We start from the raw sequence: 72089 nt of genomic DNA, 5'->3' as shown, positions 1-72089 counted from the left end.
GCTATCTCCCTCTATCACTCATTGGCTGAGCACTACTTTGATTCCCTCTTTCACACATTATCAGAGACATTTACACGTAGAATGCTGTTATTTCACACGAGGTTGGAAAATTTTATTAGTGCCACTGATTTAAAGTCCTGGAATTCCCTCGTTAGCAACGTTTTAAGCTGTTCTGAGATCAAATTGACTGCAAACGTTCAAGGAGACATCTAACCACGACCTTTTCAAGTGAACCTGGAGATAGGCAATATCCCACATCCTAAGAATGATTCATGAATTAAGATATAAAAAACAGCTCTGCAACTACTTCCCGTCGTAATCTTGCCTTCATGCGGTCCTCGGCGATTCTACGCTTCCGTGAACCTTCAATTTCCATTTGAGAGGTTAAACTCTTCCCCAAAATGTATTTTAAACTATGCCATCACACAGGTACTTGGCCAAACTCCCTCTAGCTATTCTTCTGCAAGCTCCTCGGCTCGCCGTGTCCTATTAGAATTTTCAATTGCTCTTCTGTGTTGAGTCTTGAATGTCCCCCACCCATGTATTCCTCACATTCTGGTTAACAGAGACTTTGAATATGAACTTTCCATTTACGGAGTCATGTCCCATTCACATGTTACTGCTGCATTTTACTTTAAATCAACTAGACCTCTGTCGAGCAACTTCTTGATTAGATTAGATTCCCTACAGTGTGGAAACAGGCCATTTGTCCCAACAAGTCCACACCGGAGCATCCCATCCAGACCTATAATCCACACCCCACTGCACACTACGGGCAATTTAGCATGGCCAATCCATCTAGCCTGCACATCTTTGGACTGTAGAAGAAAACCGGAGCACCCGGAGGAAACCCACGCAGACACAGGGACAATGTGCAAACTCCACACAGACAGTTGCCCGAGGCTGGACTTGAACCCGGGTCCCTGGTGCTGTGAGGCTGCAGTGCTAACCACTGAGCCACCGTGCCTAGACCCATCATCGGAGAGGGGAATGGGCAGAGGGTTCTGAAATAAATAGGGAGAGAAGGGGAGGCGGACTGAAGATGGAAAGAGGAGAAGATAGGTGGCGAGCAGTTTCAAGGCCAAAGAGATTACAGGAGAAGTTGCAGTGGGAGAGAGATTCCCTGTGGTTGGTCCGGAGGGAGGAGGGTAACCTCTTCAGGATAGGCATCCCTGAAGAGGCTTTGCAGTGAGTTTAAAATTGTGATCAGAGATAATGGGAACTGCAGATGCCGGAGAATCCAAGATAACAGAGTGTGAAGCTGGATGAACACAGCAGGCCAATCAGCATCTCAGGAGCACAAATGCTGATGTTTTGGGCCTAGACCCGTCATCAGAGAGGGGATGGGTTGAGGGGTCTGAAATAAATAGGGAGAGAGGGGGAGGCGGAGTGAAGATGGATAGAGGAGAAGATAGGTGGCGAGCAGTTTCAAGGCAGAAGAGATTACAAGAGAGTTGCAGTGGGAGAGAGATTCCCTGAGGTTGGTCCGGAGGGAGGAGGGTAACTTCTTCAGGTTAGGCATCCCTGCTAACCTGAAGAAGTTTCCCTCGTCCCACCGGACCAACCTCAAGGATTCTCTCTCCCACTGCAACTCTCTTGTAATCTCTTTGACCTTGAAACTGCTCGCCACCTATCTTCTCCTCTATCCATCTTCGGTCCGCCTCCCCCTCTCTCCCTATTTATTTCAGACCTGTCAACCCACCCCCTCTCTGATGACGGGTCTAGGCCCAAAACATCAGCTTTTGTGCTCCTGAGATGCTGCTTGGCCTGCTGTGTTCATCCAGCTTCACACTCTGTTATCGTGGATTCTCCGGCATCTGCAGTTCCCATTATCTCTGATCACAATTTTAACCTCACTGCAAAACCTCTTCAGGGATGCCTAACCTGAAGAGGTTACTCTCCTCCCTCCAGACCAACCACAGGGAATCTCTCTCCCACTGCAACTTCTCCTGTAATCTCTTTGGCCTTGAAACTGCTCGCCACCTATCTTCTCCTCTATCCATCTTTGGTCCGCCTCCCCCTCTCTCTTTATTTATTTCAGAACCCTCTGCCCATTCCCCTCTCCGATGACAGGTCTAGGCCCGAAACGTCAGCTTTTGTGCTCCTAAGATGCTGCTTGGCCTGCTGTATTCATCCAGCTTCACACTTTGTTATCTTGGATTCTCCAGCATCTGCAGTCCCCATTATCTCTGATCACAATTTTAACCTCACTGCAAAGCCTCTTCCAGAGATGCCTAACCAGCAGAATGACAAAGACAGGCAACACACAAGAGGTGCTTCCCTATCGCGCTTGCCTGGGCCATCTACACTAATCTCACTTTTAAGCACTTGGCCTATAGTTTTGAATATTCTGTCAATCCAAGTGCTCACCTACCTCATTTTTAAAAAGTAACAAAAACAAAGTTGCTGGAAAAGCTCAGCAGGTCTGGCAGCATCTGTGAAGGAGAAAACAGGGTTAACTTTTTGGTCCAGTGGCCCTTCTTCAGAATCGACTCGAAAAGTTAATTTTCCTTCACAGATGTTGCCAGACCTGCTGAGCCTTTCCAGCAACTTTGTTTTTGTTACTGATTTGCAGCATCTGCAGTTCTTTCGGTTTTCATTTTTGCAGAATGTGAATTTCCCACCTCTACTTCGTTTCCTCACAATTCATTCCAATTTCCAACCTCCACTTCACCCCATCCCCACCCCAGCTGAAAGATCTGTTCCCAAAGCCACCTTTAAAACTTCTGCCCTTTGTCTTACATGACAAAGACTAATATGCTCTTGATTGGCAAGGGATTAAAAGGTGATGGGCAGAAAGCAAGAAATGGGGTTGAGAAACATATCAGCCACAATGGAATGGTGCAGCAGTCTTGACGAACCAATTGGTCCAGTCATGCTCTTAAATCTAATGATCTTGTGGTTTGTATTCTCTTAAAATGGAAGACCTTCTTCCTCACCATTAACAACCCAACTAATCTGCATGAGATCCGCAAACTTATTTATCATCCCCTCTTCCTTTCCTTTCACCTTCCGCTGCCCAAACCGCCCATACACGAGTACAAAAATACTAATATATCACAAATAGTTAGGGACTCAGAACTGAGCCTTGTGCTCCTCCACTGCACACCGGGCTCTGGTCACGTAAACAGCCCTTTTACCACCACACTTCCACTGCTATAACTCAGCCAATTCATGCATCCAATTTGGCAAAATACCTAGATTCCATTTGATATTCACTTCTTTGTCAGTCTCCTATGTGGGACCTTGACAAATGCTGCATTGAAATCCATCTGAACAACATGCACTGTCTACATCCACACACCTGGACACTTGTTCGAATATTTTTGTCAAATTTGTGAAGCATGACCTCCCTCTGACAAATCCATGCTGATTGTCTTTGATCAACCTTTGCCTCTCCAAGTGGAGATTAATGCTCTTGTTCAAAGCTTTCACCAATGGTTTCTTGGCCAGTGGTATATGACTCACGGCTCTGTAATTCCCTCGTTTATCTCTATGATCTTTTTTGATAGAAAGCTCCACAAGCTGTCCTCCAGCCTGCTGGAGAGGAACCAAAGAAAGGTCAGGGACCCCGTGATTTTGTCGCTCATTTCCCACAGCAGCATGGATCCAACTCAGCCAGAGCCTCAATAAGGTTTTATTAGGTTTTGATTAATACTGAGGTTTACCTAGTCTAAGTTATGCCTGTTCGCTCTGAGCTTTATCAAAGAAAGGGATTGTTGGAAGAAGTACAATCAGTAAACTTCACAATTGAGAAGTTGAGAGAGAGCACGTCCTGAGTTAGACACAACCAAAGTGAAAGTGCTTATCTGGTAATTTGGAGGACAGTGGAATAGAATTTTTTTCTGCCGGGCAGAGGTATAGGTATGATAAGCATTTTTTTTTCATTGTTTATACTGCGTAGGGCCAATATTATGGTATCATAGAGGGGGCGGCACGGTGGCCTCACAGCGCCATGGACTAGGGTTCGATACCGCCTCGGATGACTGTCTGCGTGGAGTTTACACATTCTCTCCGTGTCTGCGTGGATTTCCTCGGGGTCCTCCAGTTTCCTCCCACAGTCCAAAGATGTGCAGGTTAGGTGCATTGGCCATGCTAAATTGCCCATAGTGTTCAGGGGTGTGTGGGTTATTGTGGAATGGGCCTGGGTGGGATGCTTCAAGGGGCAGTGTGGACTTGTTTGGCCAAAGGACCTGTTTCCACACTGTAGGGAATCTAATCAAACAGAGTAACACAGCAAAGAAACAGGCCCTTTGGTTCGGAGACAATAGGAACTGCCAATGCTGGAGTCAGAGATAACATAGATTTTTCTTTTTTCTGAAGGATCCAGACTTGAAACGACAGCTTTCCTGCTCCTCTGATGCTGCCTGGCCTGATGTGTTCCTCCAGCTCCACACTGTATTAGACCCTTTTGTTCAACTCGCCTATTCCGACCAGGTATCCCAAACTCAGCCAGTCTTATTTGCCTGTGATTGGTTCATATTCTTGCGAACATTTTCTAATCATGTTCCTCTCTAAATGACTTTTAAATGTTCTAATTGTAGAAGCCTCTGCCACTTCCTCTTGGAGTTCACTCCATACACGCACCACCCTCTTAAAAAATAGCACTCATTTCCTTTTAAATCTTGCCTCTCTCAACCAAAACTTATGTCCTCAAGTATGGATAACAAAGTGTGAAGTTGGATGAACACAGCAGGCCATGTAGCATCTCCGGAGCACAAAAGCTGACGTTGGAGGGTCTAGGCCCGAAACGTCAGCTTTTGTGCTCCTGAGATGCTGCTTGGCCTGTTGTGTTCATCCAGCTTCACACTTTGTTGTCTTGGATTCTCCAGCATCTGCAGTTCCCATTATCTCCTCAGTTATGGACTTCCCTACCTTTGGAAAAAGACCTTGGCTATTCACAAAGCCTATGCTCCTCATTATTAAAACAAAACCTCAATAAGTTCTTTCCTTAGCCTCCAATGCTCCAGGGAAGGAAGTCCCAGCCTGTCCAACCTTTCCTTATAACTCAAATCATCCAGTCCCGGCAAAATGCTTGTAATTTGTTTTTTTTCCCACAGAACCCTTCCTAGTTTACCAAACTCCTTCCTATAGCACAGCGACCAGAATTGTACGCAGAATTTCAAAATTGGCCCACCAATGCCTTGTACAGCCGCAACATGAGGTCTCAACTGCTAAGCTCAGTGCTCTGACTGATGAAAGCAAGCGTACTAAATGCATCCTTCGCGACAAGGACCAGGGAATAAGGCCTTAGAGTAATTGATACTATTTAGTTGGAACAGCCAGTAATGTTAGGAGAGGCCAAAGTCGTGTGTGCTGGCCCTGCTGTCTGTGGGAAGCCAGGAACAATTCTCAAACCCAGGAGCAGCATGGCTGGAGGAAACATCTTCAGCTGCAGCTCCTGGAAGTCGTAATTTCAGAACTGGAGCGTCAGATGGGGAGATTGTGGCGCACAAAATATTGTTGATAGCGTGCGTTGAAAGGTGAACAAAACCACATGCTCAGAATTCACGGTCAGGGAGGGAATGGATACTTACCAAACAGAACATGACTATAGATCAGGAAGTGCAGGAGTCTATCGTCTCTCGTCCCCTGAAAAAACGGATACTGTTGAGGGCATCGCCCTCTCAGGGAAAGCAGTAAAAGCAAATATCATTGCTCCACGGTCAGATTCGCTACACAAGGGAGAAGCAAAAGGTGTGAAAACGCAATAGCAAAAGGCTATTTAATTGTAGGAAATACACAGGCATTTTAGTGAATACAAACGATATGCATGGGCGGTGTGTTGCCTCCCTGGCACTAGGGTCAATGAAACCTTAGACTACTGACGTTCTCAGGGAGAGGGTGAAAAGGAAGTCATCAAAATACACATTGGTACAAACAATAAAGATAACAAAAAAGGACAAGGTCCGAAAAGCAAAACACAGTGTGTTCGGAAGTAAATTGAAAAGTAGGACTTTAAAGGTAGTGGTTTAAACATTACTACCAGTGCCATGTGCAAGTTTGAGTCCCTATCATACGATATTTCAGACGTTTACGTGGCTGAAGAGACCATGCCGGGGGTTCGGTGCCAGGATTAAACATCTTCAGCATGGATTTATGAATGGAAGCTCATCCCTGTCAAATCTATTGGATTTCTTCAAGGCTGTCGTTAGTAGCGTTGATTCCAGGCAGATGTGGGGAGACAAATTATTGTATTTATCTGGATTTTCTGAAGACTTTCCGTGCAAATTGGCTATCATGATGGATGATCAGCCACGGATACGTTTAATGGTGGAACAGGCTCGAAGTCACAAAGTGCTTATTTCTGTTCCCATTTTCCTGTGTTTTAGTACTCACGCCTGGTTTGACGACTACCGGCGGCAAAGTTCTCTCTTTAGTACTGTTGACATTAATTTTGTTCGATTTCTCAGAGAAATATTACCATGATGTCAAGAGAAGTAACTCTAACCGCAGCTACTTCCATTTTTATAAATAGTAGTGTTTGATGGTGAGGCGATTCCTGTGAATAGATGGATTAGAGAGGGCGAATACCAAACTAGTTGGATTGAAAGGAACACCTACTTCTTTGATCAGTAAACAATATATTCTTATGGCATCGGTATGGCTTGTATGCAAACTTAAGTGAATAGAACACTTAGATTAACTACAGATACTGTGGTCAGATGGGTTGAAGAACACTGAATAAATGAGTAAGTATGGTTGAAATGAACATATGTCTAGCTGGGCTGCATTATTTAGCTGTTGTACTAAAGGGAATAATCTTGATTTCAGGTTTAAATAGACTGCAAGAGCGCTGCAAAACACATGAATATTATTGCATGAAGGGACTAATATTGGTATCGATTGGGGGCTGGCCTTTCTCAATAAAAAATGAAACGCTGTCACCAATTGCGATCTGATGTTTCGTGTTAAATCTCTCATCAGGTTACAATTACTACTACTGTCTTCCTCAGACTTAAATTTTTAAAACAATGAACAATTTTAATGAACAATTGAAATATTCAACAGAGCAGCTTCATGTCGCTAATGCTAAGATTTTCTTTTGAAGTAGGGTTTACACATGATATATTTTGTTAAAGTCATATTTATTGTACTTTCCTTATTTGATGTTTGGAATGAATGGTCAAGGATTGAGCCAGAGAAGATGAATGGAACAATATATTGCCATGTCAGGACGCATTTGGTTTGATGGGAAACACTGAAATTATTTCGATGCAGCAAGCCCCCACGATTAAACGTTTATAAACCCACAGGCAGAGTATTAACATAATCGTAACAAGAGTTGAGCATGTATCTTCATTTTATAACCAAAGCTGTGCTTTTTCCAACACTGTTTTATCTGAAGAAGATCTAAAACAATAGTGCCCTAATTTAACATGGAATGTTCCTTAACTAGATTCTAATTGTCTTGAGAGATATTTATTTTGTCTTGATTCTGTAATGTCACTGTAACTGGAAGATTCTACTAAATATAAATTGTAGCTTTTTAAAGCTTACAATAACAATCTGGGGCAGTTACAATTCCTGCACAATAACTGGGATATCCATTAATCTTTCAGACAGAAAACATTCAGTACCCTATTCTGCAACTGTTGCAGTTGCCGGCAAGTCTTCCAATCCAGTGAAATGGTTTTTCATCCTGGGATAATGGGAACTGCAGATGCTGGAGATTCCAAGATAATAAAATGTGAGGCTGGATGAACACAGCAGGCCAAGCAGCATCTCAGGAGCACAAAAGCTGACGTTTCGGGCCTAGACCCTTCATCAGAGAGGGGGATGGGGGGAGGGAACTGGAATAAATAGGGAGGGAGGGGGAGGCGGACCGAAGATGGAGAGCAAAGAAGATAGGTGGAGAGGGTGTAGGTGGGGAGGTAGGGAGGGGATAGGTCAGTCCAGGGAAGACGGACAGGTCAAGGAGGTGGGATGAGGTTAGTAGGTAGCTGGGGGTGCGGCTTGGGGTGGGAGGAAGGGATGGGTGAGAGGAAGAACCGGTTAGGGAGGCAGAGACAGGTTGGACTGGTTTTGGGATGCAGTGGGTGGGGGGGAAGAGCTGGGCTGGTTGTGTGGTGCAGTGGGGGGAGGGGATGAACTGGGCTGGTTTAGGGATGCAGTGGGGGAAGGGGAGATTTTGAAACTGGTGAAGTCCACATTGATACCATATGGCTGCAGGGTTCCCAGGCGGAATATGAGTTGCTGTTCCTGCAACCTTCGGGTGGCATCATTGTGGCAGTGCAGGAGGCCCATGATGGACATGTCATCAAGAGAATGGGAGGGGGAGTGGAAATGGTTTGCGACTGGGAGGTGCAGTTGTTTGTTGCGAACTGAGCGGAGGTGTTCTGCAAAGCGGTCCCCAAGCCTCCGCTTGGTTTCCCCAATGTAGAGAAAGCCGCACCGGGTACAGTGGATGCAGTATACCACATTGGCTAAGGAGACTAAGGGGGTGGCCATGGGCACCCGCATGGGCCCCAGCTATGCCTGCCTCTTTGTAGGTTACGTGGAACAGTCCATCTTCCGCACCTACACAGGCCCCAAACCCCACCTCTTCCTCCGGTACATTGATGACTGTATCGGCGCCGCCTCTTGCTCCCCAGAGGAGCTCGAACAGTTCATCCACTTCACCAACACCTTCCACCCCAACCTTCAGTTCACCTGGGCCATCTCCAGCACATCCCTCACCTTCCTGGACCTCTCAGTCTCCATCTCAGGCAACCAGCTTGTAACTGATGTCCATTTCAAGCCCACCGACTCCCACAGCTACCTAGAATACACCTCCTCCCACCCACCCTCCTGCAAAAACTCCATCCCCTATTCCCAATTCCTCCGCCTCCGCCGCATCTCCTCCCACGATAAGACATTCCACTCCCGCACATCCCAGATGTCCAAGTTCTTTAAGGACCGCAACTTCCCCCCCACGGTGATTGAGAACGCCCTTGACCGCGTCTCCCGCATTTCCCGCGACACATCCCTCACACCCCGCCCCCGCCACAACCGCCCCAAGAGGATCCCCCTCGTTCTCACACACCACCCTACCAACCTCCGGATACAACGCATTATCCTCCGACACTTCCGCCATTTACAATCCGACCCCACCACCCAAGACATTTTTCCATCCCCACCCCTGTCTGCTTTCCGGAGAGACCACTCTCTCCGTGACTCCCTTGTTCGCTCCACACTGCCCTCCAACCCCACCACACCCGGCACCTTCCCCTGCAACCGCAGGAAATGCTACACTTGTCCCCACACCTCCTCCCTCACCCCCATCCCAGGCCCCAAGATGACATTCCACATTAAGCAGAGGTTCACCTGCACATCTGCCAATGTGGTATACTGCATCCACTGTACCCGGTGCGGCTTTCTCTACATTGGGGAAACCAAGCGGAGGCTTGGGGACCGCTTTGCAGAATACCTCCGCTCAGTTCGCAACAAACAACTGCACCTCCCAGTCGCAAACCATTTCCACTCCCCCTCCCATTCTCTTGATGACATGTCCATCATGGGCCTCCTGCACTGCCACAATGATGCCACCCGAAGGTTGCAGGAACAGCAACTCATATTCCGCCTGGGAACCCTGCAGCCATATGGTATCAATGTGGACTTCACCAGTTTCAAAATCTCCCCTTCCCCCACTGCATCCCTAAACCAGCCCAGTTCATCCCCTCCCCCCACTGCACCACACAACCAGCCCAGCTCTTCCCCCCCACCCACTGCATCCCAAAACCAGTCCAACCTGTCTCTGCCTCCCTAACCGGTTCTTCCTCTCACCCATCCCTTCCTCCCACCCCAAGCCGCACCCCCAGCTACCTACTAACCTCATCCCACCTCCTTGACCTGTCCGTCTTCCCTGGACTGACCTATCCCCTCCCTACCTCCCCACCTACACCCTCTCCACCTATCTTCTTTGCTCTCCATCTTCGGTCCGCCTCCCCCTCTCTCCCTATTTATTCCAGTTCCCTCCCCCCATCCCCCTCTCTGATGAAGGGTCTAGGCCCGAAACGTCAGCTTTTGTGCTTCTGAGATGCTGCTTGGCCTGCTGTGTTCATCCAGCCTCACATTTTATTATCTTGGTTTTTCATCCTGTCTGGCACTGCAACACAATCACGCTTCTGTATGTGCTGTAAAGTACACCTTGGCTATTCTGAGCTCGATCTTTATGTTGTTTGCAATTTGGCAGTATAAGCTTGCTTATGAAAACCCATTATTTCATTTAATAGTTGATTTAATTGGTGCTCGATCCCAACGCTTTCTTGATTGTTGTATAGTCACACTTGAAAAATAAATATGAAGGTGCATGAATATGTATTGATGGTTTTATGAGGCTTGGAAATCTTACATTTTGACCATTTCTTTCCATATCCAGCTCAGTTAATGAGCTTCCTGTTTTAGTTATAGACGAATGATTTAATTATTTCTTGTAAGTGATTCACATAAATTATTGTTTCATTTTATTCCCGGCAAGGTGTGATTGGTTGTACCGTAGAGTTCTGATCAACGGGTAAAATATTACATAGTGCCATTCTACGCTGTAGTACAGTGAAATGACTTATTGACAGGTGAGAGCTCTTACTGTTACCTTTCTAACTGTCAGCAGGCACTTGCAAATATCGTGAGACATACATCCGACGATTCCTTGTGAAATGTTAGACTTTCTGAGACAATGAACTCGATGTATTAACTCAACTATTTTTGCTGTCCTCCTCTCTTCTGCTAAACTTTTTTTGTTTGATCTCAAGTATAGGTTCATTTCATTTTCTCCGATTACAAAATATTCGGTTTCTTTCACTCTAATAAGCAAACATTTCAGATCATTGTTGTTGATTGAGTAACTGAAGTAAAACACACCCCATCGTCTTTCTTTTGATTTACACTAACGCCATAAATCTGTGACTTTTGATTCTTGATATTTGCGTCTGTGGACAGATCTTTTTACTTAGATTAATTTGCTTAGATCATTTTATTCACTTTGACAGCCTCCAAAGTAGATTGTACAGAACTCTCTGTTGACATAGCTGTCCCCAATGTACCACCTTAATGTTATTATTCAAGCCTGTCTGATGAATTTCAGGTACAACTATCTTCTAGGGCATTGCAAAATTTCGACAAATTTATTTCCAGAAATGCACAAATATTATTTAATCTTGTGATTTTTTTCTGTTAAAAGTAATTAGTTCAGTGCTTTTTTAAATCGTTTGTCTGGATGTTAAAGGCTTTTAACCCTGGTTAGTATCATTCTTAACTTAATAAGTTAAGGCATTTGATAAGGTTCCCCATGGAAGGCTCATTCAGAAGGTCAGGAGGAATGGGATACAGGGGAACTTAGCTGCTTGGATACAGAATTGGCTGGCCAACAGAAGACAGCGAGTGGTAGTAGAAGGAAAATATTCTGCCTGGAAGTCAGTGGTGAGTGGGGTTCCACAGGGCTCTGTCCTTGGGCCTCTACTGTTTGTAATTTTTATTAATGACTTGGACGAGGGAATTGAAGGATGGGTCAGCAAGTTTGCAGACGACACAAAGGTCGGAGGTGTCGTTGACAGTGTAGAGGGCTGTTGTAGGCTGCAGCGGGACATTGACAGGATGCAGAGATGGGCTGAGAGGTGGCAGATGGAGTTCAACCTGGATAAATGCGAGGTGATGCATTTTGGAAGGTCGAATTTGAAAGCTGAGTACAGGATTAAGGATAGGATTCTTGGCAGCGTGGAGGAACAGAGGGATCTTGGTGTGCAGATACATAGATCCCTTAAAATGGCCACCGAAGTGGACAGGGTTGTTAAGAAAGCATATGGTGTTTTGGCTTTCATTAACAGGGGGATTGAGTTTAAGAGTCGTGAGATCTTGTTGCAGCTCTATAAAACTTTGGTTAGACCGCACTTGGAATACTGCGTCCAGTTCTGGGCGCCCTATTATAGGAAAGATGTGGATGCTTTGGAGAGGGTTCAGAGGAGGTTTACCAGGATGCTGCCTGGACTGGAGGGCTTATCTTATGAAGAGAGGTTGACTGAGCTCGGTCTCTTTTCATTGGAGAAAAGGAGGAGGAGAGGGGACCTAATTGAGGTATACAAGATAATGAGAGGCATAGATAGAGTCGATAGCCAGAGACTATTTCCCAGGGCAGAAATGGCTAGCACGAGGGGTCATAGTTTTAAGCTGGTTGGTGGAAAGTATAGAGGGGATGTCAGAGGCAGGTTCTTTACGCAGAGAGTTGTGAGAGCATGGAATGCGTTGCCAGCAGCAGTTGTGGAAGCAAGGTCATTGGGGTCATTTAAGAGACTGCTGGACATGCATATGGTCACAGAAATTTGAGGGTGCATCCATGAGGATCAATGGTCGGCACAACATTGTGGGCTGAAGGGCCTGTTCTGTGCTGTACTGTTCTATGTTCTATGTTCTATGTTCTAAGTTGCTTTCAATGACTCATCTTCTTACAGTCCCATGCACATGTTAACGCTGAGCCACACGGTTATAAATGTTTTCATTTGTTAAAAAATTCTCTTGTAGTATGTTGTTCTTCACAGTTAACAACATTAAAATTAATCCAGCATGGTCTTGTACATTTTGCTACTAATTTTGTGCCTTCGTGAAGTGTGCTACCTTCTGCTCGATTCTCATTGATCTATTGAACATTTGTAAATTTTGACTTCAAGTCTGGCATATGGAATATTAATACATTATTGGAACTGTGTTTGGTAACCTGATACAGAAACTGTATCCTTCAAAACAATTTAACAACATAACAGCTCTTTTCTTAATTCCAACGTTGTGACTCAAAATAATGTTCATATTCACAATATCAGCATGCCTTCGATCTTAAGAAATTTAAAGATATGAGCCAGAGCACACATTGAAAAAGAAGCAAATTACCAAAAAAAGTTTGCAACCTAGCAAAGTCTAATAATAGCCTTGCCACATTGAAGTACCTATCATTAGTAATGAAATATTCCTAGTTCATTCACATCAAAGTTCCTCAAATTCAAATCTTTTTCCATGACCTCTTATCGTCAATTTCTCTAATTTTATCTGGAAGTCTGTAAGGAATACATGACCCAGGGAATAGAAAGAGATAATGGAAGAATGCTGGAAAAGCTAAGTTATAAAAGGAAAGAGGGGTCGAGGATAAAGAAGCAATTCATTCGGCTGAGTTGCATTTTCTTCGGCTTTTTTAATTTAATGTGATTTATTGTTGCCACATGTATCTGGCTCAGCACAATCTTTACTTCAGTTTCTTCTCTGGTATGGTTAGCATCTGCTTCAAATTTACAAAGTTGTCCTGAAATATCATTTTTTTTCTCCATCCTGTTTGTGATGAACAACATCACCTGCAAATTTTCCCCTTGGCTCCATTCCATTCTGCTTGTACTGGAATAAATCTGTGACATTTCTGACCTTGGTTACATTTGGTGGCGTGATTTCTTTCTCAAGGGGTGTAATCTTTGGATTACATTTTCTAAACAAACAATGGATATCTTACAAATTAAGTCTGAATTAATTCATTTTTGATTTGAAATGGAGTCAATGTTTGTGGAATAAGCAAAAACTGAAAGAATTGCAGATGCTGTAAATCACTGACAAAAATATAAATTGCTGGAAAAGGTCAGCAGGTCTGGCAGGACCTGTGGGCAGAAATCAGAGTTAAGGTAACATTGACTCTGATTTATCTGCACAGATGCTTCCAGACCTGCTGAGCATTTCCAGCAACTTCTATTTTTGTTAAGGCTTATGGACGTGGACAAGGCAGGAAAAGGGGTTTGAGGTGAATTTAAATCATAACATGCTATCTAACTAGGGGGACATTTAGCCTCCTATTTCTCCTATTTGTTGTATCTTAATGTCCATCAAGCTCTAATTAATTTCCACTGACTGGAAGCAAATATAGAATGTTTGATCGGTAAGGGAAATTTGATCTTTGTCATGTGGAAGTAATGCATGTTTTCCCTTCTGTTATGCTTCTGTTCCCTGTAATTGCATCTGATTCTATTGCAAACATTAGCATTTTTAAGTTCAGTTTTACAGTTTGCAATTTCAAATCACAATGTTGAATCTGTGAACCATTCAAGAATTATCACCTCCAGACATTTTTTTTTCAAAATTCAATTATTGATCATTATTTGTCTGTTTAATTTATTATTTATCGATTCATTATTGTGCTTAACTGTTTCTTTGGCTTCTTCAATTCCTTTGAACATTTGTCCAACTTGAATTTTGGAAGATGTTACTATTTATTGTATAATTATAGCAATATCATAGTCAATGCATTTTATCTGTTGCAAAGAATGCATAATTGTAAATTTAATATTATCTCCTGTTTAATTGACTTCACTTGTCTGTGAAGATAATGAAGTGTGAAGCTGGATGAACACAGCAGGCCAAGCAGCATCTTAGGAGCACAAAAGCCGACGTTTTGGGCCTAGACCCTTCATCAGAGAGGGGGATGAGGTGAGGGTTCTGGAATAAATAGGGAGAGAGGGGGACGCAGACCGAAGATGGAGAGAAAAGAAGACAGGTGAAGAGGACAGTATAGGTGGGGAGGTAGGGAGGGGATAGGTCAGTCCCCATTATCACTTGTCTGTGAAATTGGCTTTTATGCTACTTCTTTCTCCTTGCAGTTCACCTCAGTACAATTGTGATCCTGAAATGAGGCCACTGCAGCATCTCTAAATGTATCACACAGTACCTGTTGGTGATGACAACAGCAGGTCAACTGCTTGTATGCATTGGAGTCATATTTCATTGAAGTAATGATATTTATTGATCAACAAACCTTTTGTTCATTAGTCCTGTGCATAGTGTGAAAATTGTTTAGTTTAATACAGTCTTGCATTGTTGTATCTTGTTCACAATTGCTTTTACTTTTGTTAGGTGTGTGGCAACTTGTCATCACAAGTTAAAAGTTAAATATTGTACTGAGACAACTGCAAATGTGGTTGTAACAACTATCAGTGTTCTAAGTTTTTTTAAAAAATCTATTCCCTACTACACTGCATTTGTTCCTTCAATAATTATAAACAATGTTGGATGGTATTACATTTTAACACCAAAATATTACACTTCATCCTACTGGACAACATTTAATTAGACTGAAAGTATTCAGACTCCTTTGTTTCCATTTGTCTTGATTGTGGTGTTCAATTTGCTGAATGTCAGGCGCAGTATAATGGTCAATCGAGTTTGAAGGGGTCTCTGAGGCCACAATAAGACAGAGAATCACACTGACCTGGAAACAGAGAACAGAAGGAAATCAATCATATTGCTACTTGTTTTGTTGGCGAATTTTATAATGATGTGGATAACCTATGTTATACACTTGTTAAAATGGCAAGTGTCAAACTTTAACTATACAAACAAATATCTTAGCAATCCATTATATATTGTCTGACCACTTGGGTTCATGCCACAGCTTCTGAATTTGTGCACCAACACCTTCATTTATGTGTTAACTCAGAAAAAAAAGTTAGAGATGAATTAAAAATGAGTTAATGTATCCATTTACTCAAACTGTAAAATTTTGGCAAGTTGATTTGAAACTGAAAAGCAATTGAAACTGCTGTTTTTTTGTGTGCCTACTAAGGTCCTTCTCACATTTAAATTCATAATGTAACATTACTTTGATTGCAGTCCAGGCAAACTCTACAGCAACAGTGATTGCGCATTTTGTAAAGCCTGGAATGATTCTGCATCATTAAACTACAATTTATGGACTTCCCTTCCTCTATTACTCGTCATGCAGAACCTACACACACCAGGTCACATTCTTATCTAAAACCATTTTTGGGGCTTCTCATAACTTTGCAATTTTCAGTTGACTTAGAAAAATGTTTTGTTTGGTTTAGATTGTTTAAGTTGAACAATGGTAGCTCTGTAGACTGAATGTACCTCCAAAATAACAGGATTAAGACAAGCACACAAAGGTCTTCCAATTTATACACAGAAAATTCTGTTACATGCACACAAGAATGATTGATTGCACAGGAACAGCTATATAAGAACACCTGGTATAGTGATAAGAGAATTTTATACTTAAATAAAAGCGAACATGGGTTCTGTCAAAAAAGAATGACTTTATTTCAGATTTCCAATGATGGACTTCAAATTAATTACAGATTTCAACATGTAACAAAGAAAAATACACAATAGGCATTAAAGAGATTTCACTGAAAATCCAATGAGCGAGACAGCCTCAGGCAGGAAAGAAAAGGCCCCACACCATGTACAGTGTGAATTTAATTTCTGATGCAGAAATCAGTGACATTGGAATGTGATTGAATAGAATTCATAGTGAAAAGTCCCAAGCCTAGAGATAAGTGTGTCAGATAAATATGATGAGATCTCGGAAGAACAAGAGTTGTTCACAAGGTTGTCATCATTGAACATTATTAATCTGATTGTGTGTGTATGGAATTCATTAATAAAATGATTGTTCTGCAAGTGCTAAAGATAGACTGAAAGCAACATATAAAAATGTATGCTTTTCCTTTGTTCATCGAAGAACCTACTGGACCCCCAAAGATTTCACCACACCGGTGTAATTTCAACAAACTCTTTGATGCTGGAACCAGACTCTGTCTGTCGAGTGAGACAGCAGGAACTGCCAATGCTTGAGAATCTGAAGAAGGGTCCTGACCCAAAACTTCAAGCTTTCCTGCTCCTCTGATGCTGCTTGGCCTGCTGTGTTCATCCAGCTTCACATCCAGCTGTGTTATCTCTGTCTGTTGAGTGATTTTTTTGAACGCTCTACCCCAATACCATATCCAAAGGATATCCACCAACATCTTATCATCTAGCATCAACTGGCTGATTCATCTAAGCATTTAAATGTGGAGCTTTTCTCTTACTCATCTGTTTGCTGCATCTTACTCATTTTATGCAAAGTCATGGGAACAGATAAGATAATTGGATCTCAGTCGACATCTACACCACATTTCTCAACCCCTTCAATCTACGTTGTGTTGTCAAGTTTTTGTTTGATAATAAATACTGAATGTCATTCAATCATCTCCAAATTATAACGGGAGCAACAAAATGTACTAATCTTGGCTCCCCCTAGGAAGGATGCCTCTTTACCACTTATTGATGATCATCTAGACTATTTAAAATATTGATATTCTGTTTGCCACTTCACTGCAATTTTCGTCTTCTTATCACATTTAACACTACCATGATTCTATTTGTCTTGCATGGTATCAATCCTTTCCTGCATTTGTCCATTTCCTTCTGCAAAAACCATACATAGAATTGTCACCCGGTAACATGTGGACACCAATGATAGTCAAATTATACCGCCTGTGAACCAAGTTTCTCACAGAATTTGTTTCTAAATTTGTGGACTTACGTTGTCAACTTACGGTCACCAATTACTAACTCTCTATGTTAGGATTTCATTAGCTCCGTCATTTTGTTAGCCGTGTGTATGTGTTTTTGCTTAATTCAGTTTAGAGTCAAGAGGGCTGCTATGGATCTGGAATCACATGGAGGCCAAAGCAAGTCAGGAAGGCAGTTTGCTTCTCTAAAGGACATTAGTGAAACAGTTGGGTTCCCCTCAACAATTGACAATGAATTCACAGTCATCATGAGGTTCTTAATTCCAGATATTATTGGATTCAAATTCTACCATTTGCCATAGCAAGATTCGAACCCAAGTGCCTTGTACATTATCTAGCATTCTGGATTGACATTGCACTAATAATACCACTTGACCATCACCGCCTATGATTTACCTCCTTCAATGTAACAATGCATACAACCATGACAAAAATAAGTCACTGCCTCTGTCCACTTGTATCTGTTCTTGTGTTGCTGTGATAGCCAAATCACCTGAGTTCAAATTCCACTTGCTCCAGCGTTGTTTGATAACGCCACTGTGCGGTTTGATCAGAAGGAATCTTGCTGCTAGTACTGAGCATCAGGTATTTGGCCTATTAGACCTAGCAATGAGACCTATCTGCGGCAACCATTAAGCATTTTTCATCAGGACTTACCAGGAGTGTGTATCTCTGTGTCACTGTCAGTGCTTGTGAGCAAGATTGGGAATAATGTTTGAATATCAGTTCATGCTTTGATCCTTTAAAACCCTAAACCAGCTATCATCAAACCCCTGGAGCAGGGGCCACCCCTAATAGGAGAAGGGGAATGTGAGGGGCCATCCTTAAGAGCTGAGAACAAATGAAATGTTGAATGAAGCCTCTTTTGTCACTTGAGGCCTCTCTTTGCCTCAAGGTAGTCTTTGTGTCTGACTCTTCCATTTACCTCGCACTCTTTTTGTCACTCTGTCTCCCTCTTTGTCTCTGTCTTTCTGTCTATCTGACAGCATCTCCATGTCCCCTCCAGACTATCGCTATATCATGCTCCTACAAACTGTTTGTCTCCCTGTTTGAAAAACGGTTACCAGACATAAAACGTTAACTTTGTTTACTCCCTATAGATGCTGCTGCCCCTGATCACATTATATGGAAATTTCTGAATTGTTTTCTGATTTCCATCACCCACAGTTCTTTGTTTTAATTTATCTATCTGTCTCAGCCTCTGCCTTTTTCTGTTAGCCTCTCATTTTGACTATATCTCTCTCATTTATATTTTATTTCTTACTTTTCTCCACTTTTCTCTCTTCTCTTGTCCACATAGAGGGACCTTGACACTCTTTCAGCTACCTCAGAGCCTGCACCCAGAGTAAACAGAAGTTCTGATGCAAATGATTATACCCGGCAGGAAGAGTGAAGAAACCATGAAATATTTCCAAGTTAGAATGATGAATGGTTTGGTGAGCTACTTGCAGGTGTTGGTGCTCCCATGTATCTGCTGCTCTTGTCATTCTACATGGAAATGGTTGCAGATTTGGAAAAAAAGCTGCCTAATGATATTTGGTGAATTTCTTAAGCGCATCTTTTAGATAGTACTCATTGCTGCTCCCAAGCAGTGGTGGAGGGAGTAGATGTATGTTGGTGTAGTTCCAGTCTAATGGGCTACTTTGGCTTGGATGGTGTCAAGCTTCTTAAATGTTGTCAAACTGCAGCCGTCTAGGCAAATGGGGATTATTGTATCACAAACCCGACTTGTAGATGATGGACAGGGAATCAGGAGGTGAGTTACTTGCTGCTGTTTACCTAGCTTCTGACTTGCTCTTGTAGCAACTATGCTTAAGTGGTAAATCTATATATCCCTGAACATGATTGGCAATTTAATACAATCAATCCACCGAGCCTGCACATCTTTGGAACATGGGAGAAAAGTGGAGCACCCAGAGGAAACCCATGCCAACACAGGGAGAATGTGCAAACTCCACACAGATAGTTGCCTGAGGCTGGAATCGAACCTGGGTCCCTGGCACTGTGAGGCAGAAGCGCTAACCAAAAGACACCGTGCCACTCCAGAGGTGCCTGGCAATTGAGATGACTGATCGCCAACAACCATAACTATCCTCCTCCTGGCAGTGGTAGGACAAGAGCATGGACTCTTGGCAATTTCTGCTCAGAAGCACAGCCAGGACCTCCTGGTAAATTGGCATCGCTGTTGTTGTTCCCAGAGCAGTTTGCCTTGAAGAATGGAAAACCTTCCAGAGACCTTGTGTAAGACCTGAATCTTGAGACTCATTCTGATGGGAGATGACTATTCTTTAAGAAATTTATTTTTATTATTTCTGTAGCTCAAAATGCAGACTGACTGTAACAACAAAACACTTTTCATTGTATCTTGATGAGAAAATCATTCATTCATTCACTCTGGTATTATTCCAACCAAAGAAGAATTGGTCCCTGATACCCATTGATTTCAATTTTACTAGGGATCCATGTTGCCAAACTCAGTCGAATGCGGTCTAGATGCCAAGAGCTGTCACTTCACCCCTGGAGTTCAGTTCTTTTCTCGTGAAGTTTTGATTTGCTCGCTGAGCTGGCTGGTTATACTTCAGACGTTTCATCACCATGCTGGGTAACATCATCAGTGCTACTTCTGATGAAGTGATGTTTTACTCTGCTTCGTATTTACACAATATGAAGTCTGTTGAAGTGTTTTGTCACATTTTCGATTGTTTTCAGCTAGAGTTTGTGCAGAGTCTAACTCCATATGTTTATTAAATGCATTACGGGTGGAGAACCTGGTGTTGAGAAATTCTTGTGCATGTCGATGGCTGGTTTGGGCTATGATGGTCACGTCGTCTCAGTTAAATTGATGGCTTTTACTTTCTGAGTGTACTGAAATGCGAGAAAGTTTGCCTTGTCTTTTTGCTGCTAGTTGGTGATCATGTATCTTGATGGTTTTTTTTCCTTCCTATGTGGCTGATGAAATATAAAAAAAATCACACAAGCCCACAACTACAGCTATACAACGACAAACACTTTCAAGGACGAAAGACGCCATACCAGCAAAATGCAGGACCAATGTAGTGTACAAAATATCATCCAAAGACTGTCCCCAAAACACTACTTCAGTGACCAGAGATAAGATGTTTGGAGGCTGGAGAAGTTTACAGAGATATTGAGGAGTGTAGGGCTGGAGGACAATACAGAGACATGGAACAGTGTAGATGCTGGAGAAGGTAACAGATACTGGAAAGTGTGGTTTCTGATCATAATTTCAAGCTCCCTGACTGAGGAGTCTGCTCCAACCATTGGTGATCATAAGCAAGTGGGCAATAGTGATAAACGTTTTGTGGGTATTTCCAAAAGTGGGCTCAAATATGCAAGACATCCCATTATTGCACATCACTGTGCACCTGATTATCTATGTCTGAAACTGCTTTGTCAATTCATTAATATCAATTTATTCTAACTTCAGAAAAGCAGGGGCTTTTGCATCTTCCTATCTGAAAGTGGAGAGGTCCTTTGAATTAGACTCGTCAAAGTGTGACCTGCTAGAACAAGTGGGGCCCTCAAACTGTACATCACAGAGAGTGATCAGACATCACAATACGTTTGTAAACGGGCTTCGTTGGAGGTACAAAGCTATATAAGCAGACACAGGGAAGGCAAATAACTACACTGGCCATGTCTCTGGCTGGTCTGTCGAGGAATGGACTTAATCAGATCCTCCAAAACTGCACCATAAACTTTTTGAATCTGCTGGGAGCACAGATAAATCCTCACAAATCCTATCTGAATTCAGCCCATCCATTCGAATCCCTGACACCCTAGCCTTAACCACTCAAACCTCTGAGATCCCATTCTAATCCTCTTGAAAAGTCCAAGACCTCATGAAAATCCTCTCAAACAATTTGGTACCACAGAACAGTTCAACTAAATCTTCTGGATACTCAAAACCACTGGGACACCAGGTTAATCATTATGAGTCTTCTGAGACACCACCAAATCCTCTGAAATCCCTTGTGGCGGCAACTAAATCATTTCGATACTCTGGCACTGCTGATGAATCTGCTCAACACCCCTGGGATTCCAGTCTAATCCAGGAGACTACTCCGGGAACACTGTCTAATCCATTCAAATCCTTTGGGATCCCAGCCTAATCCTCTCAAATCCTCTGAGACCATAGTTGAATTGTGACAAGTCCTCTGTATGCCCAATTTAATCCTTTTGAGTCCTCTGAGGCCTTGTCTTATCACTTCCCTGTGACCCCTGTGAAATTAAAGCTGCTGTGTTCCAGACATGATTTGATTAGTCACATTACACTGAAGGTAAAACGAAAACCTGGGTTTGTATGATCCTGACTTCACCCACTCATGCTTTACTTATCTGTTTTTTTTAATACCAAGGCTATATTACTTTACTTTGTGGTGCAGACACCTTGGTATCAGATTTACAAAGCCCCTCTTTCAGGAGAAACAGGGCAGCGCAAATCCTTTTGAAAGGCGCTTATCTTCACAACTTCGCCCTTAAAAAGCCATCAATGTACAATGATGACTCGATGTTCAAAGACTTTACTTTCATGTTATTAGTATGCTACATGATATACATGCCCATTTAATTAAATCTAAGTACGCAATCATTCAATGCTGCAGCCCATTTCTTCTGCCAGAGAATGCCTCTGTGTTCCTTCATAAATTTTCCGCCACATGTCTAATTTTCAAAATGGATGGTGGGAACAACAAACTCCATCTGAACAGTTTGGTTTTTTATCGTTTCTTTAAAGCATTAGGAGTTATGATCCATACATGCAATTTTCTCAGATACATTACAGGCAACATACTTGGGGAAATGTTACAAGCTCATAACAAAATCAAGGCTTCCTTCTCAATGGTAGGATATTTCTTTTGATGAATCAACATCTTTTGGGAGAAATACATGATAGGTCTTTCTACCATCTTGTCTTTTTGCTGGAATATGTTACCAACACATCCACATTACTCACATCGATAGCCATCTTGAACGGCTTTGCCAGTTAGGTCTTGCTAATATCTGAGGACAGCTTTCAGGCTTCTGCACTTATCCATCCAGTGAAACTTTGTTCACTTCTACAGCAAGTCAGTGAGTGAAGCAACCAAATTACTAAAGTCCGGTATATCCGGTATAAATTTTTGATTTAAAAAAACTTTAAAAAATCTCTTCCAGGAAATGTAGTACTTGACAATACCAGCTCATAATTCTCAAAGAAGAGAGCAATGGAACTGAAATTCTCCTTACTGCATCCCTTAGTGTTCTATCCATTGCTTAGTGCCAACTCTGTAACTTTCAATCTCAAACCTGCCATTGACCCACCTTGACAAATGTTCAAGGACTTGAGTTGCTGTTCAATAAACTTACTTCCTTTTTGTTTATTTCTTTTCTTTCTCCATGACTGATTATTGCTACCATCTCCTCCTTGACTTACTTTGACACCAGGTTTGATTGCTCATTTTGCTATTTACTGCCACACACTGTCCCCGAGCTTAGCCCTGAGACCAGACCTTCACAGCCAGCCCTCATGTATCTGCACGGCCATAAACACAAACTCTACTCCAACTAAAGCTTAGTTTGATGTTGCTAAGGACTAACTGCACTGAAACTGGCTGGCACTCTGTCCATGCAGTCAGCCCTGCCAACATTGTCTGATGTTTGACGATGTTTGGGACGAGAGGTGGTCATTTGCCCTGTGCCCAGTCACATTTTGATCAATTAATTGATTGATTGTCATGCGTACCAAAATGCAGTGAAAAGCTTTGTTTCTGAGAGGTACAAGCAAATCACAGCAAACAAAAGATGTAAAGATCAAAAAGACTGAGAGGCATACAGGTTACATTGCAGGCAAAATTATTTGAGGCAAGGGTCCATTCAAAAGTCTGATAATGGCAGGAAAGAAACCGTTTCTGAATCTGCTCATGCATGTGTTCAGGCATCTGTATCTTCTGCCTCATGGAAGAGTTTGTCGGAGGTCATTACCAGGGTGTGATAGGCCTTTGATGCTGTTGGTTGCCTTTCTGCAGCCACAAGCCATGGAAATAGAGTACGTGAAAGTTGGCTTCCATGATGGTCTAGGCTGTATACACCACCTTCTGTCGTTTCTTAACGTTCTGGGCAGAGCAGTTGCCGTAACAGGTTGTTATACACCTGGACAGAATGTTTTCAAAGGGGTATCGATAGACATTGGTGAGGGACCTTAAGGATTTGCCAAATTTCCTGAGTTGCCTGAGGAGGAAGAGGCATTCTGTTCCCTCTTGACTGTTTTATGTATGTGTGAAGTCCAGGACAGGTCATTGGTTATCATCGCTTTGAGCAACTTGATGCTCTTCACTCTGTCGACCTCAGTTCAGTTGATGTAGATAGGGACATATTGTCCTCCTTTCTTTCTGAAATCAATGATCAGTTCTGTAGTTTTTGCCAACGTTGAGAGGCAGATTGTTTTCATGGTAGCACATCACTGAGCCCTCAACCTCCCTTCTGTAGTCTGACTTATTGTTGTAAGATATTAGTCCCACTGCGGTGGTGTCATCAGTGAACTTGTAGATGGTGCTCATTCAGAATTTGGCAACACAGGCATTTGTGTCAAGGTGTACATTGGGGCTGAGGATACACCCTTGGGGGACTCCAGTGTTGAGTGTTATTGTGGAGGAGGTGCAGCTACATATCTCATTGTTTGCTGTCAATGGGTCAAAAAGCTGAGAATCCAGTTGCAGAGAGCTGAGGCCAAAGTTTTGAGATGAGGATGGAGGGGAACTTGGCCTTGAAGGCGCAATTGTAGTCAATGAGTAGGAGTCTGACATAGCTGTCTTTGTTTGGGCACACTGCATGTGTTTTCATGGGTATGGGGATTATGGTGGTCTTCTAGAAGCAGGTGGGGACTTTTGTTTGTAGACAGAGAGGGTGAAGATGTCAGTGAATACCTCCGCCAGTTGGCCAACACAGGATATGAGTGCTTGGCCAGCTACCCTGTCCAAGCCTTTTGCCTTCCTTGGGTTGACACCAAAGAAGACCGAACTGACTTCTAAAGTGGTGACAAAGTGTGTCTGCGGCTGTCAGGGCAGGCGTCTCCGCACTAGTGGTGTTCTGCTCAAACCGAGCATAGAAAGAATTGAGCATGCCAGGGAGGGATGTGCCTTTGTCCATGATCTTACATTGTTTTATTTTGCTTCTAGTAATATTGTTTATACCTTGCCATAAATAGTTTGGTATGCCTGGGCCTCTTACTTGGTCCGGTACTGCCTCTTGCCCTCCCTGATGGCTTCGCCGATGACATATCTGGACTTTTCTGTATTAGGCCAGGTCACCCAAATTGAATGCTGCTTGCCTGGTCTTCGGTAGTGGGTGGACTTCCTGGTTCATCCAAGGTTTGCATTTGGGGTACACTAGGATTGACTTCTTTGGTGCACAGTCTCCACGCATTTGCTATGTGTTGGTGGTGGCACACTCGCTTCAGTTTTCCACTGAGCACTTGAACATGGCCGCATCCACCGAGTCCAAGCAGTCCATGAGGTGGTCTTCTGCTGCCTCGGAGCAGCACAGTGCTTCTTTTCATGAAGATTTCTGCTGTTTCAGCTTTTGTTCGTAAACTGGAAAGATGAACACTGCACTGTTATCTGATTTTCTGAAGTGTGTGTGGGGTATTTGGTGGTAGGCATCTTTGATGGTTGTGTAGCAGTAGTCCAGAATGTACTTTCCTCTGGTGGGACAGGACATGTATTGGTGGTATTTTGGCTTCACCTGCTTGAAGTTGGCTTGGTTGAAGTTGCCAGCCACAATGAATAGGGGCTCAGTCAATTTTGTCCCTAGTGTGTTTGTGTTAGTGTAAGTCACATCTAGGGCATTCTTCACATCAGTGTGCTGTGGTATGTAGACTGCTGCCAGCATGGTGGAAGTGAACTCTCGTGGTGAGTAGTAGTTACAGCATTTTACTGGAAGGTATTCCAGGTGTGGAGAGCAGTCGCTTTCCACGGTTGCTAAGTCAAGCACCAGGAAGTGTTGGTCAGGATGTATACCCCACCATGCTTCACCTTGCCTGAGGAAACCGTGCTGTCCATGTGGTGTATGGTGAACCTGTCAGGATTTTGAGCACAGTTGGGAATGGCATGGGTGCATCAAGTCTCTGTGAAGCAGGGCACACAACAGTGATTTGGTGGGTGGATAAGTCTAGATCTAATTTCATCTATGTTGTTTTCAATCCTTTGGGCATTTGCGAAGAGTATGCTGGGGAGGAGAGTCTTGAAACCACATAGATTCAACCTCACCTACAGTCCCGCATATTTTCCCCATTTCCTTGTATGTTTCCTGCATTCTGATAGTCCAGGTAATTGGTGGTGTGAGTCAGCTGCTCCAGCAGGTGAATTGGGTCCTGTTGGGCTGGGCGTTTTGCAGGGCAGGACACTGCGAGGTCAGAGTTTGGGCCCCTGGGCATGCCTGGTCTCCTTGGGGAGGGGTTACAACGGTGGAGTTTCTGATGCTGGGCAGTCCCAGATGCTGGTAGAGTGTAACTTCTTTTCCTGCAGGCAAGTGAGTTGTGCCTGGTCAGGCCAGGCCTAAACATAACCTAGTAGATGGGGAATCTGGGATTGGGCCTAGGCCAGTTGGACCTCCTCAGTTTGTGCTGCTGCCAGTCTCAGGTTGGTCAGAATTCCGGTGGTGAAGTGGCTATCAGAGCCAATTCTGTTCAGGGTCGTGGTTGGATCACTGCAGGGTCAGGAGTCAGACTATTGGCCTCATGGGTCACAGGGTTCCCAAGTGAAATATGAGGTGCTATTCCTGCAACCTGCAGGTGGCATTGTTGTGGCACTACACAGGGCCCAGGATGAACATATCATCCGAAGAGTGGGAGGGGAAGTTGAAATGGTTCGCGACTGGGAAATGCAGTCATCGGTCATGGACTGAGCTTAGGTGTTCCACAAAGCAGTCCCCAGGCCTCTGCTTTGTTTCCTCTAACTCGGTTTTTGACAAAGGACTGCACCTCCCAGTCATGAACCATTTCATCTTAGCCTCCCACTCCTTGGAGGACAAGTCCATTTTGGGCCGTCTGCAGTGCCACAACAATGCCACCCGATGGTTGCAGGAACAGCATCTCATATTTCACTTGGGAGCCCTGCAGCCCAATGGTTTCATTGTGAACTTTGCAAGTTTCAAATTCTCCCCTCTGGTGACTGCTCATCCAGCTCATCCCTGCCTCCCTAAACTGTCCTTCCTCCCATCTATCTGCTCCTCCCACCTCAAGACCCATCCCCACCTCCTACCTACTAGCCTCATCCAGCCCCCTTGACCTGTCCATCCTCCCTAGACTGACATATCCCTTCCATAACTCCCCACATACACTGACCTTTACTGGCTTCAACCCTGCCTCTTTGACCTGTCTATTTGCTCTCCACCTGTCTTCTCCATTATTTGTCCTCTATCCGCTTGCCCCTCTCTCCTTATTTATTTCAGAATCCCCTTCTCCACCACCCCCCCCCCCCCATTTCCGAAGGGGGGTCTGGACCCGAAATGACAGCTTTCCTGGTCCTTTGATGCTAGTTGGCCTGCTGTGTTCATCCAGCTCTACACTTTGTTATATCAGATTCTCCAGCATTGGCAGTTCCTACTAGCCTCAAAAATCTTTATTTCTTTATGTCCTCTTCCTGGTACTCATCAGTAAATCTTACGTAAATACATTCGTTAAAGAGATCTGGATCTTTCTGATCAACCAATCACTGACCAGGCCAAATGTTCTTTTGCGGCTCTTTAGATTCAACTGTGATGTATTTTCCCACTTGAACAAATCCCATTAGCTTGTCTTGTTTTATGACATCCATCTTCTCCATGCTTTGTTTTTAAACCACCGACACTGGCATTTCATGTGTGTTTCTTTATTACAGTGAAAATATCTGAAGTTATTTTTTCACTTTTCTTCTCTCATAATGGGCTTTCGCCCTCTGTTTCACTATCTTTACTATCTTTGATGAGATCACCTGAGGATTTCTTTTTCTCCACAACAATCCACAGATTGAAACTGATGTCGGAAGCCAAACTTTAATTTATGATCCAACTCACAATCATCTGCCATTTCTACTGCTAATCTTGCAATTTTAACACGGTGCTCTTCCACATTAGTTCTTGCAACTTCAGGAAGTGAATTTTTGAACTCTTTCAAAATAACAATCCTTTCAAGAGTTTAAGGTTTGCTCTATTTTCAATTCCCTTATCAAAGTTACATTTTTGATCCTTTCAAATTAAACGCATGTTTGACTAAATTCCTTCTTTAGGTCCCTAAAACATTGTCTCTAGGTTTCTGGCACTTTGCACTTGAGATGGCTTTTGTCACCTCATCATGCTCCCCATATGCTTCATCTGATCTTGACACAAACACCTCACTGTCTATACCTAGCAACTTCGTTTGAATCAACATTACACATCCACAATGAAATCAAAATGACTTTTATGTCCTTCTCATAGAACTTCGGCCATGCTTACATGTATTTAAACAGATCTCCACCAGATGTTCGACCATGGTAGATTTTCTCTTCATCATCGTCCTCATCAGCCCTCCCACCTTTCATCTTTAGCTCCACCATTTTAAGTCGACTTTCATATCGCATTGCCAACATCCAAAGTTCAAAATCTGTTTCTTTCTCCGCACCTCCGCACACTTTCTTTGCAAGGGGCCTTTCTTTTAAACATTCTATTCTGCTTTTTGGAAAAATTCAAACTGCTTCTTTCTTTTTTTAATTACCAATGGCTATAAATAAAGCTGCTTCATTTGCAATTAAATTTAAACCATTTCTATCTGTTCTGATTGAATTGCTGGTAATTGTAAACACTGGGCTATCACCCTTTCTCCACAGGCACTTCCACTGCTAACATGAGCTTTTCTGACAATTCAAGAAACTTCTCTTTGCTCATCTTCTGGAAAATTACCCTAAGTGACGTCTTCCACACCAAGGGAACTCTTAGCTTCAAGAACCAGTGGTACATAGGGCATTTCCTATTTCAACACTCCAAATGTAACTGTTGAAAATAGAACACCAACAATCATCACATGTCTTTGAGTCCAGTAATTCTAAACCCAACATGGAATCACAGATGTTGATCTCTGCTGAGTCTTCCAATTGTTATGGCTCAGACAAGGGCTCTGCACCCTCCCCAAAGTATATTAAGGAGATAGCCTAATGCTAATGTTTGTATTTTTTTAAAAGGCAAGTGTAAGGTGCTGTCTTCCAGATGTGATTCAATTGGTCCACCACTAGGCTTTAATCATAGCACACTTTAATTTTACAACACATTAAAATATAGAAAAAAAATTTGCATAACTTAGTTTGGGTGAAATACTTCAAAAGATACATTATTATTTACATTAATCATCAACTGTTGCAATATAGGTAGCATTCCATAAACATCTTCTTTTGTAAGAAAAACAATCTATTCAGAAAAGCAGGTATTATTCTCACATGCTATTTTTCTCCAGTCCATCAGAAAGAAACAGCAAAAAAGTAAGACTCTGTCCCTTTTTATTTCTCGAAGAAACTTTCTATCTAAGTCTTAACCCCAGCAGCAAAGAGATAGTCATAGAATCCCTACAGTGTGGAAACAGGACCTTTGGCCCAACAAGTCCACACTGACCCTCACAGCATCCCTACCAGACCTATCTGCTTATAACTCACCTAATCTCATACCCCTGGACACTATGAGCAACTTAGCATGTCCAATCCACCTGTGCTGCATACCTTTGAAATGTGGGAGGAAACCAGACAGCCACAAGAAACCCATGCTGATACAGTGAGAATGTGCAAACTCCGCACAGTCACCCTAGGGTGGAATTGAACCCAGGCCTCTGGTGCGATGAGGCAGCAGTGCTAACCACTGAGCCTCCATGCCACCCCAAAGAGAAAGTGCTTTAGCTGTTAGCTGCGGCAGCCAGCTAAGTACAACTCCAAATGAAAGCAGAAAACGCAGTCCTCAGGTTCTCATGCTTACTTTGTCTATTTTTATATAAATATCATAGAGGGCGAAAGCCAGTATGTTTACCAACTCCTCTCTGAACCAAACGTTATGTCACCATTTTCCAACAATTCTCTGCAAGAGGAAAGGACAGAACACATCTCTGTGAAATGCACAACATTTTCACAAATTCATTGTGTCTCTGATGGTCAAAAAAATCTACTTGTTCTCATTCCAATTTCTAGCAACTGACCCATACCCTTGTGTGCCTTCACACCGCAAGAATAAATTTAAATACTTCTTGAATGTTGTCAGCATCTGTAACTCGACCACCTTTACAGGCAGTGAATTTCAGATTCCCAATGCTCTAGATAAAAGGGCTTTCCTTGCGTTTCCTTAAAATCCTCTGTCCCATTCTTTAATTTATGCACCCAGTCATTGTTCCCTCGATAGCGGGGAACTATTTGCTTCTGTCTACACTCTATATGACCTTCATAATTTCAACCATATCCTCTGAAGGCACAGAAATAAATGAAACAATCTGTCCAATCTCTCTTCAGAAGTGAAAGTGATTAACCCAGGCAACAACATGTTAAATCTTCTCTTTACCAAGTCCAAAGCTATCACATTCATCCTATAATGTGCATTCCAGAACTGCATATGATGGTGTGATGATGTTATCACTTTAAAAGGTTATTTTTTTCATTTTTTTTAAACAGAGCCTATAATACAGAATCTTGGGTAGTCTACCAGGACCATTGGAGTGAACAACTTGTGAGGCTTTTAGGTTTTTTTTAACAGCCTGATGGGTATGGCCAGCTCTTGCAGACCAGGCTTTCTGTTTTTTTAGCTTTAGCAGCAGCAGCTGTTTATGGTCGCAGATGAGTTGGAACTTCAGTGAATTATTCTTAGCTGCTACTTTCCCTGAATTTTCTCTTAAGGTTTGTTTTCTCCTGGTTAGGAGAACTGCATATAAGAATATGTGCCCAAACCTGCCTTGTTGTCAGGGGTTGTGTTTCTGGGCTGTTACTATAATTGAACAGATAATTAATAATAGCTACCTCATCTATTATTCAGTTGAGATTTTCAATTGTTCATTTCTTCTAAATTCCTCTTTCTGTCATTTATATTTTAAGCACAATGTTTTAACAAACTGTGCTTTGCTTAACATTGAGTTGTTTGACCAGTTGCAACACTTGTCGAACATGCAATTCACATCTACCTTTAAAATAAGAAAGAGTTAGGATCTGGGCCACATTCTTAAAATATTTTGAGGAGGTCTGGTCTGGTGCTTAACAATGCATGAGCAGAAAAGTGCAGTAAAAATAGTGGGAACTTGGCAGAACATTATTCAGGTAATCACACTGGGAACACATCTGCACATAGACTGAAAATAGCAGATGAACGAAGTTAAACAAGACGGTGAATTCATAGAATGTTTTTGAGATCGCTTCTTAGCGACAAGTATTTCGGAATGATCCAGAAAGCAGGCCACACTTGATCTGATATGGTGTAGCAAAATAGAATGAATTGATGACCTCATGGTGAGGGTGCATCAATAAAGCTTTAACCAAAATATCATTGAAATTCACATTCAATTTCAGAGAGTAACATGCCACAGGAGTTAGGACTGGAAATTCAACACTTTATTAAAGACGTCTAAGTGACATTGATGACAATTGTTGCTAAATTTGCTGATGTCACAGAAATAGTAGGAAAGAATGTTGTGGAAAGTGCATAAGGTGGATACAAAGTGATAAAGATTTTGTTTCATCTTTCACAGAATGGAGGCATCATAGATTTGACAAACATTTATTGCCACCCTCACTGTTCATACGATAATGAGGAATCAAACACATTGCAGGAGCGGAGTCACGTGTAGCACAGATGCCATTCCTTGAAGGACATAAATAAAACAGATGGCAATTCCCAAAAACAGTTACTCATTATGAATAAATTATTATCCCCAACTTTATTCTTGCTTTCAACTTTCACCTTCTATCATCACAAGATTTAAAGACAGAACCTTCAAAACATTTTCCAGGGTTGTTCTGTTAACATTCTAGTGATAAAACTACTAAGTTTATCACCTCAACTATATTCAAAACTGAGAAGCCTGAAAGTCAGTAAGATAGCATGCTTTGTGGCAACATATGAAAATATAATTGTCATTTCTGTATTGACCATTCCTTAATAAATGTGGAATCAAAGTCTTTAATTCTCTTTAAGAAATACATAGGCAGATTAATCATGAGAAAGATATGTATGGTAATCAGGTGAAAATGTGAAGTAATTACATCAGTCAGATCTTGCAGGTGAGGCAGGACTTGCTCGAAAATGGAGCTGTATTCTAAATTAAAATTTCAATAGTACTGTATGTGTTTCAATGGTTTAAGACACATCGATATGCTAGAGAGTATGCTTCAGAATAAAAGGGAATATATGTCCAAATATGCAATGCATTCAAATTTGAGAATGCGTTCCACTTTAAAAAAATGAGCCATTTAAAACTAACACAATAAGATCAGTTTTTGAACAATTATGTTTATTATCCATTAACAGATCTGGAGCTAAACACGTTGTCTTCTACAAGTGGCAGCTGGTGTCTCGGTGGCTAGCACTGCTGCCTCAGAGCACGAGGGATGTGGGTTCAAACTGTTTGTGTGGAGTTTGCATGTTCTCCCCATGTCTATGTGGGTATCCCCTAGGTGTTCCAGTTTCTTTCCACTGTCCAAAATGGTTGGGTGGATTGGCCATGCTAATTTGTCTGTACTGTCCAGGGATGTGAAGGTTATGTGGAATAGCCATGGTAAATGTGGGGTTGTAGGGTAGGGGGTGAAACTGACTGCAATGTTTTTCAGAGAGTTGGTGTGGAATTGTTGGTGCAAATGGCCTGTTTCCATTCTGGCGGATGTTATGCTCTATGAGTGCTGAGTTTCTTGCAGCCCTTCAGAACTTAGAAAATGTACAGGATTCGCATGGCTTGGGGGAAAAATGCCAACCTAGATTCTAGCATGTTACAACATTGAATCACAAAAACCTTCTTTCAGCATCTTCACATTCACTCATTGAGAAAAGACCACAAGCATGTGAATATGTGCTTGCATGGAGAACTCAGGATAATTGGAATGTACAATTCTCTTAGAAATTTTATTGGTTTCTTCATTTAAATAATTTAACAATCAGATTAAATGGATATTTCACCGCATTCTTTAATTCTTCTCTAAACTTTCTCTGAGGATCTGCATATATAAATGGGTTGATGCAGCAATTCAAAAGCTGAAGCATATATCCATTTTCTTCAAGCATAAAAGTTGAGTCACTGGAATTGGAACCTGTGAAATAAGTAACATTCGCAACTCTGACATAGATGATTGTTATAAAATATAACAAATATAAGAAGATGAAGCTGCCTGAAATGGCAAACAATAAAACAATGGACCTTCTTCTGTTCTCCATCTCTGGGTCATTTTGATGCATTTCATTACTGCATGTCCTGAATCTCCTGCGGGCTGTACTGGCCCCTAAAATATATTTGACAGTCACAACATTGAGCAGTAAAATCAGCATGAATGGCAGACAAGGGGTTAAAATACAATGGATCCAGTCAAATGCAACCCAGGCTGCTTCAGTGTAAAATGTTGATTTTATACCACAGAACCACGGTACACGGTACACCAACAACTATGACCAAAGGTTCATATATAAAATATAGGAATGTATTCTTTATGGAGCTCAGTGCTAAGACAATCACGATTACTCTCGCTGCTGTCTTCTCAGTACAATATATTATTTTTAGCTTCTGGCAGCAAATTGCCACAAATCGATCGAAGATGAAAGCAACAGTCAACCAAGCAGAACTGTCTATAGCTGCATAGATGAGGGCAGAACGAAAGCTGCATACTTGTGTGATGGAAAGGAAACTAAATGGAAAATAAATTTCAGCAATTCGATTCAATATCATAGCACTGACAATGAGCAAGATATCAGCCACTGCCATAGACAAAAGATAATAACTGATACATTTGGATAGTCTGCATCTTCCCTGGGAGAGAATCACAATCACCACCAGGTTCGCTGCAATGCATAAAGAGATATAGAGAGTGAGGCTGGGGAAAGATAAAATGTATGGCTGCATTTGAGAAGGACAAATGGAAAATTAACTGGGAGACTCGATGAAGAATCATCTGATACATCACAATGTGGGAGACTTGTAAAATATTAACAAAAGTTGACATTCTTTTAATTAGGGATATGTATTTCTCTGTTTCAATAAACTTTCTGTTTCACAGTAAGGAAGTTGGAAAGAACCAGAATTCAATGTCACAAATGAAATCCTAACGGAGAACAGAAAATGATCAGAACACATTAATACTAACAAGGGAAGAACACACAAAAACATGAACTTAGCCAAAAAGGAGGTACTGACAATATTGATGAAATAGCTAACACAGTAATTCTGCAACCTACCTTGGAAATAATTCATATTTGAGGCATGTATGACAGGATAAATTACCAAAGGTTATGCAACAATTGTGGGCTTCTCAATCTTAATATAGACTGAAGCAATCAAACTTGTAAATTGAGTCTACATAATAGTTTGGAAAATGTTTTCATGATGGCTTCTAACAGCAAAACCATCAGGATCCAATTTGGGAAGAAACAGTGTCAGATCGAGAATTTTGTGCTGAGGCAAGATTAATTTCAATTTATTTCAAAAGATTCAATGCGATCTACCCATCACATTAGAATTGATCTCAAGTTTGAAAATGATACACTACATGCACAACGAAGAGCCTAAAAATCTTAAACTTTAACAAGTCATTTGCCTGGTTATGAAATGCATGCTTCCTATGGTTGAATGGGTATGTTGATGAAAATGTGACAATAGAAATAAACAGTGGAAAAGTTTCAAGCATAAAGAAATGGCTCAACATTGTAAGCAGCGATTATTCTATTGCAAAATAAAAACTCAACAAGAAGTAATATTCAATGATTGATTTCAGATGTCAAGCATAACATTAGCAATAGTTAAAATAAGAGGCTTGAGCCATTGTAGGATGCGGGGGTAGGGTGCAGCAATATGAAGTTTGGGAGAGTGCAACCAAAGGTGTCTGAAAACAGTTGATAAGAGGTATACGTGTGCATTTTTGTGTGTCATCGGGGAGATGGGGTAATTCTAAAGTGAAAAAAATATGTCCATGATTATGAGGAAGATTTTCACACCTTTTATGAAGACTTAGAATGAGAGACTGGAGTTATTATTCACATTGGATGTTTACAAACGAAGACAAATGAAATTAATGTGTTGTGAAGAAGTAGCTGAAACAGATTGAATATTTCACTTCTGGTTTCCCTATAGATGACATAGCTTTGCAGCAGATGTTAGTAATAATCATAAAAATAATGATGATAACAATAAAATAAACAGATTGTACAACACAGTTAGGAAATTATGATTAGTGGTAAAACCTCCATCAGAAAGATAAGGAGTGGTAAGATAGGAAACTGCAGGCCACTGAGCATGATATCAGGCATTGGAAGTGTTGGAATCCGTTTTTGTGGGAGTATTCATAACACATTTAGAAAATCGTAATCTAGCCAGACATAGCAAATATTTCATTATGAAAGGGAAAGAAAATAGTCAACAGTTCTATTTTTGGGAGATCACTAGCAAGGATAAAGGTGGGCGTCTTGTTCTGATTTGGATGGGCATGTTGCAAACTTCAGAAAGGAAAAAATTAGAAATAGAAAAAGTGTATGAAGCAGTGGCTAATGTTGAATGGAAAAAAATTGCAGTAAGTAATTTAAAAACAGTTTAAAATGATGTTTTGATAACTGGAGCACCACAAGACTCAGCATTTTTACTGCAACTAAATAAAATCTAAAATAATGAATAAGGCAAAGAGAAATATGATCTCAAAAATTACCTTGTTAAAATGCTCAAAATGGAATCTATCAGCAGGATCCAGAGCCCCAGTACAAATTCTTTTGGTTGGTTATGAGTGGAGACAGTAAGATTCCAGATGAAGAATAATAGAGGTAGGTGTCCAATTATTCACTTTTGGCTCTAAGAAAGATGGTTTATTTAGAGGAATTGAATGTATACATATTGATTTTTGGAGAGGCCTACACATTGTTACTGCAAATAAATTGGAAATTTAGCATCCAGATACACAAAGCACATTGTAAGTTGAAACTTTATTATGTATGCCTACAGTACAGGAATAAATAAGTCATGCAAAATTGTCTGCTGGACTGGGGCAAATTTATCTTTCAAGTGACATTGGAGCAATATTATTTCTGTGTTAACATTTAATAACTTACACACAGTAACGCTGCTTGCAACACTGAAATGATATTTCGCTAACTAGAACAGAATTAATATTAGAATATGGCAACATTTGTATTTTAAATGTGAGATAAATCAAAACGTGATAACAGCTATGACCAAAGGAGAAAAGTAACCAATTGAAGTTGGGAAATTATATTAATATGTGAAGAAAATATGACATAGAAGATGATACATGAGAAAGTTAAAGATGAAAAATTGTGCTATCAGTGAGGAGATATTATCTCAGTGCAAATATGAAACTGCAATCTTCAAATTTGCAATCAATGTCGATAATGAAGGAAAACAATTGGGATTGGAAACGGCAAGAAGTTACAATAACAGAGAAAATTCCGATATCAGTTAAAGAGAAACGATAACTGAGAGAAGCATCACTGATAAACTAAATGATTGTTGTACGTCAATCATTGATTCCTGGAAGTAATAACTGACTCCAATATTTTACCTGGAACACCTACTGCTGCAAGAATAGGATAGTAAATGGCAAGCACCAGGCCTTTTGGTGAACCATGCATCTTGATCAGAATCTCAGATCACTTTATACTCTACTCTCAAACATGTTCAATTTATAGTGTTAAAAGCCCCAGGGAGCGTATTACTTAGTTTGATTTTTTTTTAGTTCATGACGCCAAATAGAGGACACTGTTTGATGCAGCCGTTACCTGGCACTCGTTCAGATTTGAATGTAATTTAATGATTTGCCGAGGAATTAACAGGTCTCTAATGTCAAATATCTGGAGAACACAGTATAATCTCAGAGAATTTTTTCTCCCAAAAATAAACATCAGGGAGTTGGAATTTTGAAACTTAACTTGAACAGGGGAACAAGTAAGATGCATATCTCTCAAGATGGATGAGTATTGCTACAGTGAAGGCATAAGACCTTAGTCTGCTCCTGAAGGGGAATATGGACAAATTCTTATTTCCAATAATTATTGGCTTACATCAGTTCTCTCATTTATTCTTAAATTGAGGGGTATGAAACCTTTCTGATGCATTTTTGACACTTTTTTTCTACTTTTTTTTGTTTTACTTTCAGTGTTGATAGTTTCATTTCATCATTGTTACCATCTGTATGCACACTCAAGTACTTTGTTACTTATCTCAATACACTTCTTTTGTTTAATGCCAATACATTCAACGTGCACAGCCCAAATCATGGTGGGGAAGCACAGTTAAGATTTACATTTGCCATGAAGATAACCATTTCAGCACTGTTACATTCACTGTGGCTGGTCCTGTTCAGCAGGATACATTTAAATGTGAATTTGCATCAGTTTGCAATTTCCAATCTATGCAATTAATTTCACTATATATGCATTTATTCCATCAACTCTCATTCAAACCAGGGTTGTAAGATGCTTAATATCAGTGTACAGCAGTCAATTTAGCATTGATGTATCTAATGAGGATAAATTTATGGCAGATTTGGAAGTTACTAACGAGGACTGAAGGGCCTAGTTCATCATCATTAGTTGCAATGAGACAGATCCCAGTCATAAGCTGCAAGTCATTGCATAATTATCCAGGTGAACAAGATCATATTTCAGTGGCCCAACTAATTCAGTTAAAGCAAGCTGACTGATGGAAATGTCAGTTCAGTTCAAAGCAATTCCCCATAAACGTGACAGAAATGTTACAGCAACTTCATTTTTACCTTCAAACTTCTCATGACCCAAGGTCCAATAGCCAAACAGCCCTGCCAGGTGGGAAAGTAGTTTAATTGTACTTTTTAAAAAACCATTCAGAATATTAGTTGCAATATGTAGGATGATGTTTCCTATACATTAAGAACATTGGACACAGATTGGAGGGCTTCTCAATTTAATCCACAGGTGTGACTGTGAACTTCCTAGTTGTTACTTCTACTCTCAGTTCAAGGCTCACCTTTGATATCGCTGTTCTTGGCCTGCTGTACTGTTCTTGTGAAACTCCCACTTTAGCTGACTAAACAATACTTCCTCTGTCAGTAAAGACATATGCAGCTTTCTGGATTAACTGTAAAGTTCAACAATTTCAGCTCATAAATACGCCGCCACAATATTTCTTTTTCTTTCCTTCCTTTGTTTTAATATTTGAGTCTTTTTTCTTCTTTGAGTTTTATTCCTAAACAAAACAGCTACCTTTTTGATGCTGCTTGTTATTACATTTTAAGGTATTCTGCACATTTTTTTGATGTATTCACATACGCATATCTTCACTCCCTTTCCTTTTTAACTTCATCTAGTTTGTTCTCTAATCTCTTCTCTGTTCCAGTCTACAGATATTTTTCTTCACATCCAACAATGCTACATTTAAGCTATAATTTCTATGCTTGTTTACAATTTGTAACAAGTGAAGGCGATGATTTTGTGATGTTTTCACTGGAATAGAATCCAGAGAAACAGGTAAGGAAGGGCATTCCACAAGGAGCAGCAAGCAGACCACAAATGAGATGTCAACGTGGTAAGCTACAAATATAACAATTTAATTGCCAAATAGCAAAAACAGCATATGATCGACAGGATTAAACAATTCCAAAACAAAAAAAAGTGCATCACAAGTGGAAAGACTTTAAGTCGTTCCAAGTCAATCGTCAATAGTAGTGCACAAATTAACAACTGCCAGCAGGAGGAGGGTCCACAAATATCCCGATCCTCAATGATCTTACAGTCCAACATAATTTATTACAAAAGGGATGTTTGAAACCACTTCAACCATCTTCAGCGAGCATTGTTAAGTGAGTGATCCATGTTAGCCTCTGCCAGAGGTCACCAACCTCACAGATGACAATCCTGAGCTAATTATGTGAACGTCACATTATGTCCTAAGAAGTCAGGAGGTACTAGATGTTCCATTGATTATAGTACCAGTATTAGCCTATGATTAATTACAGGCAGCACTATATGAGAGTCGCTTATTCTGAAGAACTATAATATCCTTTCCAGAGAGAGAAAGGTGATCCTGACATTCAATTCCTCAATGCTCTGCTCCACAGGACCTGTAAGAATGAGTTTCCTGGTCATCCTTATTTTCACACTCCTCCCACTGCTCACTAGCAATGTGGCTGGATGTGATCATCAGACTTATTCTGAGTAGCTAGCCATCCTCTCGCTTTCCTCAGAGTACCAGTGACCTGGTTTCTCCAGGCCGGCATCTGGCCTTATGTTTGTGAAATCCAAGCCTGGTGTAACTTCATCTAGTTTGTTCTCTAGTTGACATAAGGAAGGAGGAAGTGTTAGGTATCCTAAAAGACATTAAGGTGGACAAGTCCCCAGGTCCGGATGGGATCTATCGCAGGTTACTGAGGGAAGCAAGAGAGGAAATAGCCGGGGCCTTAACAGATATCTGTGTAGCATCCTTGGACACCGGTGAGGTCCCAGAGGACTGGAGACTTGCTAATGTTGTTCCCTTGTTTAAGAAGGGCAGCAAGGATAATCCAGGTAATTATCGACTGGTAAGCCTGACGTCAGTGGTAGGGAAGCTACTGGAGAAGATACTGAGGGATAGGATCTATTCCCATTTGGAAGAAAATGGGCTTATCAGTGACAGGCAACATGGTTTTGTGCAGGGAAGGTCATGTCTTTCCAACTTAATAGAATTCTTTGAGGACGTGACAAGGTTGCTTGATGAGGGAAAGGCTCGAGATGTCATATACACGGACTTCAGTAAGGCATTTGATTAGGTTCCCCATGGCAGGCTGATGGAGAAAGTGAAGTCACATGGGGTCCAGGGTGTGCTAGCTAGATGGATTAAAAACTGGCTAGGCAACAGGAGACAGAGGGTAGTAGCAGAAGGGAGTTTCTCAAATTGGAGACCTGTGACCAGTGGTGTTCCACAGGGATCTGTGCTGGGACCACTGTTGTTTGTGATATATGTAAATGATCTGGAGGAAGGTGTAGCTGGTCTGATTAGCAAGTTTGCTATGACACTAAGATTGGTGGAGTAGCTGATAGTGAAGGGGACAGTCAGAGATTATAGCAGAATATAGATAGACTGGAGAGTTGGGCAGATAAATGGCAGATGGAGTTCCATCCGCGCAAATGCGAGGTGATGCATTTTGGAAGATCAAATTCAAGGGTGAACTATACAGTAAATGGAAAAGTCCGAGGGAAATTTGATGCACAGAGAGATCTGGGTGTTCAGGTCCATTGTTCCCTGAAGGTGACAACACAGGTCAATAGGATGGTCAAAAAAGGCATATAGCATGCATTCCTTCATTGGGTACGTATTGAGTACAAGAGTTGGCAGGCCATGTTGCAGTTGTATAGGACTTTGGTGCGGCCACATTTGGAGTACTGTGTGCAGTTCTGGTCGCCACATTACCAAAAGGATATGGATGCTTTGGAGAGGGTGCAGAGGAGGTTCACCAGGATGTTGCCTGGTATGGAGGGTGCTAGCTATGAAGAGAGGTTGAGTAGATTAGGATTATTTTCATTAGAAAGATGGAGATTGAGGGGGCACCTGATTGAGGTCTACAAAATCATGAGGGGTATCGACAGGGTGGACAGCAAAAAGCTTTTTCCCAGAGTGGGGGACTCAATTTCTAGGGGTCATGAGTTCAAAGTGAGAGGAGGAAAGCTTAAGGGATATTTGCGTGGAAAGATCTTTACACAGAGGGTGGTGGGTGCCTGGAATGCGTTGCCAGCGGAGGTGGTAGACGCAGACACGTTAGCGTCTTTTAAGATATATTTGGACAGGTAAATGGATGGGCAGGGAGAAAAAGGACACAGACCGTTAGAAAATAGATGACAGGTTAGACAGAGGATCTTGATCGGCGCAGGCTTGGAGGGCCAAAGGGCCTGTTCCTGTGCTGTAGGTTTCTTTGTTTCTAATCTCTTCTCTGTTCCAGTCTACAGATATTTTTCTCCACATCCACCAATGCTACATTTAAACTATAATTTCAACGCTTGCTTACAATTTGTAACAAGTGAAGGCGATGATGTTGTGATGTTTTCGCAGGAATAGAATTGTGGTTAAATTATGTCAGCCCATTCAGGTGTACATATGTGACTGATCTCGTTGTGCGATGGCCAGATGGAATGAAACTTGCCTGTATGCCTTTCCCTGGAATACAAAACCAGACTCTGAGTGTGGACAGTTGAATATGTTAATTCTTAGGTGAATATCTGTAAAACACAAATCAACTAATATTCGATCTTCATGGTCAGCATTTGCTCCACCAAACCATGAAATTCATTGAGCAATGTCGCACTCTTACTTTGAAGCTGTCTCCAACATTCCTCATTTAGTCAATGCTGCACCCTGAAGAAACTGTGCTTATGCATTACATTTTGTCTCTTTCCAAATACGCCACATACAGCTCCACACCTGAGGTAACATGGCAGCAATTAAAACTTACACAATTCGCCAGAACCCCAGCTTTTCAAATGTGAGGTGCTCTGCAGCTCTAGTAACTAGCAAATTCATGAATCTCTTCCACCATGAGATTTATGATTGCCATACCTGCATAGATTGTCAAAGCCTGAACAAGCATTAGGGATTCATTTTTGCAATTGTCGTGAAAGGTCATTCCTCTTGAAGATGAGCATCACTGCCCTCGGCATCATGAATGAAGACTGAAGTTGCTGGAAATGCTCAGCAGAACTGGCAGCATCTGTGATGAAAAAAAAATCAGAGTTAACGTTTCGGGCTCTGTGGAAGGGTGACCGGACCTGAAACAGTAACTATGGCACTTTCTTCACATATGTTGCTGTACCTATTTCCAGCAATTTCTGTTTTTGTTCCAGAATTACAGCATCTGCATTTTTTTCTCACTTTTATTATGAATGAAGAGTTGGAATTGCTGCCAAGGGCAAAGTCAACTGCCTGCTACATGGGCACAGTTTTGTTGAGCTCATTTGATAAGCCAGTGCAAACAAGATGGGACAAATGACCTTGATCTCAGCCAACACATTTTGGTGATTCTGCAATTTTTTTTAAAGAAAAGAACTGTGAGCTACAAGCAAGTTTTGAACTCTTAAAACCTGTATGTTGACAAGAAAGTAACTGGAAATAATTTAAGCAAATTAAAACAAAATTCCACATCTATCCATTCATATTGACAAGCAGGTTAGACTTGCATTTTCCCAAAATTGTTTAGATCATTTAGTTTCTTACATCGCTGACTAAACGTACAGCTGCAGATCTCGTCATTGTTTATGTGACAATGAGGTCAGTTCTTCCCATTGTTTGAGCTCCCTTGTGTCCTAGAAGAGAACTCTAACCTAATTCTAACTCTAATTAATCTAACCCTCATCATACAATCATCAAAGAGTCGGACGTCAAAACTCCAGCTTCAGTCATTGCACTGGGCAGTTGCCTTGGGTAGTTATGTGATACTTTTAATAATCGTGCTGTCTGCGGCAATTGAATTCTTCCAAATTGACACTGGTCTGAAAAGGAACACTACAATCATGACTCAATACAATAGATGTATTATTAAGATCCACCAATTCCCACAAGAATGGCTGTGTACTCTCAATCTTGTTGTGAAGAAAACAAAACTTTGTGGTGCATAACATTATGAAATTGCTCACAGGTTGCCAAAATTTCAGTATCAATGGGTATTTCATAGGACAGCAGGAACCAGCCTAGTTGAAGTTCTGATTCCTGGTGCAAGGACTTCTGGACTGATTGTTCTTAGTTTCCACCACCAGTGGGGTAACACTCCAACGCTTTTTGAAATTGTTCACTTCTAATTGTTGGGAGTATTTTTCTCCTTTATTCATTCATGGGATGAGGGTGTCACTGGCTAGGCAGCATTTATTGCCCATTCCGCAGTTCAGAGTCAACCACATTGCTGTGGGGATGGAGTCACATGTTGGCCAGACCAGGTAGGATGACAGTTTCCTTCCTAAAAAGGACATCAGTGAATCAGATGCATATTTCTTGACAATCAACAATGGTCATCATTAAACTCTTAATTCCAATTTTATATTGAATTCAAATTCCAAAATCTGCCATTGTGAGATTTGAACCCAGGTTCCCAGAGCATTACCTTGGTCCCTGGATTAACAATCCAGTGGTAATACTACTAGGCCATTGCCTGCCCTATTAGTAAGAAAGGAAGGCCCTCAATTTTTCTGATTCTGTGGCATTTTACCAATTTCACTGTGCTGGCCGCAATAATTAAAACCGACTGACAGAGTCACGGGAAGGGATCATTTTATGGGATCTAAACTTATCTACTTTAGTGAAGCATATCACTGGTAAAGTCGAAAAAGCATGTGATCTGTATTCATAAGTTGGATAAATAGACTAATGATCTGTGGCCACATTTTCTGACAATATAAAGATAACCAGGAAAAAAAAAGCTATGGGGAGAACATTGGGCAAGTGGACAATTAGAACAATGTTTGACATTTAAATTTTTAAAAAATATAATTAGTAAGCTGAACAATCAAGAAGCAGTGGATGTGGTATGGTTGTGTTTCCAAAAGACATGCGTTATGATTGGCACACAATTTTAATAGGCAGGACAAAGCCGCATGGAATATGCTATAATATTTAGCATGGTCAAAGAATAGACAAGAAGCAGATACAGAGCATTTTCAACTTGGCAGACAGTAAATAGGCGGGTACCTTGACTATCAGAGGGCAGCCTTAGTTATTTACAAACAATGTGAACATTTGAACAAAGGCATAGAGAGGTTGGCAGATGTTTACTCTCCAAGGGACCCAAGTGATATTGTGTAATGTCAAGGATACGGGGAGTTTGTCCAGAAAATAGAATTTGGTCCCCAAAGAGATGAGCCTTGAACTTGTTCAATGGCAGAGTATGATCAAAGGATCGACTGCTCACATTTTCTTTCTCATTCCATCATTTTTGCAGTTCCTTATTCAAAAGGTTACTGCAACATTTACAAACTGGTATCAATTCTAGAACATAATGCCCAATCCAATTAAGTACTCCAGTAATCTGCACTAAAAATAACAATCTGCAATGAATATTATTGAAGAATGATTCTTAATTTACTTATATTCACATCCACTACACTCCATAATCTTGTATGCCAACAGCATTTAGGTAAAAAAAAGGCACTTACGTCAATTGTACATTTGCACATTTTCTTCAATAAATTAATGTGCATCAGGTGCCATGAAAGTAAAATCAACCTATCAAAATAGAGCCAACGTGAACTGAACAATATTCAAACATTCCAAGACATGTAGTTTTCATTCTTACATAACAGACTTAACCTGTACTAACAAAATAATCACATCATAATTTTTAAAAATATTTATGGAGTTGTTCACAAAGAGATCATCCAAACAACGTTTGAGCTGCTTGAGTAGACAATAAAGAATGAACCCAATTGCAGGAAAGTCACAATGATATCTTAAAGAGGTGTTATCACCATTCAAGGAGCTGAGTACGAAACTAAACAGCAGGTCTTCCATTTCCTACAATTGCAGGGGAAAACACATTGGGGAAATTGATTGGGCTGATCGGGGAGTAGAGTGGGAGCTGCAGGGAAATAATGCGTCTGAAGCTGAAATGAGAGAGGGAATTATGTTTGTGAGTGGCATCACATTGCATACACTGGAGAAGATTGAGAATATTCTGTTAATTGTGGAGGCATAAGTCATTCTAGATGAAGAAAACCCTCATGTTCTTTGGTGAAGAAAAATAGCAAGAAAACCAATATACAACCAGAATCCTGGTTTGCTTGATAATTGTCCAGGGAATTAACATCTGAGAAAAGAAGATGAAGTATCGGAAATTTTTGACATGGCTGACAAGATAGAATGCAGAAAGAGATAAGTATTGAAAATGGAATTTCCACAGGAAGGTAAGTACGAAGAAATGGTGACAACAAAGCCGTGGTGTCATGAAGTTTAAAAAGCATGTTTATTGTTTTCCTATCCAGGAACTCTTGGAGGATAGAACTAGAGTGTAGTCAAAAGCTGAAACTGGAAATGAATTTAATGATAATTTTCAATTCGTGCACACAAACAGATATAGCAATGATAAAATGGATAGTCTACCAAGAGAAAATGTGTTGATGAAGGCCTAGGTAATGTTGCGAGAACAAATACTCCAAAAAAAGTTGACTGAAAACAGTCTAAATAGTAAAGGATTCAGGCGTCTAACTGACTTATATGGGGAAACAACGAATGGGACAGTTTCAATACATTACAATGCAGACAAGTCTTTACAGAAACATGTTCTGTGCATATTAAATATGACTCAGCTCAAAAATCCATGTGAATGCTTACATAAATGTGCTTGAATGATTGTACTGCACCTATCTGAACTTGGTATAGAAACAGGAAACTATAATAGTTAGAAATATGAAATGAATAAAACAAGCAAATGCCTGAACTCTTCAGAAATTAGGGCAGCATTTACTCTTCAGGATCTCAAAATGTATTTACATTGCTCCTAATTTTTAAAAAAAAGCTTGAATTAATTGTGACAGGCATTCAAAACAAAGTCTGCACAACACTGTATTGGTCTGAACCTGCTTACAAATAATCTGGAACAGTGCACACGCCCAAAATCACATGGTGCAACTTACTTCAGGACCTTTGCATTGATTGTTAGCTGAATCAAATTCCTGCACTGTGATCAGGTTTAGACTAATGTATTGTACTTATGTTACACAGGCTTCATTCCAAAGGTAATGCCTGTCAGAACTGATTCAGGTTCTTTTTTTTATAAACAATGTAAAACTGGAATAACATTAAACTGGAACAGTACTTCTGCATATCATCGTGCTGGACTGCACTGAACATTTCACCACTGATGGGAATTATTTTCCCCAATCCAAATCCCACCATGCACTGTATCAATCCTAAACTGGACGGTTCTGCATTGATTACAATAATCCTGAGCTAAAACTTTGTCTGTCCACATGAATAGAACTATACTGTACTACATATAGTTGCATTGGATCAACATACAATACTGTAAAATGTAAATGTCTCTTAATACCAGCAGAACTAAAGAATTGATCATTGACTTCAGAAAGAAAAGAGAATGCCCCCATCAACATCCATGGAATTGTGGATGAGAGGGTGAAGAGCATCAAGTTCATTGGAATGACAATAACTGACAACCTGTCCTGGGCTTCCCATGCAGATGCAACAGTTAAGAAAGCACAACAACATCTCTTCTTTCGCAGCAGCTCAGGAAATTTGGCCTGTCCATAAAGTTCCCTCACTAACTTCTACAGGTGCACCACTGAAAGCATATTCTCTGGGTGAATCACAGCCTGGTGTGGCAACTTCTCTGCCCAGGACCGTAAGAAACTACAGAAGGTGGTGTACACTTTTACATGGCTTACTGCCACAGAATGGCTGATAACATGAAAGACCGGATAATGATCTCCAACACCCTCTTCTATCAGGCAGAAGATACAGAAGCATGAAGATACACATGAGCTGATTCAGGAACAGATGCTTACCTGTCATGATCAGACTGATGGATGGACTCTCTAGCATCAAATAATGCTGATATTGCTCATGTTGATCTCGCCTGTGCAATGTAACTTGTACCTCTGTCTAAGACCTTTCCATCTGGACATCCTCTGCTTGCTATGATTTGCTTGTACCACTTGTAAAAACAAAGCTTTTCACGATACTTCTGTACACATGATAATCAATTAATCAAATCAATCAATGTTTTGTGAGTGGCCCATGACATGTGATTCATTTTTAGGGCCAACAATGTTACTTTGGTTGCCTTTATATTTCCTTTGTTGTATTGAGTGCAGAGACTGAGTAACTGAACACTGAAATGCCATAATGCTGATAATGCTCCCATTTAGTACTCACTTTAATGTTTGCAACAATCTACAAAACATTTCATTGTCTTCCTTAGAATAACGTCACAGATTGCACTGAATAGTCTCTGTGCATACAATATATAATATCAATATCCTTTTGTTGTCACACGTGTTCCATTGTAGGAGTACAGTGAAAAGCCTTTACAATGTCTGCCTTCTTTTGGCGACATCTGAGGTACAAGTACCTCGGTACAATTCATGCATGCAGCAAAGGGATAAAAGTAGTTGCTTAATTACATAGTTGCAAATAAGACAAAATATAAAAAAAATTAGGGGGTTAACATTACAGTTTTCTAAGGTAAGGAACATCCCCTCACACTGGTCTGCATCCAGGACTCACTGTTTGCACACTGCTCTGGGGACTGTTTCCCATATGCTGCTGTGGAGGCTTCTTCTCTGTGCTGCTCCAATGTACTGCAACTATCGCTGTTTAATGTTGCAGTAGACGCTTTCTGTTCAGTGGCTGCACACTGGAATGTTGTGTCAAAATACAGCAGGTTAGCTCAGCTACTGGATGAATCAGATCAGACGACACAATTCTGATCGCAAACTACGGTGCAACAGATGCACTTCCCCACGATATATCTCAATTGCATACAGATGGTGAAGGGTAAAGAAAAGATCGCCACACAAGCTTGCAGTCAGAACGAAAAGCATTAAACTCATGACTAGAAGCCTACAGACTACATCGCTAAGGGAGTTGAACAGACAAACTTTATGTTATTAACACCCTTCTCTAACCATCTGGGCTAACTGACCAACATACAGCTAGTCCCCTTGAGGAAGATAAAGTCTTTTCTCGTGATAATCACAGCCATGGCCACCTCCAAATTTCTATCTTTAGCACTGCTCATTCGACAGATGGATGTAAGTTGTTTAATTTCACATTTCTTCCACAAAAAAGAAAATACTCATGCTGCTTATGCAACCTTTGTTTGGCAGCATTTATTAACAGATTATCACGCCTATCTGTAGTGTTGGTAAAAGACAGTTGAGCTGCAAAGATTACTGCTTCACACTGCATATTATATCATCTCACTGAAACACCGAGATCTTTATGGAAATGTTCATGCTGGCATCAAATAGGAGAATGATACTAATACAAGTTCTTGTTACTCTGGGAGAGGCTTAATTGTTACATTCAATGTAGATGTTTGAAGGGGTTACCACAGAAATCAGATCGACTGGCAGCCATGGGATTTTTTAAAATGTTTCACTTGAAATGAATCCTTAACTCTGTTTCTCTTCCCAAATTATGCCAGATCTGCTGCTTTGTTTGTCCACCTTTATTTAATGCTAATATTTTCAATTTGTGAAGATCAGTGGGCAAAAACAGCGATCAGGGTACGGCTATGAATTCCTGCAACTATTGCTTTTGAACACTACAAATTTCTAAGATTTCTTCAATCAAGGAGAAAGATTTCAGATTGAACCTTAAAAAGGGACACTGCATCTCCAGAAATCAATGACATTATCCAGAACATTAAACTCAAGCCAATTGCAGGGCTGTTCATGTCAGCAGGAACAAACCAAATACTTTCACAGAATGAATCCTGCATGTGATTAACATGGGTAATAGTAGCAGAATCAAAACACTACCTTCACATATGAACTCACTGATATGTCTGCAGGTATCACGACTGATTGAGTCCCTTCCCAAACACAGAACAGAAAAACAATTTCTCCCCAGTTTGAGGTGTTAGTGTGCAGAGTGGTTCTGAAGAAAGGGCACTGCATCTCAGTTGTTGACTTTGCTTTGAAACTGCCTGAAACCCTTTCAGGAGGGAGAGCGGCTGAAATGTCTCTCCTTAGTGTGAACTTGGTGGTGTGATGGGGGAAGTGAACAACCACATGAATCCTTTCCCACAAACAAAGAAGGTGAACTGTCTCCTCACAGAGTGAACCTCCTTGTCTGACCAGGTCAAACAATTGAGTGAATCCTTTCCTACAAATGGCGCAGGTGAATGGTCTCTCCCCCATGTGAACTCACTGGGGTGCAGTGAGAATGGATGAATTGTTGAAGGCCTCTGTTCAGTGTGAACTCTCTGGTGTGACATCAGGGAAATGTCTGAGTAAATATTTTCTCACAAACTGAATAGACAAATGGTTTCTCCCTTCTCTCCACTCGGACTAGATCAATGGCTTTCCAGTCTATATGAAAAAATGAATCCTTTACCACAGCGCTCAAATTTCCACAGCCTCTCCAGGTTAGATATTTAGTTTAAGCCCTGACCCCACATACAATTCGTGAACTGTGCCTCCCTGCTCTGAGTGATGTGAGGATTTTTCAAGCTGTGTAACTGGTTAAAGCTCTTTCCACAGTCTGTGCTGCACTGGAACCCTCTCATGCAGGTTGTGCGTCTCTCAGTGATTTCAAATGATACTTGAACTGTTCTCCCACAGACAAAACAAATATTTCTCCTTCCACATTCAAAGACCAATGGTATTCCAGTCTTGATGGATCAAGTGGCTGTTAACATTTGACTTTCCTTTCCTTCTAATATCCTGTCAAGGAGTTTACAAGGTCAATACTGTCAGTGGAGGATAGAAACTCAGAGCAAAGAATTTCAGTTGTCGATGAAGCATTTGTCCTCTCTTGTTCTTAAAAAGCTGTTAATCTCAGTCCCATACCGTCTCCCTTTTAGGCAAGGAGAAACACAGACAATTCATGAGACTTTGGAACTGAGTTTCTGTGTGAGCAACAAATGCAGCAGTTTTAGTGCAGAGCAATTCTTTGATGGAAGATGAGCTGTACTTTTGGCTTTGTTTTCAGTTCGGACCAATTGTTGAACTTGCTGACTGATCTGCTATACATATGAAAACTTCGTTTTTGCAGGGGGTACCAAGGAAGGGAAAATGGAATAGAAAATATCAAAATAAAAAGTGGAGGATTAAACACAACGCTATTTCCTCTATTCTTAATCCTGAAGCTGTCAGGTGTGGTGAGTCGGACTCCACAATACATGACAAAACCATACGATCAGACCGAAGAGCTTTGCTGAATCAAGCATTTGCTGTAACCCCCTTCTGCAATCTTTACTTTAGTGAATGGGATTGTTTTGTGTTTAAAAAAATCCTGAAGCAAGAGTAGCAAAAAAAACTCAATCCAACGCCTGCTGCCCCTCTTTTAGAATTATTTCATGGCTGGGCCAGCATTTATTATCTATCCCTCACTGCCCTGGAGAAGATGCTGGTGAACTGTCTTCTTGAGCTGCTGCAGTCCGTGCGTTTTGGGCTTCATTTATGAACTTGCTCATGTGCCCTTGGGTTGGAGGACTGAGTGAAACTCTTTCCACAGACTGTGCAGCTGAACAGATTCTCGCTGGTGTGAACTCACTGGTGAGCAAGGGGAGACGATGAAACCTGAAACTCTTACAACAGGAAATGGCGCTGAATATTGGTCAGGTGTCGCCGTCAATCACCTGGGCACAATCCATGATGAGTGGATAAAAGCTAGAGCGCTGATCAGGAGCTGCAAATCAAACCAAGAACATGTTACCCGGTCCCAGGCACCACTCGTGGTTTCCACTTCCCTCAGTATCCCTAAGGGTCACTCATTTAAGACAGAGATAAAGAATTTCATCTTTCAGAGGACAGTGAATCTGTGGGTTGCACTACTGCAGAGGGATGGCAAGGCTGGGTGATTAAACATGACTGTTGGAAGTCGGAACAGGGTGACACCATTCCGCCCCTAGCCTGCTCCTCCATTCAATATGATTATGGCTGATCAGACATTCCTCATTTCTTCTTTCCTACTCTTTCCCCATAACCCTTCATTCTCGACTGATCAAAAATCTACCTTAGGCTTAGATACACTCAAGCATTCTATCCTCACAGCACTCTGTGCCAAAGAGCTTCAAAGACTCAGCTCTGTGAGTGGACTTTCCTCCTCATCACAGCACAAATTTGGGGTCCTTTTATTCTGAGACTATGTCGTCTGACCATAGGCTCTACTATGAAAGGAAACATCCTTTGAGCATTTACCCTCTTAAGAATCTCATGTTTCAATGAAATCACCATTCAATGCTAAAGCAGACACATTGTTTACCAGCAGAATAAAGGCAAAATTCTGGGAAGTTTCTAAATCTGAAACAAATACAAAGCACTGTCAAAACTCAGCAGGCCTGGCAGCACCTGTGGAGAGAAAAACAGAGCCATTGCATCAAGAGTGCTACAACTTCAGGATTGATCAATAAGGAAATCAAAGATTATGGGGAAAAGACATGACAATGGAGTTGAAATTATCAGATCAGCTGTGCTCTCAGTAGAATTGATGAGCTGAATAGCCTCTTTCTGCTCCCACATCTCTCTCGGTGTCCCTTCCTATCTGGCACTCAGTAATTCTGCACAAGCTGCAGTATTTGTTCAGATTGTGGGATTGTGGTCATAGTCGGTTGTGAAAGTGATTGAATTGATATGAACTCCATGGAATGTCTTACTTTTCAGACTTTTATTCATGACTTTAAACACATGATGCTGGATTTATCAGCTATAGGATATAAATCTTATGTTTTACTTTTATAAATCTGTCACCATCAAAACTGGAATCTGTTGCCATGGTCGCAGCACCAAGCATTCTGAGACACTATGAAGATTCTACTTGCTGCAAAGAGGAGTCCCACAGCTGTTATATTTCCTGTTAGTTCCTGACATGTTTTGAAGGTGAACTATCTTTGGAGGAGTTGGTGTTAGTTTAGATTTAAAGCAGGAGTTGTGCAGTGTTTTACTCTGACAGAAATGCAAGGAAAATTTATATATGTATATATATATATAAATGGCTGTGAGTTAAAGAAGAGATGTTGTGGAACTAGTTGACTGTTTCTTTGAGACAGACAAGAACACAGAATGTGAGAGAGACAGAGTGGGGTGGACACTGAAAAGAAAAGAACTTCTTGACCTGCTCCATATGATTGCTAATTTAGATTGACAGGTAGGGGAAATCTATATTTAAATAGAAATTTTGAATACTTCAGCATAACCAAAGATGCTTTGGAGCAATGATGTGTTTCAGAAGTGTGCTCACTGCTGTAATCTAATGACAGAGTTTGACAAAATATTATGTGCCACTCCGATTCTGAGCAGCTGTAGGAGTCTTGTGATGAGTTCTGACATGCTCCTGATGTAGGGTAGTTTGATGAGTGTGTTGAGGCATGTAGAATCTTTCTGATGCTGTTCCTGTAGGCATTTCCTGACCCAGTTCTTTGGATATACATTATTCTTGAACACTTGGAAGAGGTATTCCTTCTCCTCTTGGTGTAGTTCCATGTCACTGCAGTGTGTTGTTGCTCTTTAAAATAGCATTAATACACAACTTTGTTTGTGTGTGCTGGGATGGTTACTGTTGAAGTTCAGTGCCTGGTCTGTGTGTGTGGCTTTTCGGTGTACTTTAGTTTGCAGTTTCCCATTTGTCTTGCGCTCTACCATGATATCCAGGAATGGAAGTTGTTTGTTCTTCTCCTCCTCTCTAGTGAATTTTATTCCAGTGAGGATGTTGTTTATGAGTTTGTGTGTCTCTTCTAATTTGGTCTGTTTCATGATGACAAAGGTGTCATCTACGTATCGTATCCATAGTTTAGGTTGGATTTGCAGAAGGGCAGTCCTTTCCAGTCTTTGCATCACTGTTTCTGCTATGAGTCTGGAGATAGGCAATCCCATGGGTGCCCTGTTGATTTGTTCATATGTTTGGCCATTGAAGGTGAAGTGGGTAGTCAGGCATTTGGTCCGGTAGTTTAAGCATGTTGCCCTTGGAGATGGTTTCATTGGGGTCATTTTCTTGTTCAGGTAATGTCATCATTGTTTCCCTTGCTAGTGGTATGTCTATTGATGTGAATAGGGCGGTGACGTCAAACAATATCATGGTCTCTTCGTCCTCTATCTCTATGTCTTTAATCGAGTTGAGGAATTCCATGAGCTGGGAGTTCTGGGAATTCTTGGTCTTGGGAGTGGGGTGATTTGTTGACTAGGTGTTTGAGTCTTCTTTGTAGTTCACTAGGTGTTTGAGTCTTCTTTGCAGTTGAAGATTATAACTTACAGTCCATTGACCAGCTGTGCTGTCTATTCTCATCTGAGTTACTGAGGAGGAAAAGGGCTGCACTCTCAAACCAGCAAGCAAAGGCCCATCTGAAAACGAGCTGCTCCCAGCTTCTGGCTAGCAAGTCAAGACTCCTTTTGGAAGAATCAGTTCCTAGCCTTAGGCCACACTGGGAGTTCCTGTCCTCCTGGAAGCTGGTTTCTACTCATGCAGAACAATCTGCTCCAAGGATTGATTTCAAAAAACAAAGAATACATTGATTCCTAATGAAACCTGTATTTGCAGAATATTTGCCTTCCACCATATCAGGCCAGCTCAAAGCATTTCACTGACAGTGAAGTACTTTCTGAATTGTAGACTCTGTACGAAATTTGGAAGTCTATTCTTGCACGGTGAGGTTTTAAAGACAATATCTGTTGATGACCAGATCACCTGTTTTCACTGATGTTGGTTCAAGAATAAATCTCAGGAAGCAGGAATATCGGGGTCAACTTCTCTTTTTCACACTGTCCTTCCAATTGTGACCATTTGAAAACATCTGTTATTTTCTCTCCTAAAAGACAAGCTCTGAGAAGAAATTTTTTTTGCAACTAAAATCCTTCAAAAATAGTCAACAATGATGCCTCTACAAATTCTGCAAAGGCATTCCAATATCAGCTTCCTGTCTCAGGCTAACATCCAATTAATCAGCTCCATTGGCAGGTTGAGTTATTCACAGTTCTGAGGAAGGGTCAGCGGACCCAAAACATTAACTCTGATGATTTTTTTCCACAAATGATGCCAGACCTGCTGAGCTTTTCCAGCAACTTCAGTTTTTGTTCATAATTTACAGCATCCACAGTTCTTTTGGTTTTTATTTTGTGTTATTCACTTGTTAGACACAGGATTTCCAGAACCAAACTCTTTCAAATCTAGATGAGCATAATTTAGCAACTGATATCCAGAAGGGCAGATGAAATAGTTCAAGGACATAGAGTCATAGAATCCCTGCAATATGTAAGCAGGTCGTTCAGCCCACTGAGCGCTTACCGACGTCCTGAGAGCATCCCACCCAGACTCATCTGTCCTACCTTCTCCCTGTAACCCTGCATTTCCCATGGCCAATCCACGGAACCTACACATCTTTGGATGGTGGGAGGAATCCAAAGCACTCAGAGGAAACCCACAGGAAACCCCAGTCACAGTAGAAATGTGTAAACTCCACACAGACAGTCAGCCAAGGGTTGAATTGAACCCCGGTCTGTGGCAGCAGTGCTAACCACTGAATCATTGTGCCAATGTCTTCAAATGTTCTCAAAAAAGACAATGCAATATCCCCTCCAATTTAGGACAATCTCTCAGTTAATGCTGTCTAATTTGGAGAAGAAAATCTGAAAAAAGCCAACTATTTTGTGCATCTCTCACAATTTCAAATGAAGAATAATAATTTTCATTGGTGGGAGCATGTAAAAACCCCAAAATCCCGCTCACTCACCTCAGCACTGGCCCCATTAATGTTGGGGATCATTGGTCCAAACTTGAACTATTTCATCAAAAGAGGTGTCACAAGGCTGCGGTGGATGAAAGTCATCCTCCATCGTTTATGACTGTTTAAGGAGAGAGTTTTACCAAAAGCATCATTGTAAGTACAGGATAGATATTCAGAACAAATTATTATGGATGTTGTGAATATACCGTTCAGTCTAAAAGTATAATCACTACCTCCCACATACTTCCTCCTTGTCCAAGTTTAGAATGCTAATCCATTCAACTCTTTTTTCATCAGCCCTAGATTGACCGTCTTATTCATTTTGCTTTTGTGCCAGACAAGAAGAAACACAACCAGGGGTCACAGTCTGAGGATTCAGGGTAGACCATTTAGGACAGAGATGAGGAGGCATTTCTGCACCAAAAGGGTGGTGAGTGGTGAAATTCATTACTGCAGGAAGTAGTTGATGCCAAAACATTTAGTCTTTTCAAAATGCAGCTCGATATAGCACTTGGGGCAAATGGGTTCAAAGGTTATGCAGAGCAGCAGGATTAGGCTATTGAGTTGGACCAACAGCCAAAATTATGATGAATGGCAGAGCAGGCTCAAAAGGCTGAATGGAGTCCACCTGCTCTTCTATGTTTTTATGTTTCTCCTGCATTTCCCTCAAACCTCCTTCAGCGAAGACGTGGATTTTTGGGTTCAGCTTCACATTTACCTAACATAAGAATATAACAATTGCGAGCAGGAGGAGGCAATTCATCCCTTCCCGTCAACTCTGATGATGACTAATCTCAACTCAGTCTCACCTGTCCTTTCCTGCCTGCGCTCTGTAAACCATTGCTAATTTAAAATTTGCATCTCTTCATTAAACTTGCTCAGTGTTCTGGCCTCCACCACATTTTGGAAAGTGAATGCCACAGATTGCCAACACTTTGAGACAAGAATATTTCTCCCCATCTCTGGTTTATATCTGTTTCCCTTAACCCTCTACCCCCTTCACAAATGGCTGAATCTTTATTCCTGATGCCTGGAAACTGTTGGGCTAAAGGGGGTCTCAAGGTACACTCCTGTGATAGCCTGCATATCTGAAATGTCCGAATGGGGATCCGAATTGCACCATCAGCCGACATATACTTCTCACCCACTTCAGCAGACGAAACTCCAGTCGTTTCACAAGGATTCCAACTCCTACAATCCTGAGGGAAGTAAACTTGCATGTGCAATGAATGGTTGGAACAGGAGGATGACAGTCCCGGTTTTGCTCCAGGGTGGCTGTCAAACGTCACGGGCACAGCGTCTCGATTTCCACGTCTCTCCCCGTTCCACCCCCATACTGCAATCGACCAATGAAAAACACTGGAGGATCGGTCTCGGCCCGAAACGTCAGTTTTTGTGCTCCTGAGATGCTGTTTGGCCTGCTGTGTTCATCCAGCTTCACACTTTGTTATCGAGGAACGGAAGCACTCTGGTCCCCCAATAATCAGAGGTCACCAATTGTCCGAGCGCAAAGATTCAACAATGTGCTTGTGAAGCGGCTCTTTCCTGCCCAGCAAAGCTGTTGCTGCTTCTTCTCTCTCTGAATGAAGGTTGAGTTTCACCCAGACTGAAACTTCCTCCTCTGCTCATCATCGGTCAGCGTAACATTGGTTTTTATATTTCTGTCCAATTACTTTTTTAAAAAATTCTGGGGTTAAATTATTACTTCGTCGAACCTGAAAGGAAAGGAAGTGAACCCAGGAAGGTAGTAGATACTGTCCAGGGCATGAAGTGGTGAGTATGGATCTGTTTGTCAGCAATTTCAGGGGAATGGGGACAGCATACATTTGAGACAGCCAAGAGTGAATGGTGAGAGCGAACGTGTGGGATAGAGAATTGCTGATTTGTGGGGAAGAGGAACAATCTATTCCAGAGAAATTAGGATTGTCTGTTCTAAATTTCTAATCTGTGTGTATTAATTTTTGCATCCCTGTATAAGGAATCGTAGAAAGGAAAGGTTTACAGACAGAGCCATTTGCCGACTGACCTCCCATCTGGTTTCTTTTCTCCCGTTTAAAGTAATTTTAAAAAAATTCAAAGCACCAAAAACAAAGCAAAACAAAAACTATAACACAGAAATCAAGAACCAAGGAAATCAAATCAAGCACTGAAAAAAAAATCTTCAAAATAAACCAGCAGCTCTTACAGCCACAATCCTCTCCCGTTCCCCATTTTGACTCCTTTACTATAGAGGCTATACCTGTGTTTTGTGGGTGAGGTTTTAGCTGATTAATGAACTTTCAAAGACCGAAAGACAGAGAAGCTGCAGAAGTGTCAGGACTGCGGGAAGAGATTCCATTCCCTGCCAACACTTGGATTTCATTGACATGGTGACACCAAGGAGAGGCCACCCATCTGCTCAGAATGTGGGAAAGAACTCCCTGAATTTGTGCCCTGCAGAGACATCAACATACTGCCACCGGAGAAATGTCATTCACCTGTTCTGAGCGTGGGAAAATAAAGGTCAGTGAACATTTTATCCTGTTGAGGAATCAGCAAGTTCACACCGAGGGAGCCCATCTGTGTGCTTAGAGTGTGGAAAGCTATTCACTGTTATGCAGTCTGCAAATGCACTAGTGAGTTCATACCGGGAAGAAGCTGTTTACCTGATCTGATCATGGAAAGGATTCACTCAGTCATCAAACCTGTGTGAAAATGAGCAAATTCACAAATGAATACAGAAGGTAGATCTGGTGTTCATCAGCAATAACATCCATGCTGTTTGTCAGCACCTTCCAAATGCTTAACCTCTCTCATCTATTGAAAAAGAAACAACAGTTACATGAGATCATCGCCATCTGCAAACTTTCCACCAGGTTGTGCATTATCTTCATTTGGAACTATGGTGGCTGTTCCTTTACCATCACAAGGTCACAATCAGGAATCCTGTGCACCATTTTCACCCTGAGATAGGACATAAACAGTTTCTGCAATGAAAGATCGCATTTTCAAGATGCAGGAGTATCTGAATGAAAACTGTGATTGATACTTTTCAAGATGAGATGTTCAGGAGGACATGAAACTAGCAGAAACATAGAAACCAGGAAAACGTTTAGGTCATTCATCCCTTGAAGCGTGCTCCCCATTCAGTATGTTCATCACTGATCTTTTATCCCAATGCCATATTCCACTTTCCTTACATACCCAGTGATGTACTTAATTTCTAAAAGCATTATCATTCTCTTTCCTGAATATATTGAGTGACGTGACCTCCACAGCCTTCTGAGTGAAGAAAATTCCCTTCACCTCCATTCAAAATGGCTTAGCCCATATCCTCAGACTGTGACCTTTTTGCCAAGACTCCCTGATCAGGGGAAACATTCTGTCTGCATCTCATGTGTCCAGCACAGTTATAATTGGATTTGTTTCAATCAGATCCCTGCACCTCATTCTTCTGAATACAGGCTCAGATGAACCAATCCTTCCTCGGGATAGTCCTTCCATCTTTGGTATCAGCCTAGTGACCCTCCACTGCATTCCCTCCATGGCAAGGATATCGTCTTTTCAGCACAGGGTTGAAACATCTCACAATCCTCCTCATCTGGTCACACCACGGCTCCTGTGTCTCTGCAGTAAGACAGCCCTACTGCTGAGATCCAGTTCTCTTGCAGTGAAGGTCAACATAGAATTTGCCTTGAGAATTGCTTGCTGCAACTGCCCTGCTTCCTTGGAGTGGTTTAAAAAACCACCCAGATTGATGGGATGTGAGCAGATGCAGGTGGATCTCGGCAGTCTGGTGAAATGGACAGACATGCAACAGCTCATTGAAATACCAAGAAAGGTGCAGCGATTCATATTGGAAGAAAGCCTGAGGAATGGCTGTATGAACTGAACAGTACTAATGTTAAAACGAGCACATGGCTGGAGAGACCCGGGCTTTTATTGAATCAGCAAGGAATCCCAACTGTATGGAAACAGGCCCTTTGGACTAACAAGTCTACAGTGACCCTTAGAGAATCCCACCCAGACTCATCCCCACAATCTACATATCCTTGTATACACTATTGACAATTTAGCATGGGCAATCCAGCTCACCTGCACATCTTTGAAGTGTGGGAGGAAACTGGAGCACCCGGAGGAGACCCACACAGACACAGGGAGAATGTGCAGAATCCACACAGACAGTCGCCCAAGGGTTGAATTGAACCTGGGTCCCTGGCACTGTAAGGCTGCAATGCCAACCATTGAGCCATCATGTCGCCCATCTAATTGGTGAGTTTTTAAGAGCCAGTGTGAGTTTCAGAATGTGTGAGTTATACTTACATTTAACAACTTGAAAAAATTGGAAAGTTGCATTGCATGTGAATCTGAATATTGGGATGTAATTCAGAGAGACATTCAGCTCAGTGAGCCCTCACAGTACTTCCCTCTCAGTCCCTGTTTGTCATTTCTGTCTCCCTTTGTCCTCTCTCTCTCCTTGTCTCTGTGTTCCTGTCAGTGTCTCCACTGTCCCCATCTGTGACTATGTATTAAAGAATTGTAATGTTAAGACTGACTGCTTACTGAGTGTAAGAGTGTTTGCTGTGTCGTCAACTGTTTAGGCATGGCTGAGGGACAGTAAACAAGGTCATTTCCAAGCATGGTGAGCTGTTACTAGTCGGGGTGCCAGAGTCTGTTCTGAAGACACAGCTATTTACAATCAATATTAATGATTTAGATGAAGGGAACAAGTGTAATATCTCCATGGGCACTGACAAGATCACCTTCAGTAGGTGAGAAAACTGGGGTCAATTAAAGAGGCTGTAAACAGATGTGGACAGGTTCACCAAGTGGACAAGTAATTTGCAGGTGCAATATAATGTGGAGAAATGTGCATGCACAGCAGAGATTTCCAAACTTGCTCAGCAACAGATTAAAGTCTTCAGTCCTTGCCCGGTCCACACTTCCAGACCCATTCAGTCTTTGTCCCCGAGGGAAGGCAGCTTCTGACTAGATACTGTTACATGCAACATGATGGTGCTGATTGGAACAGAGTTTGCTACATCCTGAACTAGACAGAACAGATAGTGGCTGCATAAAGATGGATGGTGTGGATATTACACTTGGGGATGTACCTCATGAAATAAAACTGTTCCCCATAAATAATCGTGCCTCAATATCAGGTTGAGGAAAATGACCAGTAGATCTGCCTCTGCCATTGCCCTCCGGTAACGACTGACACACAGAGGCAATCAATGGTCTTTGTACTGCCAGGACGAAAATCATCACTGCATTGACTGTCGGGGAGGAAAACAAACAATGGCCTCTGTTCCTTCGTCCACATTGTTAATCTACAACGTGAACAGTTATGATGCTAACAATGACCCCTGTGGAACTCATCACCAGCTGCCATCTTTAAACAAACTCCTTTATCCCTAAACTCAGCCTCCTCTCAGTCACTCAATCCTCTCTTCATGTCAGGACCTTGTTCTATGTTCTATAGTGTAGGGGGTGGGGCTTAGATTAGTTCACAGGTCGGCACAACATTGAGGGCCGAAGGGCCTGTTCTGCGCTGTAGTGTTCTATGTTCTAGTGTTCCCTCCATGTACGTCCATATGCTTCTCCATATGTACTAAGACCAGGTGCTCTTTTCTCATTCTGTCTCCTCCTGCATGCCCCTTATCAAAGGCGTACTGTAAATCCAAAGATCACATCCACAGGCTCCCCTTTATCTATTTTTTTTCATTACCTGTTCAAAGAATTCAAACAGAATTATTAGGCATGACCTCTGCTTGATGAAGAAATGTTGACTTTGCCCAATTTTACCAAGCATTTCCAAGTACTCCACAGTTTCATCGTTAATAATGATCAAAAAAATCTACTGATCAACCAATATCAACCTAGGCAGCCTATAATTCCCCATCTCTGGTTACCTCCCATCTTAAAAAGGGGCGTTAGATTAGCCATTTTCCTGTCTTCACTCTCTCTCCCCTTAGTATTTGTTTCATTCCTTGGGACCAATTTCTGCTGTGTGTACAGAAACTCCAGCCTTTGCTATTCCATCATCTTCCCTGCATGCCTTCCAATCAAATCTGGCCAGCATCTCCATCATGTATTTGTCGCTACTTTCTGTCAACAGTACAGTTAGATCTGATTCCAGCTTCTCCTTCTCAAACTGCAGTGCCATATCGATGATTTGTGGTCACTGCCACAGATGCTCCTTCACCTTCAACTCATAGAACATGGAACATTACAGCACAGTACAGGCCCTTCGGTCCCCGATATTGTGCCGACCTGTCAAACCGATCTGAAACCCATCTAACCTACACTATTCCATGTACGTCCATATGCTTGTCCATATGTTCTACCACAAGCTCATCAAAAAAGAAAGAATCTCGTACATAATCCATAAATTTGTTTTCTTGTGAACCACTACCGACTGGATTGTTCCAATCCACCTGCATATTGAAGCCCGCGTGATTATTGTAATAATGCTGAACTTACATGGATTTTCTATCTCCCCGATTTATTTTCTACCTCTCATCTTGACTCCGGCTAGGAAGCCTGGATACAGCTCCCGCAGGGACTTTTTTCGCCTTGGCAGCTCCTCATCTCTGCCCACATAGATTTTATGCCTTCTGACCATATATTACTTCTTGCCATTGATTTAATTTTATCTCTCATTAACAAGGTATCCCTGCCCACTTTGCCCATCTGCCCATCCTTTCAATGGGACATACATCCTTGGATATTCCCTGCTGTCCTTACAGCCACGTTTCTGCGATATCAAAATTATATACTTTGTTTTGTGTGTTGCATGCATTGAAGCACATCACCCGTAGTGCTGATTAACTGTCTCCCTTATCACAATTATCCCTTATCTGATGTGCCTGAAGTTAGATTACTGACCTGCTCCATACTCTTGTCTCCTTTTACTTGTTCTGGAAACTTTAAAAACCCCTAATGAGCCCTCCATCCTTGAACTAGTTTACAGTCTTTGTGACCACATTCTTAAACCTTTCTGCTCAGATCCTCATCACAGATCAATTCCGGTGGAAACTATCCCAATGGCCCAGTTCTTTCCAGTCCCAATCCTCATGCCAGCCTCCCATGAAATGGAACCCCTTTCCCCTATACCCACTGATTTAGTGTCACATTTATTTTTCCAATGTTTCTTCTTTCTATGCCAATTTACAGATAGCTCGGGTAATAATCCAGAGATTATAATGCTTGAGGTCCTACTCTTTAATTTTGTACCTAATTGTTGATATTCCCCACACAGGACCACCTTTCTGTTTTGTTTTATGATGAAACAAGGGAGCAGATTCTGCCGTTGAATAAATACAATAAGATTAGTCAAATGAAATAACAGCATCTCCTAACTGTAAATTAATCTTGATACCTATGAAACAAAATGGCTCCCAAACATCTGATTAAAGAAACATGGTGTAAAAAGTGCTTGAGTGTTGTCTGGTCACTGACAGGAAACAAGCGGGCTTAATGACTGAAAGTTCCTTTAATGTGAAGCTCAGAAGACCATCAAATCAACCCCGACCTTATTGATTGGTAGAACAAGTTTGCTGGTCTGAATGACCTCATGATTCACCTGCATTGTATGTCCCTGTGTATTCGAAAAACGACTCTGCCTGTCTTAGTGCATTACATGCTGGGGACAACTGTTCTTTTCCTGATCCTGGGATTTGTTTGGAAAATTATCTGGAAAATTCTATAAATGACCTAATCCAGAAAATTCTGAAAGTGACATTCTCCAGAATTTTCCATAACTGACATTATTTGTGAACTGCCAGATGTCAGTTAATTGAACAAAAGATAAGATCTCGGGGGAACAGCTACTCTTGCAGGGAGAAGGATACTGTTTCGAAGTTCCCTCAGGAAGTTAAAGGGGTGAATGTGTTTTCTCTGCATTGACATTTCTTCGCCGCAGACGATTGACCATAAATTAAGCCTGAAAGCCAGAAATTTCCAACCTCCATTTGTTTTCAAGGCGAGAATCCTTCAGGATGTCAATGTTTGCACCCTCTGAACTAGAAACTGTAAATATGACCTGTGCCTGCTCTAGAGTGATCGAGTGTATGGGAGTGTTCTAAAAATTATCTATTCTTATGGGTGTGTGTCTGTGTCTTTGGGGATGGAATGTATCTTGTGTCTTACCACATTAAAAATAAACTTCATAACTTTCTGTTTGTTATTTCAGCTCCAATTATTTCAATAAATCTGAATATAGTAACTCATTTGGAAATGTCAGTCTGTCCTCAATCAAACCAGTAGATTGCGTCCAAGGTAGGTAGAAGGACAGGTAATGTTTTGGAGGTAGGGAGGTAGCAGAAGGAGATGTTCATAAGATCATTCAAAATGCATGTGGGATGATTTATTATTCGAGGCATTGGTTATAAGAGCAGGGAGGTTATGTTGAGCTGTTCAGATCTTCAGTTAGGCCACAGCTGGAGTAGTGTGCACATTTCTAGCTAAGGCACCATAGGATGTGTTTGCACTGGAATGGGTGCATGGGAGATTCACCAGGATGTAGTCTGTGATAAGTTCAGAAGATAAAGAAGCAGAAACAGGTTATTCAGCCCATCAATTCTTCATTAATATTCATGGCTGAACTGATAACGCTCAAGTCCCCTTTCCTCCATTTTCCATGATTCTCTTAATGATTAAAACTCTGTCCATCTCACATCTTGAATGTGCTCAATGACCCAATCCTAACAGCTCTCTGTGGTGTGGAATCCCACAGAATTGCTAAAGGTAAATTAGTGATTTAATAAGGTCAGCCAGGGGGACCTTAGAATATGAGTTCCCTGATTAGGACTGTTAATTTGGTCCAATCAGGGTGCCCTGGCAGACGGATGTAGGTAAGTGTGTCAGGTGTTTTGTTCACTCTGAGAAAGCTGAATCAGTGTCAATGACTCTACATGTATAAAACAAAGAATGTCTCCGTGACAGAATATCGGCCTCTGTGGAGTTATTTCAGTAATGTTTTTATAGTCCTGCTGTACCATAGGGCTATTCTTTTATTGGAGAGAGATGGCCGGTTGTGGTATAAACTGAGGGTTACCATGCCTCAGGCAAGGCGAGATACTGAGATGTAGAGTCCATCATGGCAATCTCAGCTAAGAAAAGAATTGACGCCATGCAGTTGGCATCCCTCTCCATTACAAGCCATCCATCCAGCCAACTGAACTAACCAAAGCCCCAATGACCTCTGAGAGGAAAAGAAATGACTCCTCATCTTCTTTTTAAATGTACAACTCCTTATTCTCAATTCTGCCGTGGGGTCCCAGACTCTGCCTCAAAAAGAAACAATCTCTCGGCATTTGCCCTGTCAAGACCCCTAACGATCTGGAATGTTTGAATAAGTTCACAATGAGGCCAGAGTGCAATGAATTCATGACCAGCTTGTCAGCTTCTGTTTCCCAAGGGATCTTTCTTGTCAATAGAACAGGACAATTTATCAGTTTTCTTCTTGGAAGCAAAACTTTCAAGTGCAGAAAGGTGGCAGCAATGCTGACCCATGTTCAGTTCATGGGATGAAGGAAATCTATTGACAAATTTTGGAAGTCAAGCAATGATATCAGATCAAAAGCAAATATTTTCTGTACTTACCTTTGCATCTCTGCATCCTCTGCACCACATGCTGGCCAATGCCCACCAACACTCCAGACTGAATATAACTTGTTCTGATCTCATGTGCTTGAAGTACCCCTTCCTTTCCTAGAGCATGTGATACAGATTGTTACAGCACAGAAAATGGTCGTTCATGCTGCCGTTTCTCTGCTGACTCTGTCATTGCGCAGTTCACCCACTGCCATTCCCAGTAATGCTGCACATTCTTCCTTCTCAGACAATAGTCTGTGCTTGCACAGATTAATCTACTTCCATTGCACTCTTCGGCACAGCATTCCAGATCCCAACTGCTTGCTGTAAGATAGCATTTCTCCTTGTGCCACCATTGCTTCTTTTGCCAATTGCTCTATATCTGTAGCGTTTTGCTCATGATCCTTCATTCATTTGGGAAGTGATCCCGTCAATCTACTCCGTCCAGGTCCTTCAGGACTTTCAGCACTTCCATCAAATTTCTTCTCTACTTTTGCTTCTCCAAGCAATACAGACTGAGCTTCTGCAATCTATCAATATCTCTGAAGTGAGTGTCATGCACAGCTGATTGTATATGGGAAATGAAGGAAGGGGGGAAATCCTCTGAATTGGATCCCATGTGTTACTGTGCAGCATGTTGTTCACTTGCTTTCAATGGTCAGACCAGACTGGGAGCACTGTGCAAAGGTCTGGACTGTGGTCTGCAAATAAAGATATTACAGATATTGCAAAGAAGGCTTTCAGGAATAATATGAAAAACTGAGAGGTTCTAACTTCTCACAAATTACTAAACAGTTTGAGGAACTTTCCCAGAGGAAAGAGAAAAATGAGAAGTGAATAAATGTGTACTACAAAATTAACAGGGGAAGTGGCCATGGCAGATGTATAGAAGCTGTTTTTCACTTGCGGAGCATTGGGAGTTACTCATGAATGGCAGTCACTAATAAAAGTAGTGAGGGAATCACAGGAAAGGTCTTTAGTCATAGAGTGGGCAGAAGGAGGAGCTTGCTGCTGCATGGAGCAGAGGGGGCAGATTTCACTGGTACATAGCCAATACAGATATGCTGAACTGAATGCCCATCTTCTGTGTTGTAATAACTCAATACAATTGACAGGGAATCTCTACAAATATGATTGCACAAAAGAATAGGAAATTCTGAAGAGGAATTGTTGAAGAGGATTGTAAGAACATGAGTAGCAGCATAGACTGAGACGGTCTCCACGTTGTACATCCCATGGAAAAAGTCTGCAATATAGTGTGAGGCACAACTTAGCCAACTGAGTACCTATTGACTCAGGTATTAGATTGAGCAGCAGCAGGGCTGTCTGGCCATCAAACACAAATCACTTCTCATCAGACAAACAACAACATTCAGAATATTATTGTGCAGTGTGTGTGCATGTTCACGATTGAACTAGAGTGCGACTACAAAGTTCATTCCAGTAGAGCGTTGAGGAATGCAAACCTGAATAATGTAAACCTCGATGTTTTAGAATAATAATTTCACAGACTTTCACGTTGACCAACAATAACTGGTATTTGCATAACACCTGCACCACATAAAAAATGTCACCAGAGGCTTCACACAGCGCCTTCAGGCACAATTTGATGTTGAGCTCGAGGAGGACAAAACCTGTAAAAACCCTGGACCAGAGACAGATGAGGCCTTCTGTTACCAGGAGGAGACCGTTAAGCCCTCAGCCCTGCACCACCATTCCGTAAGGTCAAGGCTGATCTACCACAGACCTCTACTTCTCTTTTTTATCAGGTCTCGATCAGATGGACCAATGAGCTGAGGAGTGGCACCTGTAGTTTAATTTAGTTAAATATGAGGTGCTGCATTTTGGGAAGGCAAATTATGACAGGACTTATACACTTAATTGTCAGGTCCTGGTGAGTCTTACTGAACAAAGAGACCTTGGAATGTGGGCTCATAATTCCTTCAAGTGGATTTGCAGGTAGACAGGATAGTGAAAAATCTGCTTAGCTGGCTTGCCTTTATTGGTCAGTACATTGCATATAGGGGTTGGGAAGTCATGTTGCTGCTTTATAGGACATTACGTAGGTCACTATTGGAATACTGCGTTCAATTCCAGTCTCCCTGCTTTATGAAGGACAGTGTGAAATTGAAAGGATTTTGTAAAGGTTTACAAGGATGTTGCCAGAGTTAGAGGGTTAGAGCTAAAACAGGGTAGTGTATGCCAAAGTGACTCTGTATGATTTCCAATTGACTGAAGAGTCAGTGATAATGGTGCACAGAGAGAAGAGTGCAGCTGAGACTACAATGAGATGGGCCATGATTTTATTTATTTTGTGGAGTTGTGTCAAAAGGTCAAATGTGCTTGTGCCTCGCAGTCCTATGTTGTGATGTTCCAAACAACCTCTTTGATAATGCTGCACAGACGCAGCTCAAGGTCGCTCCATTGGTTAGGTCTATTTTGGTAAATGTACTTGGAAGATCAGCCCAGTTCCCTCTTTACATGTGTGTAATTCTGCAATGTTTGTGCCAGATATTTATCATGCTGCAGACCCAGATTGACAGAGAATACAACCTCCAAACCTCACCCAGAATTTCTCACCAAATCCTCTGATATTTTTGAATGGAACATAGCACAACACAGCTTCCAATAACTTTCCAATAACAAACCATAAGAGTGATGAGAGATAATGGGAACTGTTGATGCTGGTGAATCCGAGATAACAAAGTGTAGAGCTGGATGAACACAACAGGCCAAGCAGCATCTTAGGAGCACAAAAGCTGATGTTTCAGGCCTAGTCTCTTCAGCAGAAAGAGTGATGATACTTCAGCTTAAGATGTGTACTTTGTTCTTTTTTTAAAGGGAGTGTGTAAAGCACACAATTAGCAAGAGTGTCTAAAATGGCTAGTCACTGTTTCATTGTAGTTGAAATGAATAAGGGATGATTTTACTGAAACATACAAGATACAGAGGGGGCTAAACAAGACAGATGTTGAGAAGATGGTTTCGGTCCTGGGTGGGGTTTTGAATGAGGGGGCGTTCTGTCAGTATTTTCAGTGATCTGACCTGGACAGCTCTCTGTGTGAGAGAATTCCAGGCATTCACTACCATTTGAGAGAAAACATTTCTTTGCATGGTAGTTTTTAGTTGTTGTCCCTTATTTCATATGTACGCCCCCTCATTCAAAACCCCACCCAGGAGTGAAACCATCTTCTCAACATCTGTCTTGTTTAGCCCCCTCTGTATCTTGTATGTTTCAGTAAAATCATCCCTTATTCATTTCAACTACAATGAAACAGTGACTAGCCATTTTAGACACTCTTGCTAATTCAACACTTACATCCCAGGAATCAGCCTAATGAATCAACCTCGTTACTCGCTGTTCCAGCAAGCTAACTTTATGTTTCATACACAGAAACATGCCAATATCTTGGTACTGCATCTTTTTTGGGAGTCCTCTCATTTAAATAATAGCCTGCCTTTTGTTCTCAGTGCCAAAGTTACTTTTTTTTTCAATAAGCTCCACTTGCTGGTGGTGACCCTTTGCAATTTAAATGCCAAACAAAACTTTTCACTGTATTTAGGTACCTGTGACAATAAATCTAAAATTTCACTGACCTTATTACCTTTCAGATTCCTTACATCGTTAATACAACATGCCCTCCCACCTATTTTTGTGTCATCTGCAAACTTGGATACATCATGCACTTAGAATCCTCTGCCAAGCCATCAGTATAGAAAACAAATAACTGATGCCATAGTTCTGATACCTGAGGTTTCCTAGTGGAAACATCATTTTAACCTGACAAAGATCCACTAATCCTGACTCTCAGTCTTCTGTGTATTAACCACTCCTCATTCCATGCTTATACATGATCTGTCATACTGTGAGATCTTGTTGTGTGTAATAACCTCTATTTTGGGTACATAACCAAAAACTGCTGCAAAGCCAAAAGCACTGTCTAGCAGTTCCCCTTCATCAAGTTGGCTTTTATGTTTCCAGTGTACTCCAACAAAATTTTGCATGATTTCACATGGCAGAACATGAGTTCCCTTTCACTTAACCATGTTGACTCTGATTGCATTAACCTTTTCTAAATGTCCTGCAATCCCTTTCGTAATAATAGAATCTAGCAGATTCCCAGAAAAGTGTGGAGCTGGATAAACACAGCAGGCCAAGCAGCATCTTAGGAGCACGAAAGCTGATGCATCAGAAAACCTTTTTTCTGATGAAGGGTCTAGGACTGAAATGTCTGCTTTTGTGCTCCTACGATGCTGCTTGGCCTACTGTGTTCATCCAGCTCTACACTTTGTTATCTCGGATTCTCCAGCATCTGCAGTTCCCATTATCTCAGATTCCCAGCAATATATGTTAGGTTTTCATCTTTAACTTTTCCATCTCTGATTCCTCCCTTCCCTTCCTCAACATCTCTGTTTCCATTTCTTGGGATAGATCGGCCGCTAATATCCAATATATACCCACCAACTGCCACAGTTGCCTGAAGTGTACATCTTCACTCCTTGATTACTGTAAAGACTCTATTCCATTTGCCAGTTCCTCCATCTCTGTTGCATCTGTCCTGATGATAGCAACCTTGACAAGGGGGCCTCCTACATGTCCACCTCCCTCAACCAGATTCTCTAGTGCTATTGTTGACAGGTCCCTCACCCAGGTCTGACCCATCTTTCACATTTGCCCCTCACCCCCCGCCCAACAACAACAGTAGTGACCCCCTTGTCCTTACCTTCCATCCCACCAGCATCCTCAATGCAGTGGATTTTGAGCAGCAATTTCCACCATCTCCAATGACATTTACACCCTCCCTTATCAACCTTCTGCAAGGACCATTCCCGTTCCCTTTTCTGTAACTGCCAACACCCTCCAACAGCTTTGTCGCACATTCCCCTGCAACCACCCAAGGTGTAACACCTGCCTATTTACCTCCTCCCTCTCCTCAGTATCCGATGGTCTGAACATACCTTTCAGATGAAGCAGGTGTTTTTTTGAATGCTGCTATCATATCTGTTTTCACCATCTCTCTGGAAATGCATTCCAGGCACTCACCACTCTTTGTGTGAAAAACTTGCCTCACACCATGCTATTTAGAATAGGTGATTCAGTGATGTTATCGCAATTGAATGTCATGGTGAAATGATTGGATTCTCTCGTTGGAAATAGTCATTGCCTGGCACTCGAAGGATGTGAATTTTATTTACCATTTGTCAGCCCCAACTGTAATGTTCTTTTACTGTGTTTCTCCATGCATTACATCAGTATCCAATATAAAGCAAAGAATGCCGGACGCTGGGGATCTGAACCAAAATCAGAAATTGCTAATGAAACTCAACAGGTCTGGTAGTATCTCTGGCAATAAAGCAGAGTTAACCATTCAAATCCTATCAGCAGTTCTAGTGAAGAATCACCTGATTTGAAAGGTTAACTTTGCTTTCTCCCCACAGACCTCTGAGCTTCACCAATGATTTTTGTTTTATTTTTGTTCAGTATCTGATGAGTTGCAAATGGGTTTCATCATTGTGTAATCATCAGTGAACAACTCAACACCTGATCCTGTACTTCAGGGAACATCATGAAAAAAAAAGCTGAAAAGGGCAGCACTTAAAAATATGCCAATTGATTTTCTGAGTCTGAGATGTTAGATGCAGGTAGTGGAATGAGGGATGGAGAATGAGTTCTGCTTGAGTTAAAATAGAGCTTTACATTGCAGTGGTGAAAACTGCTTTACAAAAATAAAATCTCTGTTTTTCATCTAACTCACCAGATATGCTCAGTGGAAAGCATGAAGCAGCAGGACACAACACATCTTGGATGAAAAGATAGTAAGAACTGCTGATGCTGGAGTCTGAGATAACACAGTGTGGAGCTGGAGGACCACAGCAGGCCAGGCAGCATCAGAGGAGCATAAAAGCTGACGTTTCAGGTCAGGACCCTTCTTCAGAAATGGGGGAGGAGATGGGTAGGCTCTGAGATAAATAGAGAGGGAGGGATGGCATGGGGAATGTAGGTGGGATGGTGATAGGTGAGTGCAGGTAGACAGTGGTGGGGATTGGTCAGTGAGGTGGGAGGAGCAGATGTTTGGGAAAGAAGGCAGACAGTTCAAGGAGGCAGGGGTGAGGGGGGCTGGGGAAGATAGGTGGGATGGCAATAGGTGAGTGTAGGTAGGCAGTGGTGGGGATTGGTCAGTGAAATGGGTGGACTGGATAGGTGGAAAAATGACAGACAGGTCAAGGAGGCGGGGATGAGAGGGAGGGTTGGTCATGGAATGAGGCTGGGGGTGAGGAGCTTTTGAAGCTCGTAAAGTCCACATTAGACCATTGGGTTGTAGTCTTCCCAGGTGGAATATTAGGTGCTGTTCCTCCAGTTTCTGGGTGGCATTGTTGTGACACTGGACGAGGCCCAGGATGGAGATGTCATTCAGGGAGTGGGAAGGGGACTTGAAGTGGTTCTCGACTGGAAGGTGTTGTTGTTTATCATGAACCAAGCAAAGTTGCTCAATGCGGTCCCTGGGCCTCTGCTTGGTCTCACTGATGTAGTGGGGGCCACATTGGGAACAGCGGATGCAATACACCACATTAGTGGATGTGCAGGTGAACATCACAACAAGGTGAACTTTACTAGCTTCAAGATCTCCCCATCCCCAGCCTCATCCCATGAGCAACCCTCCCTTTCATCCCAGCCTCCTTGACATGTCTGCCTTCTCTATCATCTATCTGCTGCATCTATCTCACTGACCAATCCCATCACTGCCTACCTGCACTCACCCGTCACCATCCCACCTACCTTCTCCAGCCCCATCCCTCCCCTCTCTATTTTGTTCAGACCCCTTCCCTTCCCCCATTTCTGAAGAAGGACCCCAACCTGTAATATTAGCTTTCCTGCTCCTCTGATTCTGCCTGCCCTGGTGTGTTCCTCCAACTCCACACTTGGAGGAACTTAAGAACAGTTGGGAATAATGTCCTTGGCTGTAATTCAGTATTTCTAATGCTTTCTTGAATTCATATTAAGGTCTGATTTAATGGTGATTGCAGGTCAGAATCTGATGTATGTTAAATGAATACGAGCACGTTGGAAATTTGAAAAAAAAAATAGACAAAATGCTATCAAACCTTACCAAGCATAGTTGCATGTGTGGAGAGAGAAGTAGAGTTAACATTTTGAATCTAATATGGTGTTCTGAAGGAGATTCATACCAGACTTGAATTAATAATTTTGTTTTGGTCTGTGCAGGCGGTTTCAGATCTGCTGCATTTTTCCAGCATGCCTTGTGTATGCTGTAATATAAAGTGCTGTTCACAATAAATTATTTTTCAAGTTTTTCCAGTCTTAAGTAGTCTATCAAATAGTTTCAATGGATATTTCACCCCATACTTTAACTCAGCTCTGAACTTACTCTGTGTACCTGCATAAATTAATGGGTTGATGCAGGAACTCAATAAATGAAGCATAAATTCAGTTTTTTGAAGAATTAATGTTGAATTCCAGAAATCAGAAGCTGAAGGACAGGTAACTTTCATAATTCTTACATAGGGATTTGCTATGAAACATAACAAATCTAACAGGATGAAGCTACCCAAAATGGTGAAGAATAAAACAACAGATTTTCTCCACTTCTGCACCTCTGGGTCACTGGTTCTCTCCAGTGCTGCAGGTTAGTGTGTCCTGTGGGATCTATTGACTGCAAGAATGTGTCTGGTGCTCAGAGTATTGAGTAGTAAAATCAGAAGGAATGGGAGACATCGGGTTAAAATAGACCAAATCAAGTCATATGCAGACACTGCAGGGGATGTATAAAATATATCTTTTAACCCAGAAGCAGGGTATGCTTTCATGAAATACATGAAGGTACTTTTTTTGGGCAGCTCAATGTTGACACAATTCCCATGACAAGTGCTACCACCTTATTGGTACAATATTGTGATTTCAACATTTTGCATGAAATGGGCAAAATCGATCTAAGGTAAAAGTGACAGTTAACCAGGCAGAACTGTCAAGGGGGGCATTAATTGTGGCAGAACAGATGCTGCATATTGGTGTCATGAACAAGACATGAAATGGAAAGTAGATTCCAGAAACCCGGTTTAATATTAAAGCTGTAAGCCTAACCAGGAGATCTGACACTTCCATGGATACTAGGTAAGACAAAATGCATCAAAAAAAGACCGTATCTTCATCGAGGCAGGATCACAATCACTACAAAATTAGCTGCAGGAGAGACAGAAGGAGAGAGCTTTTCAGAAAATATGCTGATGAAACACAGCTGGAACATAAAGTTATACTCTGACCAAATAACTTAGTTTTAGACAATTCCTAGTTGAATGTAAATAATTTAGCTATGCTTGTAAGATTGAAGTTATCTGTTCTGTTTGGACAATTATTTCAAATTCTACAATAGTCTTTAAATTGGAAACACTGTAAGACAATGTCATGTCAACATACATTTATTTAATGAGTGTGAAGAAAAATGATGAAATCAGAAAAATACTTCTGAGCTTAATGTGAGACTATTGAAATGTTTTGAACAAATAAAGAGAAAATACGAAAATGAGCAAATAGCAAATGAGCTAACTGTGATGTGGAAATTGGCAAAAACATGGATTGTATCTCATTGATGCTTAAAAAATGACTCCTTTCAGCTCATTACTAGAT

The 72089-nt window shown here is 41.6% G+C and overlaps 1 long non-coding RNA gene across 2 annotated transcripts; it reads right to left on the bottom strand.

Annotated features, from left to right (window-relative positions):
- Positions 1 to 28634: 28634 nt before the first annotated feature.
- On the bottom strand, positions 28635 to 46176 carry LOC125454488 (uncharacterized). 2 transcript variants are annotated; one of them, XR_009445909.1, is made up of 5 exons: positions 45990 to 46176; positions 43626 to 43695; positions 41044 to 42433; positions 35177 to 40644; positions 28635 to 32581 (listed from the first exon to the last, which is right to left on the bottom strand). It is a non-coding gene; the product is annotated as an uncharacterized LOC125454488 (long non-coding RNA). The 2 variants fall into 2 exon arrangements; XR_009445908.1 differs by having other exon boundaries at positions 35177 to 42433.
- Between the last annotated feature and the right edge of the window lie 25913 nt (positions 46177 to 72089).

Source organism: Stegostoma tigrinum, chromosome 7 (genome assembly GCF_030684315.1).
Source record: "Stegostoma tigrinum isolate sSteTig4 chromosome 7, sSteTig4.hap1, whole genome shotgun sequence".
In the NCBI taxonomy this organism is placed as follows: Eukaryota; Metazoa; Chordata; class Chondrichthyes; order Orectolobiformes; family Stegostomatidae; genus Stegostoma; species Stegostoma tigrinum.
The sequence above is the reverse complement of the archived record's forward strand: the minus strand, read 5'-3'. Positions and strand labels throughout refer to the sequence as shown.